This window comes from Ranitomeya variabilis, chromosome 5, assembly GCF_051348905.1.
Source record: "Ranitomeya variabilis isolate aRanVar5 chromosome 5, aRanVar5.hap1, whole genome shotgun sequence".
Taxonomy (NCBI): domain Eukaryota; kingdom Metazoa; phylum Chordata; class Amphibia; order Anura; family Dendrobatidae; genus Ranitomeya; species Ranitomeya variabilis.
The window spans coordinates 491,593,728-491,665,816 of record NC_135236.1 but is presented as its reverse complement, the minus strand read 5'-3'; the positions used below and the strand labels follow the sequence as shown (position 1 = coordinate 491,665,816).

The 72,089-nt window shown below is 42.3% G+C and overlaps 1 protein-coding gene across 2 annotated transcripts; it reads right to left on the bottom strand.

The window, feature by feature from the left end:
- Positions 1-45,355: 45,355 nt before the first annotated feature.
- Positions 45,356-64,749, bottom strand: SPIC (Spi-C transcription factor). Of its 2 annotated transcripts, XM_077261105.1 has the most exons (6): positions 64,686-64,749; positions 60,401-60,451; positions 56,952-57,051; positions 50,223-50,329; positions 46,756-46,861; positions 45,356-45,915 (listed from the first exon to the last, which is right to left on the bottom strand). In XM_077261105.1, the coding sequence occupies exons 2-6, from the start codon at positions 60,404-60,406 to the stop codon at positions 45,494-45,496; spliced, it is 741 nt and encodes a 246-aa protein (XP_077117220.1). In that variant the 5' UTR covers positions 60,407-60,451; positions 64,686-64,749; the 3' UTR covers positions 45,356-45,493. The 2 variants fall into 2 exon arrangements, with proteins under 2 accessions (XP_077117220.1, XP_077117221.1); XM_077261106.1 differs by lacking the exon at positions 64,686-64,749 and having other exon boundaries at positions 45,356-45,912; positions 60,401-60,821.
- Between the last annotated feature and the right edge of the window lie 7,340 nt (positions 64,750-72,089).

Genomic DNA, 72,089 nt, shown 5'->3' with positions numbered 1-72,089 from the left:
CTGGGTGATTCAGGATTTGGATGCGGGCATGGATGTTCAGGGGTTGTTTTCTCGTGTGGATCAGCTTGCTGCAAGAGTACAGAGTGTTGTGAATCCGCTTTTTGGGCTCCCCTGGTGGTTGCTGGTGGTACTGGTGACTTGTGTGTGCTTTGCTGTATCAGTTCACCTGCTCCCATCAGTGTTTGGGAGTTTCCTATTTAGCCTTGCTCTCCAGTCATTTCCTTGCCGGTCATCATTGTAACCAGAGCCTTCGGTTGCATGTTCCTGCTACTAGTCTGCTGATCAGCTAAGTGGACTTTGTCCTTTTGTTTTGTATCTTTTGTCCAGTTTGCAGTTTTTGTTATTCTCTGTGGCTGGAAGCTCTTGCAGGCTGAAATTGCCACTCCTGTGTCATGAGTTGACACAGGAGTCTTAAAGTAATTTCAGGATGGTTTTTTGAAGGGGTTTTCAGTTGACCGTGAAGTCCTCTTTTGTATCCTTCTGCTATCTAGTAAGTGGACCTCTCTTTGCTAAATCTACTTTCATACTGTGTATGTCTTTTCCTCTTAACTCACCGTTATTACATGTGGGGGGCTGCTATCATCTTTTGGGGTATTTCCCTAGAGGTAAGCCAGGTCTGTTCCTTCCTCTACCAGGCGTAGTTAGTCCTCCGGCTGGTGCGTGGCATCTAGGAAGTCGTAGGTATGCTCCCTGGCTACTATTAGTTGTGTGGTAGATTTAGCTCACGGTCAGCTCGAGATTCCATCACCCAGAGCTCGTCCGTTATTTTTGTGTTCTGATGTTTCCCTGCCATTGGGAATCATGACAGTATGACCGGCCAATGTTAAAGTTATTGGCAGAAGAAAGGAGAGAAAAAAGAAGCCTGTAGATTTTTTTTTTTTCCCCTATGCTTGCTCCATAGTTGGATCAGTTGTATTTCAGCTCTAATTACAGCCTTTGCCTTTCTCTCCTTCTAATCCTTGAATGGCTCTGATCTCACCTGTTTAAAGATGGACCCTCAGAGTTTGGCTGTAGGTTTAAATAATCTTGCTACCAAGGTTCAAAATTTACAAGATTTTGTTATACATACTCCGATGTCTGAACCTAAAATTCCTACACCAGAGGTGTTTTCTGGAGATAGATCTCGGTTCCTGAATTTCAAATATAATTGTAAATTGTTCCTTTCTCTCAGACCTCACTCCTCTGGAGATCCTGTCCAGCAGGTTAAGATTGTAATCTCTTTGCTGCGAGGTGACCCTCAAAATTGGGCATTTTCATTGACACCAGGGGATCCTGCGTTGCTCAATGTGGATGCGTTTTTTCTGGCTTTAGGGTTGCTTTATGAGGAACCTAATTTGGAGATTCAAGCTGAAAAAGCTTTGATAGCCCTATCTCAAGGGCAAGATGAAGCTGAGATATACTGCCAAAAATTTCGTAGATGGTCTGTGCTTACTCAGTGGAATGAGTGCGCCCTAGCGACAAATTTCAGAGAGGGCCTTTCTGATGCCGTTAAAGATGTTATGGTCGGGTTCCCTGCGCCCACAGGTCTGAATGAGTCCATGACAATGGCTATTCAGATTGATCGGCGTTTGCGGGAGCGCAAACCCGTGCACCATTTGGCGGTATCTTCTGAAGAGACGTCAGAGAAAATGCAATGTGACAGAATTCTGTCCAGAAGCGAGCGGCAGAATTATAGGCGTAAAAATGGGTTATGCTTCTATTGTGGTGATTCTGCTCATGTTATATCAGCATGCTCTAAACGTACAAGGAAGGTTGACAAGTCTATTTCAATTGGCACTTTACAGTCTAAATTTATTCTGTCTGTAACCTTGATTTGTTCATTATCAGTTATTACCGTGGATGCCTATGTGGACTCTGGCGCCGCTCTGAGTCTTATGGATTGGTCCTTTGCCAGGCGCTGTGGGTTTGATTTAGAGCCTCTGGAAGTCCCTATACCTCTGAAGGGTATTGATTCTACGCCTTTGGCTTGTAATAAACCACAATTCTGGACGCAAGTGACTATGCGTATGACTCCAGACCATCAGGAGGTGATTCGCTTCCTTGTGTTGTACAATTTGCATGATGTTTTGGTGCTTGGATTACCATGGTTACAATCTCATAACCCAGTCCTTGACTGGAAAACAATGTCTGTGTTAAGCTGGGGATGTCGGGGGGCTCATGGGGACATACCTTTGGTTTCCATTTCGTCATCTATTCCCTCTGAGATTCCGGCATTTTTGTCTGATTATCGTGATATTTTTGAGGAGCCAAAAATTGGTTCACTCCCTCCCCACAGAGATTGTGATTGCGCCATAGATCTGATTCCTGGCAGTACATTTCCAAAGGGTCGTTTGTTTAACTTATCTGTACCTGAACATGCTGCTATGCGAGAGTATATTAAGGAGTCCCTGGAAAAGGGACACATTCGTCCTTCTTCATCTCCTTTAGGAGCTGGTTTTTTCTTTGTATCTAAAAAGGATGGCTCTCTGAGGCCTTGTATTGATTATCGACTCCTGAATAAAATTACAGTCAAATATCAGTATCCGTTGCCTTTGCTGACTGATTTGTTTGCTCGCATAAGGGGGGCTAAGTGGTTCTCTAAGATTGATCTTCGTGGGGCGTATAATTTGGTGCGAATTAAGCAGGGGGATGAGTGGAAAACCGCATTTAATACGCCAGAGGGCCATTTTGAGTATTTAGTAATGCCTTTCGGCCTTTCTAATGCACCTTCAGTCTTTCAGTCCTTAATGCATGATATTTTCCGTGAATATTTGGATAAATTTATGATTGTGTATTTGGATGATATTTTGATTTTTTCTGATGACTGGGAGTCTCATGTTCAACAGGTCAGGAGGGTTTTTCAGGTTTTGCGGGAGAATTCTTTGTGTGTAAAGGGTTCAAAGTGTGTTTTTGGGGTTCAAAAGATTTCCTTTTTGGGGTACATTTTTTCCCCTTCTTCTATTGAGATGGACCCTGTCAAGGTTCGGGCTATTTGTGACTGGACGCAGCCTACTTCTCTTAAGAGTCTTCAGAAATTCTTGGGCTTTGCGAATTTTTATCGTCGATTTATAACTGGTTTTTCTGGCGTTGCTAAACCTCTGACGGATTTGACCAAAAAGGGTGCTGATGTTGCCAATTGGTCCCCTGCTGCTGTGGAGGCCTTTCGGGAGCTTAAGCGCCGCTTTTTGTCTGCCCCTGTGTTGCGCCAGCCTGATGTTTCTCTTCCCTTTCAGGTTGAGGTCGATGCTTCCGAGATCGGAGTGGGGGCGGTTTTGTCGCAGAAAAGTTCCGACTGCTCAGTGATGAGACCTTGTGCGTTCTTTTCTCGAATATTTTCGGCCGCCGAGCGAAACTATGATGTTGGTAATCGGGAGCTTTTGGCCATGAAGTGGGCATTTGAGGAGTGGCGTCATTGGCTTGAGGGTGCCAGACATCAGGTGGTAGTTTTGACGGATCACAAGAATCTGATTTATCTAGAGTCTGCCAGGCGCCTGATTCCTAGACAGGCACGATGGTCGTTGTTTTTTTCTCGGTTTAATTTTGTGGTTTCATACTTACCGGGTTCTAAAAATGTTAAGGCAGATGCTCTTTCTAGGAGTTTTGAGCCTGACTCTCCTGGGGATTCTGAACCTGCTGGTGTCCTTAAGGATGGGGTGGTTTTGTCTGCTGTCTCCCCAGATCTGCGATGTGCTTTGCAAGAATTTCAGGCGGATAGACCTGATCGTTGTCCGCCTGGTAGACTGTTTGTTCCTGATGATTAGACCAGTAGAGTCATCTCGGAAGTTCATTCTTCTTCGCTGGCAGGTCATCCTGGAATTTTTGGTACCAGAGATTTGGTGGCTAGATCCTTCTGGTGGCCTTCCCTGTCTCGGGATGTGCGTGTTTTTGTGCAGTCTTGTGATGTGTGTGCTCGGGCCAAGCCTTGTTGTTCTAGGGCTAGTGGGTTATTGTTGCCCTTGCCTGTTCCGAAGAGGCCTTGGACGCACATCTCTATGGACTTTATTTCTGATCTCCCTGTTTCTCAGAAGATGTCTGTCATCTGGGTGGTGTGTGACCGTTTTTCAAAAATGGTTCATTTGGTACCATTGCCTAAGTTGCCTTCCTCATCTGAGTTGGTCCCTCTATTTTTTCAAAATGTGGTTCACTTGCATGGTATTCCGGAAAACATCGTTTCTGACAGGGGAACCCAGTTCGTGTCTAGATTTTGGCGGGCATTCTGTGCCAGGTTGGGCATTGATTTGTCTTTTTCGTCTGCATTCCATCCTCAGACTAATGGCCAGACGGAGCGAACTAATCAAACCTTGGAGACTTATTTGAGGTGTTTTGTGTCTGCGGATCAGGATGACTGGGTTGCCTTTTTGCCGTTGGCAGAATTTGCTCTTAATAATCGGGCTAGTTCTGCCACTTTGGTTTCTCCTTTCTTTTGCAATTCAGGGTTTCATCCGCGTTTTTCATCTGGTCAGGTGGAATCTTCGGATTGTCCTGGAGTGGATGCGGTGGTGGATCGGTTGCATCAGATTTGGGGACAAGTGGTGGACAATTTGAAGTTGTCCCAGGAGAGGACTCAGCAGTTTGCTAACCGCCGTCGTCGTGTTGGTCCTCGCCTTCGTGTTGGGGACTTGGTGTGGTTGTCTTCCCGTTTTGTCCCTATGAGGGTTTCTTCTCCTAAGTTTAAGCCTCGGTTCATCGGTCCTTATAGGATTTTGGAGATACTTAACCCTGTGTCCTTTCGTTTGGACCTCCCGGCGTCTTTCGCTATCAATAATGTGTTCCATCGGTCGTTGTTGCGGAGATATGAGGTACCTGTGGTTCCTTCTACTGAACCTCCTGCTCCTGTGCTGGTGGAGGGTGAATTGGAGTACGTTGTAGAGAAGATCTTGGATTCCCGTATTTCCAGACGGAGACTTCAATATCTGGTTAAATGGAAGGGCTATGGTCAGGAAGATAATTCTTGGGTAACTGCCTCTGATGTTCATGCCTCGGATTTGGTTCGTGCCTTTCATAGGGCTCATCCAGATCGCCCTGGCGGTTCTCGTGAGGGTTCGGTGCCCCCTCCTTAAGGGGGGGGTACTGTTGTGAATCCGCTTTTTGGGCTCCCCTGGTGGTTGCTGGTGGTACTGGTGACTTGTGTGTGCTTTGCTGTATCAGTTCACCTGCTCCCATCAGTGTTTGGGAGTTTCCTATTTAGCCTTGCTCTCCAGTCATTTCCTTGCCGGTCATCATTGTAACCAGAGCCTTCGGTTGCATGTTCCTGCTACTAGTCTGCTGATCAGCTAAGTGGACTTTGTCCTTTTGTTTTGTATCTTTTGTCCAGTTTGCAGTTTTTGTTATTCTCTGTGGCTGGAAGCTCTTGCGGGCTGAAATTGCCACTCCTGTGTCATGAGTTGACACAGGAGTCTTAAAGTAATTTCAGGATGGTTTTTTGAAGGGGTTTTCAGTTGACCGTGAAGTCCTCTTTTGTATCCTTCTGCTATCTAGTAAGTGGACCTCTCTTTGCTAAATCTACTTTCATACTGTGTATGTCTTTTCCTCTTAACTCACCGTTATTACATGTGGGGGGCTGCTATCATCTTTTGGGGTATTTCCCTAGAGGTAAGCCAGGTCTGTTCCTTCCTCTACCAGGCGTAGTTAGTCCTCCGGCTGGTGCGTGGCATCTAGGAAGTCGTAGGTATGCTCCCTGGCTACTATTAGTTGTGTGGTAGATTTAGCTCACGGTCAGCTCGAGATTCCATCACCCAGAGCTCGTCCGTTATTTTTGTGTTCTGATGTTTCCCTGCCATTGGGAATCATGACAACAGAGTATTCAAGATTATGTTGTTCAGACTCCGGCCTTAGAGCCTAGAATTCCTACTCCAGATTTGTTTTACGGGGATAAATCTAAGTTTTTGAACTTTAAAAATAACGGCAAATTGTTTTTTGCTCTGAAACCCCATTCCTCTGGTGACCCCATTCAGCAAGTAAAAATAGTTATTTCTCTGCTGCGTGGTGACCCTCAGGACTGGGCATTCTCCCTTGAGTCAGGGGATCCGGCATTGCTTAATGTAGATGCATTTTTTCAATCGCTTGGATTATTGTATGACGAACCTAACCCTGTAGAGCATGCTGAGAAAACACTGTTGGCCCTGTGTCAGGGTCAGGAAGCGGCAGAATTATACTGCCAGAAATTTAGAAAATGGTCTGTGCTCACTAAATGGAATGAGGACGCTCTGGCAGCAATTTTCAGAAAGGGTCTTTCTGAAGCCCTTAAAGATGTTATGGTGGGGTTCCCCACGCCTGTTGGTTTGAGCGAATCTATGTCTCTGGCCATACAGATTGATCGGCGCCTGCGCGAACGCAAAGTGGTGCACCATATGGCAGCGTCCTCGGAGCAGAGTCCTGAGCCCATGCAATGTGATAGGATTTTGACTAGAGCGGAACAGAGGGGATACAGACGTCAGAATGGGCTGTGTTTTTACTGTGGGGATTCTGCTCATGCTATTTCTGATTGCCCTAAGCGTATTAAGAGGGTCGCTAGATCTGTTACCATTAGTACTGTGCAGCCTAAGTTTCTCCTGTCTGTGACCCTGATTTGCTCATTGTCATCTTTTTCTGTCATGGCATTTGTGGATTCGGGCACTGCTCTGAACTTAATGGACTTAGAATTCGCTAGGCGCTGTGGTTTTTCTTTGCAGCCTTTGCAGAGTCCCATACCCTTAAGGGGTATTGATGCTACACCGTTGGCCAAGAATAAACCTCAGTATTGGACTCAGCTGACTATGTGTATGGCTCCAGCACATCAGGAAGATTGCCGTTTTCTGGTGTTGCATATTTTACATGATGTTGTTGTACTGGGTTTTCCATGGTTACAAGTACACAATCCAGTGCTGGATTGGAAATCAATGTCTGTGACTAGTTGGGGTTGTCAAGGGGTACATAGTGACGTTCCTTTAATGTCAATTTCCTCTTCCCCCTCTTCTGATGTTCTTGAATTTTTGTCAGATTTCCAGGATGTATTTGATGAGCCCAAGTCCAGTTCCCTTCCTCCACATAGGGACTGTGATTGTGCTATTGACTTGATTCCTGGCTGTAAGTTCCCTAAGGGCCGACTTTTCAACATGTCTGTGCCTGAACATACCGCCATGCGGAGCTATGTAAAGGAGTCTTTAGAGAAGGGGCATATTCGGCTGTCTTCGGCACCATTGGGAGCGGGATTCTTTTTTGTTGCCAAGAAGGATGGCTCCTTGAGACCCTGTATTGATTATCGCCTTCTTAATAAGATCACGGTCAAATTCCAATACCCTTTACCTTTTTGCTCTCTGATTTGTTTGCTCGGATTAAGGGGGCTAGTTGGTTTACCAAGATTGACCTTCGAGGGGCATATAATCTTGTTCGTATTAAACAGGGTGACGAATAGAAAACTGCATTTAATACGCCCGAAGGCCATTTTGAATACCTGGTGATGCCTTTCGGGCTTTCTAATGCTCCTTCTGTATTTCACTCCTTTATGCATGATATTTTCCGCAATTATCTTGACAAATTCTTGATTGTGTATTTGGATGATATTTTGATTTTTTCCAATAATTGGGAGTCTCATGTGAAGCAGGTCAGGATGGTATTCCAGATCCTTTGTGATAATGCTCTATTTGTGAAGGGGTCTAAGTGCCTATTTGGAGTTCAGAAGGTCTCTTTTTGGGGGATTATTTTTTCTCCTTCGTCTATAGAAATGGATCCTGTTAAGGTCCAAGCCATTCATGACTGGATTCAACCCACATCTGTGAAGAGCCTTCAGAAATTTTTGGGCTTTGCTAATTTTTATCGCCGTTTCATTGCCAACTTCTCTAGTGTGGTTAAACCCCTGACCGATTTGACGAAGAAAGGCGCTGATGTGACTAATTGGTCCTCTGAGGCTGTTGAGGCCTTCAGGAGGCTTAAACGCCGATTTACTTCTGCCCCTGTCTTGCGTCAGCCGGATGTTTCTCTTCCTTTTCAGGTTGAGGTTGACGCTTCTGAGATTGGGGCAGAGGCCGTTTTGTCACAGAGGAATTCTGATGGTTCCTTGATGAAGCCATGTGCCTTCTTTTCCCGAAAGTTTTCACCTGCGGAATGCAATTATGATGTCGGCAATCGGGAGTTGTTGGCTATGAAGTGGGCATTTGAGGAGTGGCGACATTGGCTTGAGGGAGCCAAGCACCGCATTGTGGTCTTGACCGATCATAAGAATCTGATTTACCTCGAGTCGGCCAAGCGGCTGAACCCTAGACAGGCTCGGTGGTCCCTGTTTTTCTCCCGTTTTGATTTTGTGGTCTCATATCTTCCAGGATCTAAGAATGTTAAAGCGGATGCCCTCTCTAGGAGTTTTTTGCCTGATTCTCCTGGAGTCCTTGAGCCGGTTGGCATTCTTAGGGAAGGGGTGATTCTGTCTGCCATCTCCTCTGATTTGCGGCGGGCGCTTCAGGAATTTCAGGCTGATAAACCTGACCGCTGTCCTGTGGGGAAGCTGTTTGTTCCTGATAGATGGACAAGTAAGGTAATTTCTGAGGTCCATTGTTCTGTGTTGGCCGGTCATCCTGGGATTTTTGGTACCAGAGATTTGCTTGCTAGGTCCTTTTGGTGGCCTTCCTTGTCGCGGGATGTGCGTTCTTTTGTGCAGTCCTGTGGGACTTGTGCCCGGGCTAAGCCTTGCTGTTCCCACGCTAGTGGGTTGCTTTTGCCTTTGCCTGTCCCGGAGAGGCCTTGGACGCATATTTCCATGGATTTTATTTCGGATCTACCTGTGTCCCAGAGGATGTCTGTTATCTGGGTGGTTTGTGACCGGTTCTCTAAAATGGTCCATTTGGTACCTTTGCCTAAATTGCCTTCCTCCTCTGATTTGGTTCCATTATTTTTTCAGCATGTGGTTCGTTTGCATGGCATTCCAGAGAATATTGTGTCTGACAGAGGTTCCCAGTTTGTTTCCAGGTTTTGGCAGGCCTTTTGTGCTAAGATGGGCATTAATTTGTCTTTTTCTTCGGCGTTCCATCTTCAGACAAATGGCCAAACTGAGCGAACTAACCAAACCTTGGAAACCTATTTGAGATGCTTTGTGTCTGCTGATCAGGATGATTGGGTGGCTTTCTTGCCGTTGGCCGAGTTTGCCCTTAATAATCGGGCCAGTTCGGCTACTTTGGTTTTGCCTTTTTTTTGTAATTTTGGTTTCCATCCTCGTTTTTCTTCAGGGCAGGTTGAGCCTTCTGATTGTCCTGGTGTGGATTCTGTAAAGGACAGGTTGCAGCAGATTTGGACTCATGTGGTAGACAATTTGACGTTGTCTCAGGAAAAGGCTCAGCGTTTTGCTAACCGCCGTCGGTGTGTTGGTCCTCGGCTTCGTGTGGGGGATTTGGTCTGGTTATCCTCTCGTCATGTTCCTATGAAGGTTTCTTCCCCTAAGTTCAAGCCTCGGTTTATTGGTCCTTATAAGATTTCTGAGATGATCAATCCAGTGTCTTTTCGTTTGGCCCTTCCAGCCTCTTTTGCCATCCACAATGTTTTCCATAGATCTTTGTTGCGGAGATATGTGGTACCCGTTGTTCCATCTGTTGATCCTCCTGCCCCGGTGTTGGTTGAGGGGGAGTTGGAATATGTGGTTGAGAAAATTTTGGATTCTCGTTTTTCGAGGCGGAGGCTTCAGTATCTTGTCAAGTGGAAGGGTTATGGCCAGGAGGATAATTCTTGGGTGGTTGCCTCCGAAGTCCATGCCGCCGATTTGGTTCGTGCTTTTCATTTGGCTCGTCCTGATCAGCCTGGGGGCTCTGGTGAGGATTCGGTGACCCCTCCTCAAGGGGGGGGTACTGTTGTGAATTCCGCTCTTGGGCTCCCTCCGGTGGTTATAAGTAGCATTTTTGTGAGTTCTGCTCTTGGGCTCCCTCCTGTGGTTTTGAGTGGTATGGCTGCTTCTTGGATTTAGCATCAGCAGCTGTTTTCACTGATTGTCTTTCTGGCTCTGCTATATTAGTCTGGCCTTTTCCCTAATTCAATGCCAGTTGTCAATTGTTGAGCTTGGAGTCATGGCTCTCTGAGGATTTCCCTGTCACTCTGACCATTTCAGCTAAGCTAAGTCCTTGCTTGTCTTTTTGCAGTTCACTTGTTGTGGACTTTGTTGTTTAGCACTTTCTATTTTTTGCTCATTTGTCCAGCTTATCAGTATGTATCTAGTCAGCTAAGCTGGAAGCTCTGGGCAGCAGAGTTTGCCCTCCACACCTTTAGTCAGGTGTGGAGATTTTTGCATTTCTCTGCGGTGGACTTTTTTTTAGTTTTTATTACTGACCGCACAGTGTTCTGTCCTGTACTAATTCTTTCTAGCTAGTAGTGGCCTCCTTTGCTAAATCTTGTTTCATACTACGTATGTCATTTCCTTCTCCTCTCACAGTCATTATTTGTGGGGGGCTGCCCTATCCTTTGGGGATTTTCTCTGAGGCAAGATAGCTTTCCTGTTTCTACCTTTAGGGGTAGCTAGATCTCCGGCTGTGACGAGGTGTCCAGGGAGTGACAGGAACATCCCACGGCTACTGCTAGTGTCTGTGTTAAGATCAGGAACTGCGGTCGGTATAGTTACCACCTGCCCAGAGCTAGTCGCATGTCGCTCCTTATTCACCAGACCATAACACTCTCCTACCCATTTTACAGCAGTCTCTGCCAGTTCACCATTAACTAGCTTGAACGGGCATGGTTTCTTTTTCTTTTGTCATGCCCATTGGGGGCAGACACTGCTCACCATGGGCCGGCCTCTCTTGACAACAATCTACCTAGACTGGACAGACTTTTGTTTCTCTTCCGGTGCACCCACAATAGGCGGATACATCTAGTCACCTGCATCATCTTTGTTTTAGCTGGATCTTTCCCAGCACCTTTCAAGTTTTCTTAATGCATGGGTGGATCCTGCCGACTATGCCAAATGCAAAGTGCTGCAGAACGGTAGTTGAGAGAAAGCTGCTGTCCAGTTGCGCTCTGGTGCTTTACAGACAAGGAGTGTCCCAGTCCCAGTGAGCTGTAGGGTGTGGGGTGCATCACACTCACTTGTAGGCCGCAAGTTTCCGCTGCCACGAGGCTTCCGTCCACAGGAGTCACCGCACACAATGCAAGGGACACCAAGTTCTTTGCAACAGTCAAACTTTTACTATACAGTCCAAGTTCATCAGGTAGGTACTGGTGGGATGGGGCACAGCAATTCACACTTCAATCCTCCTTAGCACAAGTCCTCTTCTGTTCTGTCACACATTTATTTTGGACTACCCCCAAGCCAGCTGACTCAATGCAGTGATAGGAGTGCAGAATGATGTGCCCCCCTGGCGGCGCGTGTTAAATGCCACGGTCAAATATTGACAGCTGGATTTAACAGGTTAACAGCCGCGGGCATAACTCCACTGTTAGAGGCACATGATGGCCGATTAAATCATCCAACATTTTCTGAAAAGATGTGGGCTTGGCATATCAAAGGCAGGGACACGACATATGATGTAAGTTTACGTCATATGTAATGTAATATGTATGAATACTCATATGCCAGTTCTGATTCAGACATACTGTACATGTGCCCTTTTTAATTTTTAATCTTGGATCAAGATATACCAAGACAGCATCGGACTGTAGTGGTAATGTCCCACCAGTAACATTGTTTCTGATGGTCCACTGTTCAGCTAAATGCAAGTATTTTCTTATCATCCTTTAGAAATGCACCTATGCTTCTATACAATGGTAAACTTGGTAGTTTGTTAAATAAATTATGAGATTTTGCCTTTGATTGTACATAGTGAATTAAATGTATAGTGCCACCTATTGCTCATACAGTGGGCCCACACCTGCGCAGAGGCCCTTCGGGGAATTTACCTGTTTCCCTGTGGGCTAGTCCAAGCTCGTACCAATTTGAGTGTGATATGAAATGCCCTAAAAAAATATTGTGATGTTTATATGTATCTGCATAGCAACGTATTTTTTTTTATAAAGAGAAATTAGAATAATTTATTAAATTTGTAAAAAACTAAGGTAAACATGTCTGAATGACAATAATTAAAAAAGATAAAAGTCTGTGGAGTCCATTTATTTTATATTCAATAAAATGACACAAATTAATGGAGCTATATTACATTGTTTGACACTGGAAACTAACACCAGACACCACTAATTGGCTGGCATTATCTATTTCAATCCTTGACTTATGACCTTCATCTTTCAGATTGTTCAGGTGCCAAGCCGTTTCACATGAACAAAGCAATAAAATTTCCCCCACTTGCATGCAAGGATAGGCAACAAAAGAGGGGGTGGAAGAGCTGTTTGCAGTATGCATTTGTTTGAAGCACTCACCAAGCTATCATTTGCAGAAGCAATGACTTGTCCAAGTATGGAGCCAACACCTGTCAAAAATCTCCCCTGGGAAACCCAATGAAAGCATTCAGAAACAGGCTTCAGGATGTAGCAGTGATGCCTCCCTAGGGAGCTTCATAGTTATGGAGGTGGTGTCCTTGTTGCTCAGAAAACATAATCAAAGAGGTGCAGACTGTGGTCACGTAATGTCTATCACATCATACCTTACATGAAGGCAATGGTACAGATATTCCTTTATATGTTCCAGAGATTAGCTCTTACATAACATCAGTATTAATAAACTTCACCTAGTTCATGCAAATTGTGGTAAAAGTGAGGATCCTGGATAATAAGTATCCATTGGAGCATTGATAAAGTCCCAATCCTCAGGCAGACAGGCCAGAGATCGTTAATCTTTCATAATTCTCTTCTCCATTTAATATCCAGCTATTCTCAAATCTGGAAAATCAATTCAACGTTCAGTATCATGAGCCCTTGTTGGGAAACTCCGGATAAATGTAAGACATGGACAATGTGGAAGATTAATTTGGTAACAAAAAACAATAACGACACAGAGTAATTATTCCCGTGAGATCCCTCAGACTTTAAAGGACTATGCTGTGTCTATTCTGGGACCTCTATAAAACAAATGCTGGTTCTGTTTGTTTCATACCTAATCCATGACAAGTGCTTTGTCCAATCTGCCAGCATGCAACATGTGTTCCGGTAAACAAGAGACTGTGTCACATTCTCCCCTTGCTGTATGATACCTTTAAGTGTTGGGGGTCTTAACTGTCCATTGATTTTTATGAAAACAAACATAGATGTCAAGCATTGGATATTACATAAGGGGATTGTGTAAGTAAGCAGAGCTTCAAAGGAAGTTTCAGTAAACTGCTTTCTATGCATTCTGTACTTGGCAAACTAATGCATTGTGTGGGCATATAGATGTCACAAGTGATTGCTTCCTTGCTATCTGATGTTGTTAAGCTATTTACAGCTTTTTTAAAATACCTATGTGAATTCATGATGTACACTGCTGGCTTCACCTTGACCAATTGTAATCGATACTTTGGACCAGTGCAGAAAATAACTTAATTTATTTTAAAGGGAATTTATCAGTAAAATCAACCCCCTCCCTAAAACCACATATGTGGGGATGCAGATCTTTGAAATTTAAATCTAACAACACCTTTATAACTTATATCTGTTGCTGCATTCCCAAGTAATTAATGTTTTTATTTTTATGCAAATAAGGCATTAATTGCTCTATGCCTGACAGAGCACTTCCTTAGCTGTTGCCTTGCCAGGTTGTTTCCCCACCCAGCACCAGCCTCTTTATCAGCTTACTATTTGTGTGACATCAGGCAAGAAAATCAGACAGCGATCAATCAAGCTAAAGAGGCTAGTACTGGGAGGGGAAAACAACCTGGGGAGTCAGAGGCTCAGGGAGCGCTGTGTCTCATTCAGAGAACTCAATGCTATGAAGAGGTAATTTACATATTTCATTTCTCAGAGGACTGTTGCATGGCCTAAAAGTCTCCTTACACTGGCATGTCAGGGATGTCACTCTTCACAAGGAGAGAAGTTACCCCTTAGACGCCTGTCAGAGGCCTCAAATACAGTCAAATCAGATCTCATGCTTTGCCCTGAGGATTGAGATTCTGCTTGGAGTTGTCATGTGGCAAGGCTCATTAAAGATTAATATCGAATTTTAGGATAGCTACTTTCAGTAATTTGCACTAGAGTTCAAGTCCTCTTCCTCTCTGAGGGGGGAATTTGCATATTTCACTATGAAAAGGAAAATAATGTATAATTAGGTAATCACATACAGTTATCTCATATCTGTGTTAACAGTTTTCTTTTAACATATTTGAGCATTATATCTTGCTAGTATTTGTGCTCAAAATTTTTGTTTTATTTTAGCCTTGTATAGTGATTTTGTTCTACACGATTTAAGCACTGTATATTGGAGTGTTTTTGGTATTTTGTAAGCACTGTATATTGGTATTAATTGATGGGATTTTTTGGTATGTATTCAGGCACTGTATGTTGTTGGAAATTCTTTCACTTTATATTGATATAATTTGTTCTTCCTTATTTGAGCACTGTATTTTGACATTATTTGGGCTGTGTATATTGTAATTATTTTGCACTATATAGTGATGTGTTACTGTGCATTTATTGTGTGTTTTCTGTATTTGTTGTCTCTGTTGTGTGTTTAATACATAGTAACATAGTTAGCAAGGCCGAAAAAGACATTTGTCCATCCAGTTCAGCCTATATTCCATCAAAATATATCTCCAGATCTACGTCCTTCTAAAGAACCTAATAACTGTAAGATACAATATTGTTACGCTCCAGGAAGACGTCCAGGCCTCTCTTGAACCCCTCGACTGAGTTCGCCATCACCACCTCCTCAGGCAAGGAATTCCAGATTCTTACTGACATAACAGTAAAGAATCCTCTTCTATGTCTGTGGAAAAAACAGATCCTCTGATAGATATTTGTATTGTCCACTTATATACTTATACATGGTTATTAGATCGCCCCTCAGTCGTCTTTTTTCTAGACTAAATAATCCTAATTTTGCTAATCTCTCTGGGTATTGTAGTTCCCCCATCATGTGCGGTCTAACCAGGGATCTGTACAGAGGCAGTATAATGCTCTCATCATATGTATCCAGACCTCTTTTAATGCACCCCATGATCCTGTTTGCCTTGGCAGCCGCTGCCTGTCACTGGCTGCTCCAGGTAACTTTATCATTAACTAGGATCCCTAAGTCCTTCTCCATGTCAGATTTACCCAGTGGTTTCCCATTCAGTGTGTAATGGTGATATTGATTCCTTCTTCCCCTGTGCATAACCTTACATTTATCATTGTTAAACCACATCTACCATCTCTCAGCCCAAGTTTCCAACTTATCCAGATCCATCTGTAGCAGAATACTATCTTCTCTTGTATTGACTGCTTTACATAGTTTTGAATCATCTGCAAATATCAATATTTTACTGTGTAAACCTTCTACCAGATCGTTAATAAATATGATGAAGAGAACATCGACCCCTGCGGTACCCCACTGGTCACAGCAACCCAGTTAGAGAATATACCATTTATAACCACCCTCTGCTTTCTATCACTAAGCCAGTTACTTACCCAATTACACACATTTTCCCCCAGACCCAGCATTCTTATTTTGTGTACCAACCTCTTGTGCGGCATGGTATCAAACACTTTTTTAAAAATCAAGATATATCATGTCCAGTGAATCACCTTGGTCCAGTCTATAGCTTTCCTCTCCATAAAAAGTGATTAGATTGGTTTGATAGGAGCAATTCCTCATAAACCCATGCTGATATGGAGTTAAACAGTTATAAACAGTTATAATAATAAATAATAATAATTCTCATGGAGATCATCCAGAATAACATCCCTCAGAAACCCTTCAAATATTTTAACAATAGAGGTTAGACTTACTGGCCTATAACTTCCAGGTTCACTTTTAGAGCCTTTTTTGAATATTGGTACCACATTTGCTATGCGCCAGTCCTGTGGAACAGACCCCGTCACTATAGAGTCCCTAAATATAAGAAATAATGGTTTGTCTATTAGATTACTTAGTTCTCTTAGTACTCGTGGGTGTATGCCATTCGGACCCGGAGATTTACAGTGGGGCAAAAAAGTATTTAGTCAGTCAGCAATAGTGCAAGTTCCACCACTTAAAAAGATGAGAGGCGTCTGTAATTTACATCATAGGTAGACCTCAACTATGGGAGACAAACTGAGCAAAAAAAATCCAGAAAATCACATTGTCTGTTTTTTTATCATTTTATTTGCATATTATGGTGGAAAATAAGTATTTGGTCAGAAACAAAATTTCATCTCAATACTTTGTAATATATCCTTTGTTGGCAATGACAGAGGTCAAATGTTTTCTGTAAGTCTTCACAAGGTTGCCACACACTGTTGTTGGTATGTTGGCCCATTCCTCCATGCAGATCTCCTCTAGAGCAGTGATGTTTTTGGCTTTTCACTTGGCAACACGGACTTTCAACTCCCTCCAAAGGTTTTCTATAGGGTTGAGATCTGGAGACTGCCTAGGCCACTCCAGGACCTTGAAATGCTTCTTACGAAGCCACTCCTTCGTTGCCCTGGCGGTGTGCTTTGGATCATTGTCATGTTGAAAGACCCAGCCACGTTTCATCTTCAATGCCCTTGCTGATGGAAGGAGGTTTGCACTCAAAATCTCACGATACATGGCCCCATTCATTCTTTCATGTACCCGGATCAGTCGTCCTGGCCCCTTTGCAGAGAAACAGCCCCAAAGCATGATGTTTCCACCACCATGCTTTACAGTAGGTATGGTGTTTGATGGATGCACCTCAGTATTCTTTTTCCTCCAAACACGACAAGTTGTGTTTCTACCAAACAGTTCCAGTTTGGTTTCATCAGACCATAGGACATTCTCCCAAAACTCCTCTGGATCATCCAAATGCTCTCTAGCAAACTTCAGACGGGCCCGGACATGTACTGGCTTAAGCAGTGGGACACGTCTGGCACTGCAGGATCTGAGTCCATGGTGGCGTAGTGTGTTACTTATGGTAGGCCTTGTTACATTGGTCCCAACTCTCTGCAGTTCATTCACTAGGTCCCCCCGCGTGGTTCTGGGATTTTTGCTCACCGTTCTTGTGATCATTCTGACCCCACGGGGTGGGATTTTGCGTGGAGCCCCAGATCGAGGGAGATTATCAGTGGTCTTGTATGTCTTCCATTTTCTAATTATTGCTCCCACTGTTGATTTCTTCACTCCAAGCTGGTTGGCTATTGCAGATTCAGTCTTCCCAGCCTGGTGCAGGGCTACAATTTTGTTTCTGGTGTCCTTTGACAGCTCTTTGGTCTTCACCATAGTGGAGTTTGGAGTCAGACTGTTTGAGGGTGTGCACAGGTGTCTTTTTATACTGATAACAAGTTTAAACAGGTGCCATTACTACAGGTAATGAGTGGAGGAAAGAGGAGACTCTTAAAGAAGAAGTTACAGGTCTGTGAGAGCCAGAAATCTTGATTGTTTGTTTCTGACCAAATACTTATTTTCCACCATAATATGCAAATAAAATGATAAAAAAACAGACAATGTGATTTTCTGGATTTTTTTTGCTCAGTTTGTCTCCCATAGTTGAGGTCTACCTATGATGTAAATTACAGACGCCTCTCCTCTTTTTAAGTGGTGGAACTTGCACTATTGCTGACTGACTAAATACTTTTTTGCCCCACTGTATCTATTTTAATCTTATTTTGCCGGTTTCGCACCTCTTCTTGGGTTAAATTGGTGAGCCTTAATATAGGGCTTTCTTTGTCTCTTGGCATTTCACCTATGATTTTATTTTCCACATTTTTTCCTCACAATTTTTTAAGGGGCCCACACTTTCACTTTTGATTCTTTTACTATTGATATAGTTGAAGAACAGTTTGGGATTAGTTTTACTCTCCTTAGCAATGTGCTTCTCTGTTTCCTTTTTCTCAGCTTTAACCCCTTCCCGACCTGTGATGCCATGTAGGAGTCATGAAAGTCGGTGCCAATCCGACCTGTGACGCCTATGTGGCGTCATGGAGGGATTGCGTCCCTGCAGATCGGGTGAAAGGGTTAACTCCAATTTCACCTGATCTGCAGAGACAGGGGGAGTGGTACTTTGGCCCAGGGGGGTGGCTTTACCCCCATGTGGCTACGATTGCTCTGATTGGCTGTTGAAAGTGCAACAGCCAATCAGAGCAATTTGTAATATTTCACCTATGAAAAGTGGTGAAATATTACAATCCAGCCATGGCCGATGCTGCAATATCATCAGCCATGGCTAGAAATCCTGATCTGCCCCCCCCCCCACCGCCACCAATCTCCTCCCCAGTCCTCCGTCCTGTGCTCCGCTCCCCCCGTCCTCCTGTCCGCTCCCCCGTGCTCCAATCCCACCCCCCATGCTCCGATCCCCCCCTGTGCTCCGATCCCCCCCTATGCTCCGATCCCCCCTCTCATACTTACCGAGCCTCCCGGTGTCCGTCCGTCTGTTCCATGGGCGCCGCCATCTTCCAAAATGGCGGGTGCATACGCAGTGCGCCCGCCGAATCTGCTGGCTGGCAGATTCGTTCCAGGTACATTTTGATCACTGTGATAAAACCTATCACAGTGATCAAAATAAAAAAATAGTAAACTAACCCCCCCCCTTTATCACCCCCATAGGTAGGGACAATAATAAAATGAAGAAAATATATTTACTTTTATTTTTCCACTAGGGTTAGGGTTAGAACTAGGGTTAGGGTTAGGGTTAGGGCTAGGGTTAGGGTTAGGGTAAGGATATGTGCACATGTATTCTGGTCCTCTGTGGAGTTTTCCGCAGCGGATTTGATAAATCCGCAGTGCAAGACCACTGTGGATTTATCGCAGATTTACCGCGGTTTTCCTGTGGTTTTTCTGCAGATTTCACTGCAGTTTTACAACTGCGGTTTTCTATAGGAGCAGCTGTAAAACCGCTGCGGAATCTGCAGAAAGAAGGGACATGCTGCAGAATGTAAACCGCTGCGTTTCCGCGCAGTTTTTTCCGCAGCATGTGCACAGCGTTTTTTGTTTCCCATAGGTTTACATTGAACTGTAAACTCATGGGAAACTTCTGCGGACCTGCAGCTGCGGAAACGCTGTGGATCCGCAGCGTTTTCCACAGCATGTGCACATACCCTTAGAATTAGGCTATGTGCACACGGTGCGGATTTGGCTGCGGATCCGCAGCGGATTGGCCGCTGCGGATTCGTAGCAGTTTTCCATCAGGCTTACAGTACCATGTAAACCTATGGAAAACCAAATTCGCTGTGCCCATGGTGCAGAAAATACTGCGCGGAAACGCTGCGTTGTATTTTCCGCAGCATGTCAATTCTTTGTACGGATTCCGCAGCATTTTACACCTGTTCCTCAATAGGAATCCGCATGTGAAATCCGCACAAAAAACAATGGAAATCCGTGGTAAATCCGCAGGTAAAACGCAGTGCTTTTACCTGCGGATTTTTCAAAAATGCTGTGGAAAAATCTCACACGAATCCGACACATGGGCACATAGCCTTAGGGTTAGGTTTGGAATTAGAGTTAGGGTTGGATTTAGGGCTAGGGTTGGAAATAGGGTTAAGATTAGGCTTGTGGCTAAGGTTATATTTAGGGTTAGGGGTGTGTTGGGGTTAGGGTTGTGGTTAGGGGTGTGTTAGGGTTAGGGTTGTGGTTAGGGTTGGGTTAGGGTTGGGATTAGGGTTAGGGGTATGTTGGGGTTGGGGTTGTGATTAGGGTTAAGGCTAGAGTTTGGATTAGGGTTAGGGGTGTGTTGGGGTTAGTGTTGGAGTTAGAATTGAGGGGTTTCCACTGTTTAGGCACATCAGGGGTCTCCAAACGCAACATGGCGCCACCATTGATTCCAGCCAATCTTGCGTTCAAAAAGTCAAATGGTGCTCCCTCCCTTCCGAGCCCCGACGTGCGCCCAAACAGTGGTTTACCCCCACATATGAGGTACTAGCATACTCAGGACAAACTGGGCAACAACTATTGGGGTCCAAGTTCTCCTGTTACCCCTGCAAAAATAAAAAATTGCTTGCTAAACATCATTTTTGAGGAAAGAAAAATAATTTTTTATTTTCACGGCTCTGCGTTGTAAACTTTTGTGAAGCACTTAGGGGTTCAAAGTGCTCACTACATATCTAGATAAGTTCCTTGGGGGGGGTGTTTTCCAAAATGGGGTCACTTATGGGGGGTTTCTATGGTTTAGGCACATCAGGGGCTCTGCAAATGCAACGTGACGCCCGCAGACCATTCCATCAAAGTCTGCATTTCAAAACGTCACTACTTCCCTTCCGAGCCCCGACGTGTGCCCAAACAGTTGTTCCCCCCACATATGGGGTATTAGCGTACTCAGGACAAACTGGACAACAAGTTTTGGGGTCCAATTTCTCCTGTTACCCTTGTGAAAATAAAAAATTGCTTGCTAAAACATCATTTTTGAGGAAAGAAAAATGATTTTTTATTTTCACGGCTCTGCGTTGTAAACTTCTGTGAAGCACTTGGGGGTTCAAAGTGCTCACCACATATCTAGATAAGTTCCTTGGGGGGTCTACTTTCCAAAATGGGGTCACTTGTGGGGGGTTTCTACTGTTTAGGCACATCAGGGGCTCTGCAAACGTAACATGATGCCCGCAGACCATTCCATCAAAGTCTGCATTCCAAAATGTCACTACTTCCCTTCCGAGCCCCGACGTGTACCCAAACAGTGGTTCCCCCCACATATGGGGTATCAGCGTACTCAGGACAAACTGGACAACAACTTTTGGGGTCCAATTTCTCCTGTTACCCTTGTGAAAATAAAACATAGCGGACTAAAAAATCATTTTTGAGGAAAGAAAAATGATTTTATATTTTCACGGCTCTGCGTTATAAACTTCTGTGAAGCACTTGGGGGTTTAAAGTGGTCACCACACATCTAGATTAGTTCCACGGGAGGTCTGTTATGGTTACCCCAATGACCATGGGAAAAAATACAAAACGGACTAGCTCTCGGGTGATGGAAACTAAGGCCGACCGTGACCTGAACCTGACCCAACACTTACAGTAGCCGGGGGATGTACCTACGATGCCCTAGACACCACGCGCCAGCCGGAGATCTAACTACCCCTATAAGAGGAATATACAGGCCTGCCTTACCTCCAGTGAGGAACCCCAAAAGATGATAGTAGGCCCCCACAGATATTGACGGTGAGTTCAGAGGAAATGACATACGTAGGATGAACAGCAGATTTAGCACAGTGAGGTCCGCTTACTAGATAGCAGAAGGACAGGAAAGAGTTACTTCACGGTCGACCTAAAAATCACTATTCAAAAACACCATCCAGAAATTACTTTAAACTCCAGTGACAACTCATGCCACTGGAGTAGTAATTTTCTGTCCACAAGAGCTTCCAGCACTGAAGAGTCACATTGCAGATTGCTGGACAAAAATAGCAAAACAAGAAACTAAATTCAACTTAGCTGAACTGGAACTTGAGGCAGGTGAATGCAACAGAATGCTACTAGCACATTGTTGGCCGGCATGTGACTAGCAGCCAAGCAGCCTTAAATAGGAAACTCCCCTAGAGGGTGGCGACAGGTAATCAGAGATGGAGGAAGGCACATAAGAGACACTACCATAACAGACCACCGGGGGAGCCCACAAACCGAATTCACAACAGTACCCCCCCCTTAAGGAGGGGGCACCGAACCCTCACCAGAACCACCAGGGCGACCTGGATGAGCACTATGAAATGCACGAACCAAATCGGGAGCATGAACATCGGATGCTGTCACCCAAGAATTATCCTCCTGGCCATAACCTTTCCACTTAACCAGATACTGAAGTTTCCGTCTGGAAACACGGGAGTCCAAGATCTTTTCCACCACATACTCCAATTCACCCTCAACCAACACAGGAGCAGGTGGATCAGCAGAAGGAACAACCGGTACCTCATACCTCCGCAATAATGACCGATGGAAAACATTATGGATATTAAAAGATGCTGGGAGGTCCAAACGAAAGGACACAGGATTAAGAACCTCCAGAATCCTATAAGGGCCGATAAACCGAGGCTTAAACTTAGGAGACGAGACCTTCATAGGAACAAATCGAGAAGACAGCCACACCAGGTCCCCAACACAAAGACGAGGACCAATACGCCGATGACGATTAGTGAACTGTTGAGTCTTCTCCTGGGACAACTTCAGATTGTCCACAACCTGTCCCCAAATCTGATGCATCCTATCAACCACAGCATCCACTCCAGGACAATCCGAAGACTCCAATTGACCGGACGAAAACCGAGGGTGAAACCCTGAATTACAAAAAAATGGAGAAACCAAAGTGGCAGAACTAGCCCGATTGTTAAGGGCAAACTCTGCCAATGGCAAAAAGTCAAGCCAATCATCCTGATCAGCGGACACAAAACACCTCAAGTAAGTCTCCAAGGTCTGATTAGTACGCTCAGTCTGGCCATTAGTCTGAGGATGGAATGCAGACGAAAAAGACAAATCGATACCCATCCTGGCACAGAACGTCCGCCAAAATCTAGACACAAACTGAGTACCCCTGTCAGACACTATATTCTCAGGAATACCATGCAAACGCACCACATTCTGAAAAAATAGAGGAACCAACTCAGAGGAGGAGGGCAATTTGGGTAAAGGTACCAAATGAACCATCTTGGAAAAACGGTCACAAATCACCCAGATGACAGACATCCTACGAGAAACCGGAAGGTCAGAAATAAAGTCCATAGAGATGTGCGTCCAAGGCCTCTTAGGAATAGGCAAGGGCAACAACAACCCACTGGCCCTAGAACAGCAGGGCTTGGCCCGAGCACAAACATCACAAGACTGCACAAACATGCGTACATCTCGAGACAAAGAAGGCCACCAGAAGGACCTAGACACCAAATCCCTGGTGCCAAAAATTCCAGGATGACCTGTCAACGCGGAAGAATGAACCTCCGAGATAACTCTACTGGTCCAATCATCAGGGACAAACAGTCTACCAGGCGGACAGCGATCAGGCCTATCCAACTGAAACTCCTGCAAAGAACGCCGCAGGTCTGGGGAGACAGCTGACAATATCACCCCATCCTTCAGGATGCCGGTAGGTTCGGAATCACCAGGCGAGTCAGGCTCAAAACTCCTAGAGAGGGCATCCGCCTTCACATTCTTGGACCCAGGCAGATATGACACCACAAAGTTAAATCGGGAGAAAAACAACGACCAGCGCGCCTGTCTAGGATTCAGACGCCTGGCCGACTCAAGATAAATTAGATTCTTGTGGTCAGTGAGGACCACCACCTGGTGTCTAGCACCCTCAAGCCAATGACGCCACTCCTCAAACGCCCACTTCATGGCCAGAAGTTCCCGATTTCCCACATCATAATTTCGCTCAGCGGGCGAAAACTTTCGGGAGAAAAACGCACATGGTCTCATTACTGAGCAGTCAGGATCTTTCTGCGACAAAACTGCACCTGCTCCGATCTCCGAAGCATCCACCTCAACCTGGAACGGAAGTAACACATCAGGTTGGCGCAACACAGGAGCGGAAGAAAAGCGGCGCTTAAGCTCTTGAAAGGCCTCCACAGCCGCAGAGGACCAATTAGCAACATCAGCACCCTTTTTGGTCAAATCAGTCAAAGGTTTAGCAACGGCAGAAAAACCCGCTATAAATCGGCGATAGAAATTAGCAAAACCCAAGAACTTTTGCAGACTCTTCAAAGAAGTAGGTTGCATCCAATCACAAATAGCCTGGACCTTGACAGGGTCCATCTCCATAGATGAAGGGGAAAAAATATATCCCAAAAAGGAAATTCTCTGAACTCCAAAACTACACTTTGAGCCCTTTACAAAAAGAGAATTAGCTCGCAAAACCTGAAAAACTCTCCTGACTTGTTGAACGTGAGATTCCCAGTCCTCCGAAAAAACAAGAATATCATCCAAATACACAATCATAAACTTATCCAGATATTCACGGAAAATATCGTGCATAAAGGACTGAAAAACGGAAGGGGCATTTGCGAGACCGAAAGGCATTACCAAATACTCAAAATGGCCTTCAGGCGTATTAAATGCGGTCTTCCACTCATCCCCCTGCTTAATCCGCACCAAATTATACGCACCACGTAGATCGATCTTAGTGAACCACTTAGCCCCCTTTATACGAGCAAACAGATCAGTCAGTAAAGGTAACGGGTACTGGTATTTAACTGTAATCTTATTCAAAAGTCGATAGTCGATACAAGGTCTCAATGAACCATCCTTTTTACCTACAAAGAAAAATCCTGCCCCTAGTGGAGACAACGAGGGGCGAATATGACCCTTTTCCAAGGATTCTCTGATATACTCCCGCATAGCAGTATGTTCAGGTACAGACAAATTAAACAAGCGACCCTTAGGAAACTTACTACCGGGGATCAATTCAATAGCGCAGTCACACTCTCTGTGGGGAGGGAGAGAATCAACTTTAGGCTCTTGAAAGACATCATAAAAATCTGACAGAAATGCTGGGATCTCAGAGGGAGTAGATGAAGAAATAGGAACCAAAGGTGCATCCCCATGAATACCCCGACATCCCCAGCTCAACACAGACATAGATTTCCAGTCCAAGACGGGATTATGAATCTGTAACCATGGTAATCCAAGCACTAAGACATCATGTAGGTTATATAATACAAGGAAACGAATAATCTCCTGATGGTCTGGGGTAAGACGCATAGTCACTTGTGTCCAATATTGTGGTTTATTGCTAGCCAAAGGTGTAGAATCAATACCCTTCAGGGGAATAGAAACTTCCAACGGCTCCAAATCAAACCCACAACGCTTGGCAAAGGACCAGTCCATGAGACTCAGAGCGGCACCAGAATCCACATAAGCATTCACAGTCACAGATGATAAGGTACAAATCAATGTCACGGACAAAAGAAATTTTGACTGCAAGGTACCTGTAGAAAAAGATTTATCAACCTTTTTATCAACCTTATTTATACGTTTAGAGCATGCTGATATAACATGAGCTGGATCTCCACAGTAGAAGCACAATCCATTTTTGCGCCTGTAATTTTGACGTTCGCCTCTAGACAAAACACGATCGCATTGCATATGCTCTAATGCCTTTTCAGAGGTCACCGCCAAATGGTGCACAGGTCTTTGCTCAGAAGACACCGCCATATGGTGCACAGGTCTTTGCTCAGAAGATACCGCCCTATGGTGCACAGATTTTTCCTCAGGAGACCCCGCCATATGGTGCACAGATTTGCGCTCCCGCAAACGCCGATCAATCTGGATAGCCAATTTCATGGCATCATTCAGACCTGTAGGCACAGGGAACCCCACCATGACATCCTTCACGGCATCAGAGAGACCTTCTCTGAAATTAGCCGCTAAAGCGCACTCATTCCACTTAGTAAGCACCGACCATTTACGGAATTTCTGGCAGTATATCTCAGCTTCATCTTGCCCTTGGGAAAGAGCTATCAAGGCTTTCTCAGCCAAAATCTCCAAATTAGGTTCTTCATAAAGCAACCCCAAAGCCTGAAAAAACGCATCTACATTTAACAACGCAGGATCCCCTGGCGATAATGCAAATGCCCAACTTTGTGGGTCGCCGCGCAGTAGAGAGATAACAATTTTAACTTGTTGAGTCTGATCACCAGCAGAGTGAGATCTCAGAGACAAAAACAATTTGCAATTTTCTCTGAAACTCAAAAACCGGGATCTGTCTCCGGTAAAGTATTCAGGCAGAGGAATCTTAGGTTCAGACATTGGAGCACGTATAACAAAATCTTGTAGGTTCTGTACTTTTGTCGCAAGGTTATTCAAACCTGCAACTAAACTCTGTGGATCCATGTTTCAAATGGGTGTAACCCAAGCATTCAGAGGTTAAGAGGAGAGGAGAAAAAAAAAAGGCTGAAGACTGCAGTTTAAGCAAGGAATACAAATGATCCAACTAAGGTGCACTTTCAAACACAGAAAAAAAAACCTTTTCTTCTCCTTCCTACTTTAGTGCATATTTTAACACATAGATTTTTTACAGGCCGGCCAAACTGTTATGGTTACCCCAATGACCATGGGAAAAAATACAAAACGGACTAGCTCTCGGGTGATGGAAACTAAGGCCGACCGTGACCTGAACCTGACCCAACACTTACAGTAGCCGGGGGATGTACCTACGATGCCCTAGACACCACGCGCCAGCCGGAGATCTAACTACCCCTATAAGAGGAATATACAGGCCTGCCTTACCTCCAGTGAGGAACCCCAAAAGATGATAGTAGGCCCCCACAGATATTGACGGTGAGTTCAGAGGAAATGACATACGTAGGATGAACAGCAGATTTAGCACAGTGAGGTCCGCTTACTAGATAGCAGAAGGACAGGAAAGAGTTACTTCACGGTCGACCTAAAAATCACTATTCAAAAACACCATCCAGAAATTACTTTAAACTCCAGTGACAACTCATGCCACTGGAGTAGTAATTTTCTGTCCACAAGAGCTTCCAGCACTGAAGAGTCACATTGCAGATTGCTGGACAAAAATAGCAAAACAAGAAACTAAATTCAACTTAGCTGAACTGGAACTTGAGGCCGGTGAATGCAACAGAATGCTACTAGCACATTGTTGGCCGGCATGTGACTAGCAGCCAAGCAGCCTTAAATAGGAAACTCCCCTAGAGGGTGGCGACAGGTAATCAGAGATGGAGGAAGGCACATAAGAGACACTACCATAACAGACCACCGGGGGAGCCCACAAACCGAATTCACAACAGAGGTCTAGTTTCCAAAATGGGGTCACATGTTGGGGAGCTCCAATGTTTAGGCACTCAGGGGCTCCCCAAACGCGATATGGTGTCCGCTAACGTTTGGAGCTAATTTTTCATTCAAAAGTCAAATGGCGCTCCTTCCCTTCCGAGCCCTGCCGTGTGCACAAACAGTGGTTTACCCCCACATGTAAGGTATCGTTATACTCAGGAGAAATTGCCCAACACATTTTATGATCCATTTTATCCTGTTGCCCATGTGAAAATGAAAAAATTGAGGCTAAAAGAAATTTTTTGTGAAAAAAAAGTACTTTTTCATTTTTACGGATCAATTAGTGAAGCACCTGGGGGTTCAAAGTGCTCACTATGCATCTAGATAAGCTCCTTGGGGGGTCTAGTTTCCAAAATGGGGTCACTTGTGGGGGAGCTCCAATGTTTAGGCACACAGGGGCTCTCCAAACGCAACATGGTGTCCGCTAAAGATTGGAGCCAATTTTTCATTGAAAAAGTCAAATGGCGCTCCTTCCCTTCCGAGCCCTTTTGTGCGCCCAAACAGTGGTTCCCTCCCCCATATGGGGTATCGGCATACTCAGGACATATTGTACAATAACTTTTGGGTTCCAGTTTCTCTTTTTACCCTTGGGAAAATAAAAAAATTGTTGCTAAAAGATTATTTTTGTGACTAAAAAGTTAAATGTTCATTTTTTTCCTTCCATGTTGCTTCTGCTGCTGTGAAGCACCTGAAGGGTTAATAAACTTTTTGAATGTGGTTTTGAGCACCTTGAGGGGTGCAGTTTTTAGAATGGTGTCACTTTTGGGTATTTTCAGTCAAATAGACCCTTCAAACTGACTTCAAATATGAGGTGGTCCCTAAAAAAAATGGTTTTGTAAATTTCGTTGTAAAAATGAGAAATCGCTGGTCAAATTTTAACCCTTATAACTTCCTAGCAAAAAAAAAATTGTGTTTCTAAAATTGTGCTGATGTAAAGTAGACATGTGGGTAATGTTATTTATTAACTATTTTGTGTCACATAACTCTCTCGTTTAACAGAATAAAAATGCAAAATTTGATAATTGCGAAATTTTCAAATTTTTTGCTAAATTTCCATTTTTTTCACAAATAAATGCAAAAATTATCGACCTAATTTACCACTAACACGAAGCTCAATATGTCACGAAAAAACAATCTCAGAACCGCTAGGATCCGTTGAAGCGTTCCTGAGTTATTACCTCATTAAGGGACACTGGTCAGAATTTCAAAAAACGGCCAGGTCATTAAGGTCAAAATAGGCTGGGTCATGAAGGGGTTAAAGTGGACTTTAGACAAGACTTTACATAAAGACAAACCCCTCCTCCTCTCCGATTTTTACGATCCTTTCTAAACAGACTGTAAGGGTATGTGCACACGTCCGGATTTCTTGCAGAAATTTCCTGAAGAAAACCGGAAATTTTCTGCAAGAAATCCGCATTTTTTTTTTTGCGTTTTTTTTCCGTTTTTTTCACGGGTTTTTTAGCATTCTGCAAGCGTAATTAGCTTGCAGAATGCTAACGTTTTCCAAGCGATCTGTAGCATCGCTTGGAAAACTGACTGACAAGTTGGTCACACTTGTCAAACATACTGTTTGACAAGTGTGACCAACTTTTTACTATAGATGCTGCTTATGCAGCATCTATAGTAAAAGATAGAATGTTTAAAAATAATAAAAAAATGGTTATACTCACCCTCTGCAGACAGCCGATCTCAGCGGCGTTCGTTCCTATAGATACCGGTGTGGTTCAGGACCTTCGATGACGTCGCGGCTTGTGATTGGTCGCGTGAGTCACATGAGCGGTCACGCGACCAATCACAAGACAGCGATGTCACCACAGGTCCCGAACCACACCATCTATAGGAACGGAAGAGAGAGCATGCACCGGAGAGGCGGGAACACTTCGGGGGCCATCAGAGGGTGAGTATATCACTATTTTTTATTTTAATTCTTTTTTTTTACCAATTATATGGTGCCCAGTCCGTGGAGGAGAGTCTCCTCTCCTCCACCCTGGGTACCAACCGCACATAATCTGCTTACTTCCCGCATGGTGTGCACAGCCCCGTGCGGGAAGTAAGCAGATCAATGCACTCCTAGGTGTGCGGAATCCCCGCAATTCCGCATTTTTAATGAACATGTTGCTTTTTTTTCCGCGATGCGATTTTTTCGCGGAAAAAAATGCAACATTTGCACAAAAAATGCGGAATACCCTGTAAATAATAGGAGGCATATGTTAGTGTTTTTTCGTGTTTTTATCACGTTTTTATAGCGAAAAAACGCGAAAAAAACGCGAAAAATCCTGAACGTGTGCACATGGCCTAACCCTGTAAGTTAACTGCCCAGCCATAGCTTTCATCTAACCATGTCTCGGTTATTCCCACTATATCATAGTTACCTGTAGATATTTCTGCTTCTAGTTCTTGCATCTTGTTTGTCAGGCTTCTTGCGTTTGCGTTTTGTTTTGTTTTGTTCCAATCTCCTCCCTGTGGATTGTTTTAGAAATTTTCATACCTCCCTTCCGAGTATGTTGTCTTGGCTCCTCTTTGCCGCACCTCATATCCTTCATCAGTATATTTTCTGGCTTCATGTTCGTGTCTTTTTCTTCCCTTCCCCTCTTCTTCTAGTTTAACACCCTCCTGATGAGTTTAACGAGTCTTCTGATGAATGTGTTTCCTAGGTTTGTTGAGGTGTAGTCCTTCTCTGGCGAGGAGTTCGTTATACAGGTAATTCACACCATTGTCCAGGAATCCGAATCCTTGTTGTCTGCACCATCGTATTAGCCAGTTGTTTGCATCAAGGATCCTGTTCCATCTCCTGGTGCCATGCCCGTGGAGCGCCCTACCAGGGCAGTGGGGTACTCGGTACCGGGTCCGGTCTTAAAGGGGATGTCATGGTGGCTGCGACCCGGTCCGTGGCCCTGGGCACCCAATTAAAGGGGAATGGTCTTTAAAGGGGTTTTTAATAAAGTTTGTCGTGACGCCACCTGTGGTGTTCGGTCAGTGGGGACCGACGCCGCTTAAAGGGGTCCTCTGGGGTGATGGTATGGCGGCTAGATGGTGACACTTCCCACAGGTGAAGCGAGGTCCCCAGGGCTCCCAGGGTGTGTGGCAACGATGTTGTATGCCGACGAATAAGTGGAGGACACAAGTTGTAAAGTCTTTACCTGGTTTACTGTCGCTAGAAGGCCACAGTCCAGAGTACCAGGCACAGGTGGTGATGTGGTCCGGCCTGCTTGGAGGCAAAGGTGATCCCTCTCCCAGGTGAGGTCCGTAAGCCTTTCCTACTTGCGCTAAGATGGTGAGGTCCCTGCTGCTTGTAGCGTGCTGGCAAGGTATCCTCTCTCCCCTGTCATGGGACAGTTGCCTGCATGGTAGGCAGTTTGAGCCTTTTTATAGGGTCTCTACCTTGACCCGGGCTCTTAGAGTACTGCTGTCCCTCAGGCTTGGTGCGGGCGGTTAACGTGTAGTCTAGTTCCCTCCGGTTCTGCTTCGTGTCTTAGAGTCCCACAAAAGCCTCGGGCACCCAGTACCCGATTTCTATGTTCTGGCTCTGAGGGTGCCCGGTCTCAGTTCCCCTCTGAGCCCTGTTCCACTCCTGCACTCCTTTCCTCAATGCTCCACTGTATGCAACAACCTTTCAGGTTCTCCTCTTCCCAGGAGCCGTAGCACAGTCTTGGCTGCTCGGCTCCGCTGTCTGCTCCAGACGTCCTTCCTCTATCTCTCCCTCCTGGAGACTAACTCAGACTGACTGACTCCTCCTCTAGACCAGGATACATATATCCATATTTGAGGGAAGCTCCCCTGAATCTGGGTCCTGAGCTCCCCCTCCTGGCCTGGATTCAGAATGTGCTGCATGTGTGTGCTTACCTGGGTAAGAGAATCCTCTTTGCCTCCACACATGATATCGCCCTCCCCGAAAGGAAGGCAAAATCACTGTAACAACCGGTTACCTGGGGTGTTACACCCATCTACTGGAAGGGATGAAGAAAAAACTACCTGTGCATCCAGTTCCTTTACTTCCTTCTCCAACTCTTCAAAGTCCTTGCAGATTGTTGGTAGGTCCTTCCTTACCATGTCATTGGTGCCAACATGTATCAGATGAAATGGGTGGACGTCCTTGGAACTGATTTTGGCATCCTATCGGTCACAACCTTGATCTTCGCACCTGGGAGGCAGCATACTTCTCTTGCGGTTATGTCCGGTCTGCAGATGGCTGCTTCTGTGCCTCTCAGTAGTGAATCTCCCACTACTACCACTCTTCTTCGCTTCTTAGCTGTACTTTTTGTTGTCACTTCTGGGTGTTGCTTTGTGCCCTTTTCTTCTTTGCTTGCTGGTAGTGTCTCATCCTTAGGTGTGCCATCTTCGTCCTCCACAAGGCCTTGGTATCGGTTTCTCAGTTGTGTGGTTGGTGATGTCTCCATGGTCTTCTTGCTTGTTTTGGTCACATGCTTAAACTCGTCTGCTTTTGGAGGTTCTCTGACACTTTCTACACCTTCTGTGACCAGTAGAGATGCTTCTCTTCTGTCTAGAAAGTCTTCATTTTCTTTGATGAGTTTCAAAGTTGCAATTCTGAGTTTTCAAAGTTGCAATTCTTTCTTCCAGACCCCGTACCTTTTCTTCTAAAAGGGACAGTAGTCTACACTTCTGGCAGGTGAAATTGGATTCTTCTTCTGGTTGATCTGTGAACATGTTGCACATGTTGCAGCTCACCATGTAAGTTGTCACATCTGCCATGTTGCTCCTAGATCCTGCTGACTTGCTGTGTGTCTTCCTTCTTGTGTAATCTGCTCTGTTTTTTCCTTCTTGTGTTATCTACTCAATCACCCAAGCTTTCTTGCAATAATGTCCTAGAGGCAAAAATTAAGGCGCACGGTTTGGCGATGCTTTCCAAGCAGCAGGTCCCGGCTGTACCCAACGATCTTCTTGCTGAGGGAGACTCTTCGCTTTTCCCAAAAGGCACCTGGGATATGCAAATTGTCCTCTTCAAGCTTCAATCCCTGATTTAAATTCACTGTCGAGAGAGGTGAGTGTCACGCTTCTCATAATTTCAGCAGACATGCACAACAATAAGTTGACTGTATTCTCTAATTGCTCCTGTTAACCAAAAGCACAATATTTGTATCTGTCTTATAATGTGCAGCTTTTACATAGTGCACATTTAGATGACAGATCTGCGTTAAAATAGAATTTTGTAGTTTAAAATATTCTTATTTACAAATAACACAACCAAGTTTGCATTTATATTTTAATTCATTAGTTGTTGGAAAATAATACTTATGTTTTCTGTTTTTGATTATGGTTCATAAAACAATGTGATCCGCAATGCTGAATGGGTGTTGTGGTGGTGTGTGTGGGGGCGTGGACATAAGTATGGTTATGGGCGTGATCTAAAAATTTGCTGGCACACGCATAGTGAGAAGCAAAATTTATCCCTCTTTCCATTGCAGAAATGTTGGGAGGTATGCCAGAGATGCGAACAACAGAAACAAGAGGACCATATGCAGAGCAAAATGCAAAAGCCAAAAGGGCCGGTGCCAGTATTGGGCCAATGCACACTGTGCCATTGTCAGCGGTGCTAGCGCCGACTCGCCCCCCCAACAGTTCAATGCAATGATGGAGGAGAGAGCGTCTAACGACGCTCCCTCTCCCATCATTCCCCGCTCTGCCTCTGACACTGCGGGTGCTCAATGATGTCATCGCGCACTCACTGTGTGCCAGGCAGTGCAGTGGCAGCCGCCGAGACTGGAGCAGGGAGCAGCGCGGGCACAAGGAGAGGATGGGCTGTGTGTGCTGAATACTACTGTGTGGGCTGTGTGTGCTGTATACTACTGTGTGGGCAGTGCTGTATACTACTCTGTGAGCTGTGCTGTATACTACCCTGTGGGCTGTGCTGTATACTACTCTGTGGGCTGTGCTGTAAACTACTCTGTGGGCTGTGCTGTATACTACCACGTGGGCTGTGCTGTATACTACTCTGTGGGCTGTGCTGTATACTACTCTGTGGGCTGTGCTGTATACTACTACGTGGGCTGTGCTGTATACTACTCTGTGGGCTGTGCTGTATACTACTACGTGGGCTGTGCTGTATACTACTCTGTGGGCTGTGCTGTATACTACTCTGTGGGCTGTGCTGTATACTACTACGTGGGCTGTGCTGTATACTACTCTGTGGGCTGTGCTGTATACTACTCTGTGGGCTGTGCTGTATACTACTACGTGGGGTGTGCTGTATACTACTATGTGGGCTGTGTTGTATACTACGTGTGCTGTTTTATCTACTACGTGGGCTGTGTTATATTATAAATAAATGACAAAACCTCAGAGACATTTTATATGTCATAAAAATGGGGATACGAAAAAAACCTCCCCACATAAAAGAGCAAATACCCACTCCAAAAATCATAACAGAAGGAGACACCGGAGCGACTAGGTATAAAAAATGATTATTTTTATTAATGATAGTGCCAAATATATAAACCAAAAGTGACACCAAAGTATTAAATAAGATACAATTACATAATAGAAGCAGAGATTCCCAGAAAGTCCATCATTGCACATGCCCACATAAATAAATACAGAAGTCAATAAGTAAAGTGTCAGTGCATAGAATTTCATTACTGTGGTAAGATCGCTAATGCAAGCAAGTTTTTATGTTAATAGTAGCAAAACGGAGACATCAAAGCGGCAGAGCTTACCAAGAGGCAGAGCTAGAGGACCCTGGGACGGGTGTAGGCAGACCCCGACGTGCATTTCGCGTGGCAGAAGCACCGCTTTATCAAGGGGAATAGGACCACTAGGAAGGGCGGGACCTTTTATGGCCATGTGACCGGACATATGACGTCCGTATGGCCAATGATAGTGGTTGTACCGACGCATGCGCGCCACACTGCTCAGGTCCCACACAATGCATCAGAGCGTCATACATTCCTGCGCACACACGGGGGAAAGGAGATTTAACCCCATGCATGCAAGGAAGGCAAATAGACGCGCCGATGCATGTCGGAGACACAGAGCGTCGGGGCGCATGCGCACTCCCACAAGAACACCAATGATGTGAGAAGAAGGAAAAAGAATACTAAAGGGTGTAGTCCATCAATAAATATCAAAAGAAGGGGGCACGTCCGCTGTCATGTTAAAGCCACCATTGATATACATTAGGCTGTTTGAAGGGGATATACATATCTAAAGTCATAATAACAGATAGATATAATTTACTAATAAGCCAACATAATAATAATGACATAAAATACAAAAAGACAATACATATGTATATATACAACAGGAGGCCGGCATGGTGAGTGGGCATATCCAGTAGTAGATTGAGAATTTAAGCCATCAATCAAAACATACATTGGGGATGGGGGGAGCCAGAAGGTCCTGCTGAAAGACCAATGTGTACAGAGAAAAATTAATTAGACATCAATAAATACAAAAAATGTTAAAATCACAAATACCCCTACACCAAATAAACAAGGGTAGATAGAGGACAAAAGCAAAATAATTATAAATATGTACAGAATAATACCCAGAAACGGCTACATGTAGGGATCAGAGATATGAGCACACAAAAAGAAGGGTAATTCAAAGAAAAGATACGAATGACAATGATTCGTTCAGACTCCTAGGGGTCATGGTATCCAATGTCATGATCCATTTCGCTTCTGTTTGTGCCAAAATCTTCTTATAATTGCCACCTCTAATTCCTAAATGTCCTAAATGAATGACATCGATCCCTCTCACCATAAATGTGGATGGTTCACACCCATGGTATTGCCTAAAGTGGCGTGGAATAGTTTTGAGGAGGGAAAAATTGGTCACTGTCTTGGCCGCAAAAATGTCCCGCACATGCTCACGAATACGCACTCTCAATTCCCTTGATGTGAGACCAATATAAATCTTGGAGCAGCCACAGGTTGCATAATAAATAACCTTTGTGCTACTACACGAGATCCGATGTCTGTTATCGAAATGTTTTTTGCCATCAGAGGAGGAGAACGTGGTGCAGCGCAGGACATTTGCGCAGGCAAGACAGTGACCACATGAGATGGAACCCAAAGTAGGGCCCCTATAGCCAAAAGGATAGCTCGGGGGGGGGGGGGACACAGTGGCTGTTAACCAAGAGGTCTTTAAGATTTTTGGACCTCCTGGCTGTCATAGCCGGACAAGCACCCAGAGTTGCTCCCAAGGCCAATGCTTCCCAAGGATCTGCCTCATGTCCTCGCAATTGTGATTAAATGTGGAAATAAACCTGATAGGTCCCGAATTTTTATTAATTACTCAAGCCCTAGATGGCTTCAGAAGATTAGCGCGTGGAGTTGTCCTGGCTCTCTGATAGCCATTTTTTTATGCAATGGTTAGAATAACCACGTGCACTGAATCTTGCCTTTAGGTCCGAGGCTTGTGCCTCGAACCTGTCATCGGATGAGCAGACCCGCCTCATCTGGAGGAACTGTCCGACTGGGATGGCCCGAATTGTGGAAGGATTGTGGGAGGAAGATGCATGAATCAGAGAATTCGTAAACTGTAGATGTGCTGCTGATAACATGATACTGTATGGTGATCTGTTAGTGATCTATTAGTGATGGTTCTGTCCCATCATTATTCCTCAGTTGGTGGAAAGAGGCCGGGAAACAAGTGTTGAACAACTTCAGTATTGTCGATCAAACTCATTTAGCGGCCTGAATCAGCGCATCTAAATACAACCAAAATGCTTTTGTGTGATGTGCAATATGTTAGCATTTGGGGCCCCATTTTAAACTTTGCCTAGGGCCCCACTTTGCCTAAAACCGGCCCTGCCTATAAGTGTACAAAGATATTAAACAGTCACCATGTGACAAGTGGGCCTGTGTGACTTCAAATGCCAGGGCTGAATTTTAGTCCCAGTCCGGCCCTGACCGTATGACAGGAGTTGAGCAGCGAGGTGGTTGGAGCAGCCAGCATTGAGGTGGGTAATATATATTTTTTTCCCAGCCTTGTTCCAACTCACATATATATCAAAGCAAGATAACCAGCAAAGCTACAAAACGGATCTAGTTCATAACCCTGGGACTGCCTGTACTAATACCGTACATTTCCTGGTTGCAGTAATGTTATAAAACAGTGACATCTAATGGTAGATCAAAGTCTAAACTTGTATTTTACAAAACACCATACCGAACAAATGAGCATATAGGTGTGTAAATTTTGTGTAAACAACCACAAATACTAACAAAATATTTTTAGGTGTGTGCGCACATAATGCAAATCTCGCTTTGTATACAGTACTCCTGTTTACAATGTATATTCTTTTCTAAAGCTGATAATTCCTTTGCTTGTTTGATGTCAACATACTCCAACGTGCTGTAGTTTGCAGTCAGTCCATGTTCCCAATACAGCTAATAATCTCCTAATTCTATTTTTTTGTCAATTGAGACAGATGACTGCATACATATTCAACATACAATACATCTGCTGATCAGATGTACTGATCATTACTAGGGATGAGTGGAGTCGTGGATGATTTGTTCAGCTGAACTAGAGTTAAAAGTTCAGTATACGAACTTGACACCGAATTCGAAAATAATAGAAGTCAATGGGAACTCGAACTTGGGTGTGATAAAATGGCTGTAAAATGGTTCTAGTAAGGCCTAGAGGGCTGCAAAAGGAAGCTAAATGTGGTAAGAGCAGGACAATTGCCCTGCAAACAAATTTGGATAGGGAAATTACTTAAGATAGAATTAAAAAAAAGAAAAAAAATTATAATCTTAAACCAGGAGGCAGAGGACCAAGTGCTGGAGGAGGTTGAGGAGGAGGTGGAGATGGCGGTGTAGGTGGAAGAGGCATAGGAGAAGCAGGTAGCCAACATTATTTTTCTGTTTTAATTTTTTTCGGGGGTACTCTGAAAACGGGCAGGGTAATAATCTGCTGGTCACTCTCTTCCTGTATACAAGTCATGTAATGCTCTGCACTTTTTTGAGTTGAATACAATGAGGAGAGCATCAAATAGGGGACGTGGCCATGTTGGTGGTGGTATAGGTGCTGCAGGGAGAGAGAGGCTGTGGTCAATCTGTCCCTGCTACGCGCCCAAATGAAACAACTTCCTCTGGTGCAAGCAGGTGACTGGGCATTCTGTGTAATTTCGTAGGCACGAGTTCCGCTATTTGAATGGTGAGGCCACAACAAGTAGAGGTGGTTTTACATTGGTTGGCTCAGAGTGCCTTCAGTTTCTTTGCTTCGTCTTCCACCCTGTCCCCTGCTGAAAGCACAGATTTTGCACCGTGGCGCATGGGCGTCCGTCTTCCATCTTACCCCCTTGCAAATCAGGCAAGCAGTCTGAGAAGGAATATGAACCAGCTCACCCGTGATGCATAAGCTGAGTTTCGGGAGCACGGACCAACTGTGTCCAGGCGTGTAGAATCCAAGAGAAGAAAATGTCCAGCTTCACCGAATCCGTGAAAAAAAGTTTTCTTTATTCACAAACTTAAACATGGAGGATACAAACTTCAGCACAAACCATATGGGTACGAATCTCAACGCGTTTCTGGAGACTAAGCTCCCTTAATCATGACATTCCAAATGACCCATGTATCCCACTTAAATAACACTAGACCGGAGAACACACCGGTAAGATAAGTGATTGATGTAACTAGTTTGAGAAGAGGGCGTGAAATAAACAAGTGTAAAAGGTTACATAACATGGTAATCTATTTGAACAACATACATTTGTAAGACATTACACAACAACAAAACTAATATATTACAGATAATTATACAATTTAAAATGATTTACACAATGAAATCTGTAAAGAATAAAATATTCATGGATAAAAAATTCTAACTGAGCAAAAATTCCACAGAAATGAGTTCATTATCGAATCCTACAATTGTCCGAGGCTTTTTCTTCTTCTTTGCTAACAAATAACTTTTGTATTGATCTTGTTTAAAAACAAGCCAGGTACATGCCAAAATACATGAGCATTTGTCATTGTAGTGCTATAAGCACACATGCTGCGTCTCCTGCCTGCGATTATAATTATCCATGGACATTTTGCCTTTGCCTTTTGTTATAGGTTTTTTTAAACAATTTTCCTTGTTAATATTTGCTGCTAAAATGTCTAATATAATTAGTCATCAACAACTGTAGGCATAATTGCTCATTTCTGTGGAATTTTTGTTCAGTTAGAATTTTTTATCCATGAGTATTTTATTCTTTACGGATTTCATATAAAAATTATTTCAGATTTCAGATAAAAAAATAACCTAGTCATGTTAGGTGTCTATGAACTTGTAATGACCTGGAGAATGATAATGGCAGGTCAGTTTTAGCATTTAGTGAACCTAGCAAAAAAGCCAAACAAAAAAACAAGTGTGGGATTGCACTTTTTTTTACAATTTCACCGCACTTGGAATTTTTTTCCCGTTTTCTAGTACATGACATGCTAAAACCAATGATGTCGTTCAAAAGTACAACTTGTTTCGCAAAAAATAAGCCCTCACATGGCCATATTGACAGAAAAATAAAAAAGTTATGGCTCTGGGAAGGAGGGGAGCGAAAAACGAACACGGAAAAACGGAAAATCCCAAGGTCATGAAGGGGTTAATACAGCTTAATTTGACCTCCTCCCACCCTCTATTCATCATAAGTTAAATTCCTTACTCCCCATACTCAATTTATCATTTGCTGTCCTCCACCGCCAATTCATCCTTATTTGCACTCAATACATCATCATTCACTGTCCTCTGTCCCACACCCTCAATTCATCATTAATTGCTCTCCCCCACCCTCAGTTCATCATTTGCTGTCCCCACCTTAATACATCATCATTTGCTGTCCCCATCCTCAATTCATCATTTATTCACCCCTCCCCACATTCATTTAATTATAAAGAAAAAGAAAAAAAAGTTTTTTCATACTTACCTCTCACGATCCCCTGATGGCGCAGCTCGCTCAACTCCTGGCTAGTTGCATGCATACATGCCAGTGCATACACGATGACACCATCACCCACGTAGTCCAAGAGAGGATGAACAGGGCTCCAGCCGGGTGTTGTAGTATCAAAAAGGTTTTATTGTGCCATGAAACAGCGACGTTTCGACAAGAGCCCTGGTCTTTTTCAAGCAAGACCAGGGCTCTGGTCGAAACGTCTCTGTTTCATGGCACAATAAAACCTTTTTGATACTACAACACCTGGCTGGAGCGCTGTTCAACCTTTCTTGGACTATTTGGAATATCCAGGTTGGTTCCCTGGACAAGGAACGAGCGCCCCCCTGAGCGAGTGCTGTCAGCCCCATCTTTTTATTACACCATCACCCACGTGTCACAGAAGTGTCAGAGGAACTCCTTTGGAGCTGCACAACCATGCAGAACCAGGATGGCTCCCTGAGCAAAAATGTGCACAACCGATGGTGGCACGCCTTTGCACGTTATTTCATCATACCCTGGGTCCCCGGTGAGCAGAACCAAAAGAGGGGGGCACGGAGTGGGTCCGGGAACCCCCTCTTTACTTCAGCTCACCAGGCCCCATACAGCAGTAAGTGCAATTTTCCATTTCATGAAAGCCAAAATGCAAAAAATGCAAAAGGGTCCAAATTCCCCCTGATGGTATTAATGTTGAGTGTTGTGAATTCCGCTCTTGGGCTCCCTCCGGTGGTTGTAAGTGGCACTTTTGTGAGTTCTGCTCTTAGGCTCCCTCCGGTGGTTTTGAGTGGTATGGCTGCTTCTTGGATTTAGCATCAGTAGCTGCTTCCACTGATCGTCTTTCTGGCTCGGCTATTTTAGTCTGGTCTTATCCCTCAATCAATGCCAGTTGTCAATTCTTCCTGCTTGGAGTCACGGCTCTTTTGGATTTCTCTGACACTCTGACCAGTTCAGCAAAGATAAGTCCTTGCTTGTCCTTTTGCAGTCCACTTGTAGTGGACTTTATTGTTCAGCACATTCTATGTTTTTCTCATTTGTCCAGCTTATCAGTATGAATCTATTCAGCTAAGCTGGAAGCTCTGGGCAGCAGATTTTGCCTTCCACACCTTTAGTCAGGTGTGGAGATTTTTGCATTCTCTGCGGTGGACTTTTTCTAGTTTTTATTACTGACCGCACAGTGTTCTGTCCTGTACTATCTATCTAGCTAGAAGTGGCCTCCTTTGCTACATCTTGTTTCATTCTACGTATGTCATTTCCCTCTCCACTCACAGTCATTATTTGTGGGGGGCTGTCCTATCCTTTGGGGATTTTCTCTGAGGCAAGATAGCTTTCCTGTTTCTACCTTTAGGGGTAGTTAGTTCTCAGGCTGTGACGAGGTGTCTAGGGAGTGACAGGAACATCCCACGGCTACTTCTAGTGTTGTGTTAAGATCAGGAACTGCGGTCAGTATAGTTACCACCTGCTCAGAGCTAGTCGCATGTCGCTCCTAAATCACCAGACCATAACAGTTGAGCTCGATATACTCCTGCACCATCCTCTCCAGTTGTTCACAATGTGTCAGACTTGTACTCTGTTCTGCTGGTGCATAGGCTGGTCTAAAAAATGTGTGAAATGACTCACAGAAATTGCTTTTGCCACTTACACTGCTGCTAATGTTTTTGCATTGACGACTCGACGTTCCCGAGGTTGGAGGTCTAAAACTGCAATGCACACTGTGTGTCTCACTGCTGTCTTGGGAAAAGCCACTCTTAAGATTGTCTACAAGCGTGTTCTGATAGTCCAGCATGTTCGCATCCCTTTCCATGGGGGGAAACATCTGGCAAAATTTACTCTTGTACCATGGATCTAACAGAGCAGCACTATTTCTAATCCTAACAATACGGGCATCATGTTGCCAATAGTGCAGCAAGAAGGTGCTCATGTGACCTTCCATGAGGTCCAAGTCCATGGTGTGTTGGTGGCGGGGTAATACTCAAGCTTGCTTCCTCCATCCCTTCCTTCCAACCACAGACAATAGAAAAGGGATCCTTATCCTCTTCATCTCTTGACTGTTGTGTGTCCATCACTTCTTCCTCCTCATCCTCCTCCATTTGTTCCCCAGCTCCTACACCTTCATAACAGTTTGTATGTTACCATGAGCCCCCCTCGAACACTGTAATCCACGCTCCCATGACTGCTTTTATTGGACCAACCAACCTACTCCACTGTGTAAACTGGGGGTGAGCTAAATATGGTAAAAAAATTAACTGCCCTGGGAAATCAGATGTTAAGCAGTATTGCGAGCAAGACACCAATACAAAAACAATATCCACATAGAAATAAACAGCTAAGCTAATAACTCTGTGAGAAGGAAACCTAAAATAAGTTTCAAATAATAATAAGATGCCCAAACAAATAACGGAGTAGCTAATATAAGGCAAAGAATTCCCAGAAGAGCAAGGCTGTATAAAACCTGTTGGTGAACATATCAAAGCCACCCAGTCACAGCGTGATGTCTAGAGGAAAGAACCCTACGCATATTGCCACAGAGCGTGGTTTCCTCAGGGGAAAGGTAATGAAAAAGTTTATTATCCATCTTATGTAATATGACTAATTACCAGAGAGGCAGATGTGCAGAAGCCGGGTTGCGTCTAGATATATCAAGCGCGCATGTGCGAGGTAGATTTTAAGAGAAGTAACTTCCTGACCGAAAGAAGTGACGTAATAGCGCATGAGCACCAGGAGTGCCCTGGCCATGCGATATTCACCAGAACGTAATGAAGACAGCATCCAAGGACACACATCCAGTTGAGGTTTCCACTGGCATCAGTGGGACACCTACCTGCATGTGCCTTGTCACAGCGATCGTTACACCCCTGCTGACCACCGTGAAGAGTGGAGGTGGAGAGGTGATGGTGTTTTATTGCTTTGCTGATGACACTGTTGGTGATTTATTCTAAATTCGAGGCACACTTACCTCAGCATATCTATACAACATTCATGAATGACAAGTCATTCCATCTGGTTTGCACTTAATAGAACCATCATATTGTTGCAACAGGACAATGATCCTGTTAAGGATATGTATTTGAAATATATATTATTTAATTATGAAGTCATACAAAAAAGATGCCTATAGGCAAAATGGACGCTTTGCTGAATATGTACAAGAATCACATATATTAATGGCTGTGTGCACGTGCTCTAATTCATTCCTGTCAACAGGTTATGCAATCCTCAAGTGGACTCTGATATGAAGGTATGATCCACTGAGCTAATCAAGAATGAATAATACTGAATAATGTTAAAGTGACCTAACATGCCCCTACCACCCTGTACCAAGGTGTACCAGTCGCCACTCCACTCATGGTGATCAAAGATCAATATGCTATGTGCAGGACAAGATGTCAGCATAATCTAATTAATTAACCATTAGAGTAATTTAGATAATGACATGTGGGCAACAGAAACCAGCAATGACTAGCAATAATTCAGAGAGAAGGCAATGAGGCAAAGTGTGGGAAAACCCCTTATTTCTCTCTATAAAATACTGTACATTTCAACCAATAAACCAGAATTCATTTGAGACACGACTCATTGTCCATGTCCTTTGATTTCTCCGGCCGCAATCCTCCAAGATACAATTTGACAGCAGACAACTGTTGTGAATTCCGTTCTCAAACTCCCTCCTGTGGTCATGAATGGTACTTCGGTGAGTTCTGTCCGTGGACTCCCTCTGGTGGCTATGAGTGGAGCTGCTGGTTCTGAGATTCCTTCCTCAGCTGCTCTCGTTTAGGGCTAGGCTGGCTTCTCTATTTAACTCCACTCAGATCGTTACTCCATGCCAGCTGTCAATGTCTTAGTACTGGTTCAGATCTCTCCTGGATCTTTCTGATGACCTGTCTACTCCAGCAGAAGCTAAGTCCCTGCTAGTTATATTGTTGTTCATTGTTTTCCTGTCCAGCTTGCTACCATGATATTGCCTTGCTAGCTGGAAGCTCTGGGATGCAGAGTGGCACCTCCGCACCGTGAGTCGGCACGGGGGTCTTTTCGCACACTCTGCGTGGTATTTTGTAGTTTTTTGTGCTGACCGCAAAGATATCTTTTCTATCCTCCGTCTGTTTAGTGAAGTCTGGCCTCCTTTGCTAAAACCTGTTTCATTCCTGTGTTTGTGACTTCCATCTTAACTCACAGTCAATATTTGTGGGGGGCTGCCTTTTCCTTTGGGGAAATTTCTCTGAGGCAAGGTAAGGCTTTATTTCCTATCTTTAGGGGTAGTTAGCTCTTAGGCTGTGAAGAGGCATCTAGGGAGAGTTAGGTACGCTCCACGGATATTTCTAGTGTGTGTGATAGGATTAGGTGTTGCGGTCAGCAGAGCTCCCACTTCCCAGAGCTTGTCCTGTTCTACGGTTTAATCATCAGGTCATTTCGGGTGCTCCTAACCACCAGGTCCATAACAGACAACTAACCGAAGAACAGAAGAAAGAAGTGACGTAATCGCACATGCGTACCAGGAGTGCCCTAGCCACGTGATATTCACCAGAACATAATGAAGACCAGTTGAAGTTTCCGCTGGCATCAGTGGGCCCCTACCGGCACGTGCCTTGTCACAGTGGCGCCTTGTGCAACTGCGATCGTTACACCTCTGTTGACCACCGTGAAGAGTGGAGGTGGAGAGGTGATGGTGTGGTATTGCTTTGCTGATGACACTGTTGGCGATTTATTCTAAATTCGAGGCACACTTACATCAGCATATCTGCACAGCATTCATGAATGGCAAGTCATTCCATCTGGTTTGCACTTAATAGAACCATCATATTGTTGCAACAGGACAATGATCCAAGAAAATATTGCCAGGCTATTTAACGGCTATGTGACCAAGATGGAGAGGGATTGAGTGCCTCATCAGATGACATGCCTCCACCAGCTCCCAACCTCAACCCAACTGAGATGGTTTGGAATGAGATGGACCTCACGGTGCAGTCAAAGCAGTCAACAAGTCCTCCAACATCTGGGAACTCCTTCAAAACTGTTGTAAAGTTACTCTGGGTGAAAATTTGATGATGCTGCTTGAGAGAATGCCAAGGGTGTGTAAAGTTGTCCTCATAGTAAAAGAGGTGTACTTTGAGGAATGTAAGGTTTAACACTTATTCTGGTTTATTTCACACAAGTTAATTTACTTATTTCCATATTTGTTCCTTCTGGATTTGCTGTGCAGTCTGGATCTACAATGTGCACATTACCAAAATAATAAGGAAAGCTATCACATGAACAGGTGTGTCCAAACTTTTTACTGGTAGTATATATGCCCTGACAAACCCTTTAAAGAGGACCTGTCACCAGGTGAAAAGTGCTCCTATTTTATTCCTGTTGCAATCCTCAGGATTTTGATTAATTCATTTATTTTTTCATTATTTATTTATTGTTTTTATTGTTTTTTTAATCTGCAATATTGGTTGAAGAGATATCTGCCTGCTGCTATATTCCCTGATAATGTTATACTAAGTATAGTATACTACTATACCCAGCACTTATATACAGAAAAATACAGACTGCAATGTTAATAAATTAGTTTTCATCCTAGGGAATTGCTACTGTCATGTTTTGTCATTGTGAGCCCCAATGGGGACAGCGATGTTAGTGTCTATAAAATGCTGCAGGATTAATGGATCTATTTAAGTAAGGTAAATAAATGGTTACAATATGTATAATTATTGATTTTTAGTGATGAGCGAATAGCATTGTTGCTCGGGTTTCCCAGAGCACACTCGGGTGATCTACGAGTATTTTGTAGTGCTCGGACATTTAGTTTTCCTAGCCTCAGCTGCATGATTTGCGGCTGCTAGACAGGCTGAATACATGTGAGGAATGCCTGATTGCTAGGGAATTCCCACATGTATTCAGGCTGTCCAGCAGCCGCAAATCATGCAGCTGAGGCTAGGAAAACTAAATGTCCGAGCACTACAAAATACTCAGAGATCACCCGAGCAACAACGCTATTCGCTCATCCCTACTGATTTTCCAATATGAAAAAGGAACAGCATCCCATCCAGGTGATGAAAGAATCAAAAAGACTTTATTCTGCCATGATGCAACGTTTCAACTATTGCAGGTCTTCATCAAGCAATGGTCGAAACGTTGCATCACGGCAGAATACAGTCTTTTTGACTCTTTCATCACCTGGATGGGATGCTGTTCTTTTTTTGTACTGGACTGTTTATTCTCTAATTGGGCCATTGGCCTGGAATGTGCACCCCTACATTGAAGTGCTGTCGGCTGTTATTTATTTCTATTGGTTTTCCAATATGGTCTTGATAAAAAATCTTGCTACAGTTGGAGTCACAATTAGAAATGGTAAGAGATCTACAGTAATAATGTTGTTCGTATGATGCATTTGTCTTCTGATTTATAAGTTTGCCATATGAGGTCTATGCAGTCGTATGTGTACAAATAATTTTAGAGCAATTAAAGCCATTATTGAGTTGATATATTTTTAACAATATTGTGACTGCCTTGCTTCCCCTCATTGTCATCTTTGATTTTAAACTTTATGTAAGTAATAAAAATATTTCTTGGACTTTTTGGTTGTTTTTTCTTCTTTTTTATCCTGTTTGGCAATTTCCGATTGTCCGTGACTTGTTTCTTATTGTCCTATGTTTATGGTAGCTACATCTTATTGGTTATTTTATTGAAATCTTTATATTTATTATTTTATTTATTATTTTTATTTTTGCTTTCATTTGCATGCCTTTGACTTCATTGGTATTAAAATAAACAAACATGTACATAAAAAATCAAACATCCACAAGATTTATGTACAAATTTATATACAATGTATATATTATTGACATGGCACCAAAAGATAATATAGGATTTGACACATACATTTCAGAAGCTGAGCTATTTTTACAGTTCATGATGAATTAGGCGATGCTCTTGAGGACTGCAATAGACAATTTTCTTTATGTGTACTGATAGCTGTAATTGCCGTAAGCATACTTATTAAATTCCCAGCACTGATGGCTGCTCCAATACTCCATGACCGGTTGGGCATATTGGTAGTAAACAGCATTTTTTCCTGACCCTGTGCCATGGGACAGTCTCTGTAAAACCAGCTCACTGAACTGGTATGTCAGCTTTCTTCTGACTTTACTAATTTCCCCAGTTCTTCCATAGTTCCGCAAAGCTCTGGCCATTTTCTGATAAGTCATAATTTTACGGTTTCCCTTTTTCTTACCCCAGACCTCTGCTAGTTTCTCTTTGTTTTTGGAGACAAATTGGAAGACACCATTTTCTTCATCCACCCACTGGATGCAGTTGACCATTTCAGGGTCAGACAAAGCCTTGTGGAGATATTCAAAGAGACGTGGCTTTTTCTTACCTGCTTATAAAGGATGAAATGTTATTCCAGGCAAACAAGTAAGGGGAAACAGTCATGATCCTCTAACTAATTATATTCTACTGGGAAATAAATATGAGCCATGGTGTCACGGTTCCACCTCTCAGTGTGTCTGAGATACAGTTATTGACAGCTCAGTCATCCAGTCTGGTACAGGGGCGTGCTGCACTGTCAGTGTGTTGATTGACATGTTGCCTGACCTTGGACCATGTTCTGACCATCCGTCTGTTTAACCCCCTTCTGCTCTGATCTGTTATCCTTCTGGAATTCTGACTTCAGAATGTTACCTGACCACGCTTTTGTCGCTTCCTTCTGTTTATGACGTGCCCTCCTGGCTTCTGACTTTGGACTCCTTGACTATTCTGACTCGCGGCTTGGCTGTGAGAAGTGACTAGCGTCACACATGGGAGATTGTGGCTGTTAAATACCATCCGATATCATTAGAGTCACCATTGAGGCCAATCACTGAGTTCAGCTACTTGGCCATTTACCTTAGCAGTCTAGCTGAGCATGAATGAAGAAGACAGAGAGGGCGTTTCATTAGACACCTCATTGCTAGACCCATTTTCATCTATATGTTGATAGATTTCCCATATCTATGTTTTTAATAATCTCCTCCCCATTACATTGCACCTGCAGGACATCTTCTACGCCGATTTTTCCATGCCCCTGCATATAAGTATAAGAAAGTTTTTCAGACTCTTTATTTGGTTGTTTTTTCTTTCTAATTTCAGCTATCAAAATACTGTACCTTTATAATTTTCCATATTATTGTGGAATCATTGGCAAAATAGTTAGTAAACAACATTTTACATTTATATTTACCAATTTTTTGTGGGGCTTTGGAAGAATGAACTGTGTCATTTAGATGATCGTCATCACAATTTTGCATGTTGCAATGCATATAATCCACAAATGAGTTTTGATTTACCTGAAATACAAATTAACATGAAAAAATGACTACAGCACTGCAATTACATAATAGGGAGGTCAATTTTTTCAGGACTTTTTTTTCATATTTGGCAGGCCCATGAATTACATGCAGATTGGGGTGGGTCCAAGTGCACTCTTGTCTCCTGAGCTGCACACTGTTCATGGTTCGCGAGTCGATTGAACAATTGGCGGTGCCCTCAGGACCTGGACCCTCACCAATCTCCAGACAATTAAGGCACATGTACACGTTGCGAATGCCATTGCGGATTTTTTGGGGTGGATTCTGCAGAATCCACAGGTAAAACGTCCTGCGTTTTACCTGCGGATTCCCTGCTTATTTTGTGCAGATTTTGTGCGGATTTCACCTCTGTTTTTACACCTGCGGATTCCTATAAAGCAGAGGTTCCCAACGTTTTTGACCTTGAGAGCCACATTCAGCTATGAGAGAGGGTCGCGAGTCACATCCAGCCCTGAGAGAGGGTCGCGAGCCACATACAGCTCCTGCCCCCGACAATAGTGGCAACCAAAGCCCCCTTTACAGGCATATTGGTAACCAAAGCTTTTCCACAAAAATCACCCAAAGCAGTATACTAAGATCCAGCGGTTCCCACAATACCCCTCATTCAATATTCTCCTATAAAACACTCCCAAGACACTGTCACATCCAGCTTCAACCACCTGCTCTGACAGGTGGTGTCATCTTGTCTCCAGTGTACCATACTTAAATTATCTCAAAACCCCTAAGACCAGGATATGTGCATCCAGATCTGCTCTTCAGTGCAGGGCTGCTCACAACATTCACAATTTTCAGATGTGCTCTTGAAACCTGTTTGCTAGACCTGGAGCTAATGCACCAAGCTGTCAGACAGCCACAAGCCACAATTCATGGGACCGAGAGCAACATGTGGCTCCTGAGCTACAGGTTGGGGACCCCTGCTATAAAAGAATAGGTGTAAAACACTGCAGAATCCACACAAAGAATTGACATGCTGCTAAAAATAAACCGCACCGTTTCTGCTCTGAATTTTCTTCAGCATGTGCACTGCGGATTTGGTTTTCCATAGATTTACATGGTACTGTATACAGCATGGAAAACTGCTGCGGATCCGCAGGTCTACATCCGCTGCGGATCCACAGCCAAATCCGCAACGTGTGCACATACCCTTAAAGTTCTTGTGAAATACGAAAAATTTCCCGGAAAGTTTAGTTAGTACTTTTTAATAGTAAAGTTCCTATTAGACTGTTAGACTTCTTTTAAACTGTTTTTTTTTGTGCCATCTAGTGGAAATTACAGTAAATGACTACTCACGAAAATAATACTGTTGCATGATTAAAGAGTACCTTTCACCAGCTTGAGCATGTTAAACTGGCCCCATCATGAAATAGTGGTTGCAAAGGTGAATAAAACGTAGTGTTTATTTTCTTAATTTCTCATCTCCTTTGCTGTGATATTAGCATCAATTAGAATCTAAACTTTACAAAGTAAAATAAAGGGGACGTTAGCAGAGATTCTTCCCTGGGACCATTGACTTTTTCCCCTGCATGATGTTGACCAATCATATGCAGGAAGTGTCATGCAGGAGGGAAAAAAAGCTTAGATCATGCTTTTTTTCTGTGTGAGACATGTAATGACAAACAGCTCCGCTCTCCTCACTGATCTCTGCATCACATTTGTAGAGTACAGCAGATATTTGTTTCTCATGAACTTATGTACTGAAGACTCTTCAGTCACCATGCCTCTTCCTGCTATTAGAGTGCCGAAACACAGGAGAAAAGCAGCGCTGGAGAGCTTATCTCAGTAGAATACACCGGGGCCAGGCTGCAGCTATGACCTACTCTCTGGGTGTTTGATTTTCCCTCTCTATGAAAAGGCAGTGTTTTGATTGGTCAATGTTATAAAGGAGACATTTTTTTTGTAGTATATGCCTACTTGGCCATGGCGTACATGCACCTTAATTCAAAAGTATAGGTGTGCTGGTCCATATATTTTTTTCATATACTTATATTGGTTCTGGTGCTGTGTTCATGAACAGATGTTGGTTCAGGTGTTGTATTCATGTACTGATGTTAGTTTTGGTTATGTATTAATGTTCTGCTCTTGGATCTGATGCTGTATTCATGTACTGATAGTGGTTTTGGTGATATATTCATGCACTGAAGTTGCATCTGGTGCTATATTCACATACCAATTTTGGCTCTTGTGCTGTGTCCTTATATTGAAGATGGTTCTGGTGCTGTATTAATGTAGTGATGGATTTTTATGGTGCTGCATTCATGTACAGCTGATGGTTCCAGTGCTGTATTCATTTACCAATGCTAAAACTTGTGCTGCATTCATGTAGTTATGTTGGTTCTGGTACCATGCTCATATACTGATTGTGGTTCTGGTGCTGAAGTCATGTACTCATGCTGGTTCTCGTCATGTATTCATGTACAAGTGTGGGTTCTAGTGCTGTATTCATGTACTGATGGTGGTTTATGTGATTATTTGTGTACAAATATAAATTTTGGTGCCTTATTAATGTAATCAATAATGGTTCTGGTGATAGATTCATGCAGTGATGGCTGTTTTGGTTATGTACTCATGTACTGATGCTGGTTGTTGTGCTATATTCATGTGGTAATGTTGGTTCTGGTATTGTGTTCATGTATTTATTTTGATTCTGATACTGTATTCATGGATTGATGTTAGTTCTGGTGTTGTATTCATGTACTGATGTTAGTTTTGTTCTGTATTCTTTTGTTGATGATGGCTTTGGTACTCTATTCATGTACTGAGTATATTTCTGGTGCTGTTTGCATGTACTGATGTTGATTCTGGTCCTGATTTTTAACATATGAAGTAATCCATAGCCTGTCAGATGCCATGTGACATGGCTATGTCAATAAAATAACATACCACCTGAAAAGTTATGGTTTGCTAAATCTGTATCTATATTATAAATTTTAAAAATATGTATATTGTTGGCTTGACAGAAATGTAGGAGTCCTACCTTGGTTTGTTGTGTATGAGACACAAGTCTCCTGTCTTTGCAGGAGTATATAATTTAGAATATCTATGATACTGAATATGCACATGTAGGTTGAGAAGTATACAATGAGTGTAATGGGGTGAGTGCACAAAGCTTCAGATGCATTTTAGGAAATTACTGTTCTATATATTAATATTTATTTAGAATCCATACCAGCATATTGTATATTTGAAATACTATACTGCCCAAAATTTCAGGAGTCTCAGTTGACACCACAATTGTAATAAGGGATTTCCCATTGTTTTTCTATCAATCTCATACATAGATGAAAGTATGGGAAAAGTCACTGAGTAAGGTGATTCACCAATGAATTCAATATATACTCACAACTGGATCCATCCACATGTGTGTAATTGCATCTTCAGGAGTTGACTTCATATAGATGTTGCATTGTGGGTGGTTATTAAGAATGCTTGCATAATTTTTGCATTCATCTGGATAACAGAGACATTTTTAGGAACATCATATGTCATCTTTACTTTTCTATTTTGACTGGAAGGTATCAAACACTGTGTCAGTGTCATGTCTCTAATTATTCAAGGAACAATACTGGCAAAACATAACGAGTACCTGTCACTTGCTCAAAACAATTGAGATAAATATCTTAAAAATCCATGAGTTTTGATTCTTCTGTTCTTTTCCATTTTGCACTTTCAGAGATATTCACTTTTTTTAGTGCAGTATGTGGAATCTCTGCTTGTTTGCAATTCGGTATTTCTTCACAGTCTTCTCTTGAGGCATGTAAATTTCACCCCTCCTATATGCTGCCAATTACAGCATGTAGAAGAGAGGTATGAAAGTGTACATGCCTGAAGAAATACCCAATTGCACTACAAGCAGAAATTCCACATAATGGACTACAAGAAAATATTTGACATACTGCACTCAAGAAGAAACAAATGTGATTAACTCTTTAATAGAGTGACACAGAGCAAAACTGAAAAGCAGAATATGGGTAGCTCAGGGAGTTTAACACATTATTTAACTCAATTGTTAGCAAGTGACAAGTCCCATTTAACTACTGTGTTTTACCATGTGCAGAGATTAAGGGTGCAATTCCGGGCATAGAGATTTAAAGAGCACCAAAGTAAGATTCCCTGTGTCATGTGCCACCTCTCAAACACTGAATTAGATATAACAGAGTCCAGGGCCGCCATCAGGGCATTAGTGCCCTTTGTGGTGTATGGATCCCAGTTAGCAGAAAAAAAGAGGCAAGGCCAGACCAAGTCAGGGCCCTCATTCTTTTGTCTGCTCACTTGGCCCCAGGTGCAGTGGTGGGTTGCAACGCACGTATTGGCGAAGGGTGTTTTCCTCAAGCTCCATGGCTGTCAAAAACAGAATTGCAGGGGCGCTCCCTCCACCTCTTCCATGATATGCTGTGATAGCGATGGCACCTGCATGTACGCACGCTGGATACTGGAAGTGATGCTGCAGGGGATTGCCTGAGAGGTAAGTACAAAAACCCTTTTTTTAATAAAGTGAAATAAATGTGTGAGGCTGGGGTCACACATGCGTGTTTTACGTACGTAAGAGCGCAAAAACTACGTACGTAAAACTCGTATTACATACGGCACAATGCTTCTCAATGGGGCTGCTCCTATTAGCCGTATATTACGGTTCAGTATTATACGGCTTTCTACGGCCGTACAAAATCGCAGCATGCTGCGTTTGTCAGCGTATTGCGCAAATAATACGCCAATGAAAGTCTATGGGGGCGAGAAAAATACGGATTCCACACGGACCAGCAGTGTGACTTGCGAGAAATACGCAGCGCTGTTAGTGAAAAGTCGGTAATTCAATTGCCGGCTTTTCATTTCTCCTTCACAAACCCGACAGGATATGAGACATGGTTTACATACAGTAAACCATCTCATATCCCCTTTTTTTTTGCATATTCCACACTACTAATGTTAGTAGTGTGTATGTGCAAAATTTCAGCGCTGTAGCTGCTAAAATAAAGGGTTAAATGGCGGAAAAAATTGGCGTGGGCTCCCGCGCAATTTTCTCCCCCAGAATGGTAAAGCCAGTGACTGAGGGCAGATATTAATAGCCAGGAGAGGGTCCATGGTTATTGCCCCCCCCCCCCCGTGGCTAAAAACATCTGCCCCCAGCCACCCCAGAAAAGGCACATCTGGAAGATGCGCCTATTCTGGCACTTGGCCACTCTCTTCCCACTCCCTGTAGCGGTGGGATATGGGGTAATGAAGGGTTAATGCCACCTTGCTATTGTAAGGTGACATTAAGCCAGATTAATAATGGAGAGGCGTCAATTATGACACCTATCCATTATTAATCCAATTGTATGAAAGGGTTAAAAAACACACACACACATGATTTAAAAGTAGTTTAATGAAATAAACACAGCGGTTGTTGTAATAATTTATTGTTCTCGCAATCCATCAGGAACACCCTCGCTTGGAAAAATAATAAACGCACAAGATACATACCTTCTGGTGAACCGTCTCGTCCCACGAAGTAATCCATCTGAAGGGGTTAACTAATATTACAGGCAGGAGCCCTGCTAAATGCAGCTGTGCTCCGTGCCTGTAATCCCCGGCGAATGAATGAAATGTAGGTCATTGACCTACATTTCCTTCATTCGCGGTGATGCGCCCCCTGGTGGATGTCCTCATATGACCTGGAGCGTGGGAAAAAGTCCCCAGGCTGCAGTTCATGAGAACATCCACCAGAGGGCGCCTCACCGCGACTCAATGTAAGTACAGATCACTGCTTTCCTTTCAGCACCCGGGGATTACAGGCACGAGCGAGTGGTTTATCGCAGCTCTGCCTGTAATATTAGTTAACCCCTTCAGATGGATTACTTCGTGGGACGTGATCTGACATCAGAAGGTATGTATCTTGTGTGTTTATTATTTTGCCAAGCGAGGGCCTGGAAATGGATTGCGAGAACAATAAATTATTACAACAACCGCTGTGTTTATTTCATTAAAATCCTTTTTAATCATGTGTGTGTGTGTTTTTTAACACTTTCCAACAATTGGATTAATAATGGATAGGTGTCATAATTGACGCCTCTCCATTATTAATCTGGCTTAATGTCACCTTACAATAGCAAGGTGGCATTAACCCTTCATTACCCCATATCCCACCGCTACAGGGAGTGGGAAGAGAGTGGCCAAGTGCCAGAATAGGGGCATCTTCCAGATGTGCCTTTTCTGGGGTGGCTGGGGGCAGATGTTTTTAGCCACGGGGGGGCCAATAACCATGGACCCTCTCCTGGCTATTAATATCTGCCCTCAGTCACTGGCTTTACCGCTCTGGCGGAGAAAATTGCGCGGGAGCCCACGCCAATTTTTTCCGCCATTTAACCCTTTATTTCAGCAGCTACAGCGCTGAAATTTTGCACATACACACTACTAACGTTAGTAGTGTGGAATATGCAAAAAAAAAGGGGATATGAGATGGTTTACTGTATGAAAACCATGTCTCATATCCTGTCGGGTTTGTGCAGGAGAAATGAAAAGCCGGCAATTGAATTACCGGCTGTTCACAGATATCGCGCTGAATGAAATCTAAATACAGAATATATATATATGTGTCTCAATGACATATATATATATATATATATATATATATATACTGTATATATGTTTTCCCTAACATTTGAGCACATAAATCCATTAGATGTCGGTTTTGCAAGCCTGCGCGAAAATCTCGCAGTACGGATGCCATACGGATTACATACGGAGGATGCCATGCGCAAAATACGCTGACACACCCTGACTACGGATCACTATTTTGGGAACATTTCTCTGTATTACGGCCGTAGTACGGACGTATAATACGTGGCGTATTGTCTTACGCCATGTGTGACTCCAGCCTGAGAGTGAGCAAATGATGATGATGAATTGAGGGTGGGGGACAGTAAATGATGATGTATTGAGGTGGGGGCGTCCAAATGATGAATTGGGTGTGTGAGAAGCAAATGACGATGAATTGAGGGAGGGGGACAGTTAATGATGATGTATTTAGGTGAGGGAGTGCAAATAATGTGATGAATTAGGTGTAAGGGAGAAAATGATGCTGTTTTGAGGGTGCTGGATGGGGACAGCAAATTATGTAATGAGGGTGGGGGAGAGCAAATAATGAGGAATTGGGGTAGGGGAGAGCAAACAATGCTATATTGAATGTGGGGGAGCAAATTATGAATTTAGGGTGGTCAACATGGGTCAGCAAATGATGAATTGAAGGTGGGGGTGGAGAGAGAAAATGATGAATTGAGCGTGGGGAACAGCAAATGATGAATTGGGGTGGGAGAGCAAATAGTGATGAATTGGGGTGGGGGGAGAGTAAATGATTATGAATTGAGACTGAACGGTGGAGGAAAGTAAATGATGATGGTGGCGCTATATCGCTTTTTTCTTTATCTGTCATAGTGTAGAAGTTGGGGAAAAGTGGAGAATGTGCTCTTGAAGCAGTGCTCTAGATAACTGTGTTATTTTCTGCTTAGATGAGTCCTGGCTGGAAAAAGTGATGGCGGTCTGTGCTGGGTGAAGAAAAGTAAAGATGAAAGTCTTCAGTTAGAGATGTCACTGGTGAATCAGTGTTACCTGCATACTGACACTATACAGCATATACTATGTACAGAGCTACTGTGTATAATGTCACTGTGGTGATCACTGTATTACACTGACACTATATACAGAGCTCCGCTGTATAATGTGACTGGTGATCCCAGTATTACCTATACACTGACAGTGCATACAGCACTCCTGTGTATGTCACTGGTGAGTCTCTGTATTACCTATATACTTACACTATACACTATATACTATGTACAGAGCTCCTATGTATAATGTCACTGATGATCACTGTATTACCTGTACACTGTCACTATATATAGAGCTCCTGTGTTTAATGTCACCTGTGATTACTGTATTACCTGTACACTGACACTATATACAGAGCTTCTGTGTACAATGTCAGTGGTGATCACTTTATTACCTTTACACTATATACAGAGCTCCTGTGTATAATGTCACTGGTGATCACTGTATTACCTGTACACTGACAATATATACAGAGCTCCTGTGTTTAATGTCACTGGTGATCATTGTATTTCCTATGCACTGACACTATATACAGAGCTCCAGTGTATAATGTGACTGGTAATCCCTGTATTACATGTACACTATACACTATATACATAGTTCCTATGTATAGTATCTTTGGTGAGCCTTTATTATCTGTACACTGTTACTAAATGCAGAGCTCCCGTGTATAATGTCACTGGTGATCACTGTATTACCTGTACACTATATACAGAGCTCCTGTGTATAATGTCACCAGTGATCATTCTATTGATTGTACACTGCACTTCATACAGAGCTCCTGTGAACAATGTCTCCTGTGATCACTGTATTACCTGTACACTGACAATGTATACAGAGCTCCTGTGAACAATGTCACCGGCGATCACTCTATTACCGGTGCACGGACACTGTTTACAGAGCTCCTGTATATAATGTCTCTGGGGATCATTGTATTACCTGTACACTATATACAGAACTCCTGTGCATAATGTCACTGGTGAGCCCTGTACTACCTATACACTATACACAGAGCTCCTGTGTATAATATCAGTGGTGTACCCTGACACTATATACAGAGATCTTGTGTAAAATGCAACTGATGATCTCTGTATTACCTATACACTACATACTATATACAGACCTCCAGTGTATAATGTCACTGGTGATCCCTATATCACCTGTACACTGACAGGATATACATAGTTACTGTGTATAATGTCACTGGTGATCACTATATTACCTGTATACTATATGCAGAGCTTCAGTGTATAATGTCACTGGTGATCACTGTGTTAATTGTACACTGACACTATACACTGTATACTATATACAGAGCTCCTGTGTATAATGGCACTTATGGTAATATTAGTATTGTGGATTTTTTTTTATTAATGATCAGTATAGTAATATTCATTCACTATGTGGTGGTAATATATGGTCTGGTGACGGTGTGGTGGTATTTGTTCCTTGTATGTGGTAATATTCGGTCACTATGTGGTGGTAATATGTGATCTGGTCATGGTGTGGCGGTATTTGTCCCTTGTATGTGGTATTATTTGGACCTTATGTGGTGGTAAAATGTGGTCTGGTCATGTATTTGTTCCTCGTATGTGGTATTATTGGTTATTTTCAAAAATGTAATCTAAAAAGAGTATTGGATAGCTTATCAAATTTTTAATAGGTTAGACTAGAGTAGGGCTCTGCCAAAACTGGCTACCTTGTTGTGGTGGTGGTTTAAAAAATCTTTTGGCCAAAACAAAAGCTGATAGCTATGTATATGATATGGTGTTCAATTGGAACTGTTAATGTGTGACTAGTGTGAAGAACATTGTGCAGAAGTGGAGTTTTTCCAAGAGTATGCGGAGGGACAGTGGAAGGTTGAGGGGTGGAGGCGGAGCTGGAGTAGAGCCTGGTCGGAGTCTCAAGGGGGCCTGAAAATTTTGCCAGTATGGAGCCCAGAAATTCCTGGTGGCAGCCCTGACAGATTCTGTTATGTCTGAAGTAATTACTAAAGATATAACCATAGTATATACAAGACTGATTGTAATCCAATACAGTTTTAAAATGTCAAAATGTGGTAGAAATTATAGTAGAACATGAATTGAGCTATTCCAACCCAATATATTGCAAAAGTAAGGACTCACTATTTATTCACTATTCAGCATCCAAGTTTTTAAGCCAAGAGTAACACAGAAATGTTTAACATAATCTTTAAATATTATTTTCTTTGCTTAGGTTTCATTGTTGGTATTGGGTTAGAAAAAAATGGATGTAAAACACTGATCATATTCACTGTGTAAAATAGGCAAGGCCATGTATTGTCTATTCAGCAGTATAGGGTGGCTGCAGAAATGTGTGAATATCTTATAGCATAAGTCATATAAGTCAAATTTTCTCATTGATTTTGAACTACAAATATATACTTTCAATTGTGTGTTTTCATCAGAAATGTTGAAATATCCATTCATTGTTGAAGTTTACACATATACAAATTTTTTTGCACCTGTTGACTCCAGAATTTCATTAATGCAGGTTGAATCTTTCTGTAGTACCTCGAGGGCATCTTCAAATTCTTCATATAATATGTCTGGTTCTGTAAAATTCTGTACAGAAGTCAATAATTATTGTGAGGAGATTATAGTATCTATTATATAGTAACGTATTTGTGTGTTTATATTTTTAATGAGATGTATACATTAGATTTTTTAATTTCTACGGTTTTAGTCATGAGGTACTCAATAAAAAGGATTATTTCCTTAAACCGAGGTTTTCATAACTTCCATTTATTTCAGTCCTGACCCTGAATACAGAGCCACTTTCCAATGATGGTAGGCACCAGTTAGTTCATGGTAACGATGGTGTCCAGAATCCAGTCCACTATTATTCAGACATTTATCTGAATTTATAAACACAGTCTTCAATAAATATCATACAGGAATATACCCTCAAAGATGTAGAATCAACACCTCCCCCAATAAAGGTAATCAGGGAAAAAGAGGATCCATTCAAATAATTTAAAATAATCAGTATTTATTTCCAAATATTAAAACAAATTTAAAAATTCAAGCAGGACTAACATAAAGTGACACATACAAATCAAAAACATCATATGAAATTAATCCAAGTGGACATAAGCTCATAGGTATAATGAAATATATCACTCATGGTTTCCATATAAAGTGCATGTGCCAAACAGTAACAGAGCTTTTTGTGCCTGACGCTATACCAAAGCAGAGAGATTGCATTGACTGAATAGGACAGAAGTGAAACATAAAGTACTTACGAATACTTACATAAAGTGCCTAGGAGCTAATGAGGTAGATTGATTAATTGATAATTAATCAATCTACCTCATTAGCTCCTAGGCACTTTATTCAGTGAGCGCAATCTCTCTGCTTTGGTATAGCGTCAGGCACAACAAGCCCTGTTACTGCTTGGCACATGCACTTTATATGGAGACCATGGGCGGTACCTAGACACACTAAAAAGGACCATGAGTGATATATTTCATTATACCTATGGGCTTATGTCCACTTGGATTAATTTCATATGATATTTTTGATTTGCATGTGTCACTTTATGTTAGTCCTGCTTGAATTTTTAAATTTGTTTTAATATTCGGAAATAAATACTGATTATTTTAAATTATTTGAATGGATCCTTTTTTTCCCTGATTACCTTTATTGGGGGAGGTGTTCATTTACCTGAATTTATCTGACACATAAAAAGAACAAAAATGTTTTGGGTGAAACGGTATAAATGATCAAAGGGATAATTTGAGATGAAAGCAACATTACAGCTATAAGCAAACAAACGTTTTGTTGTATTTTTACTATTTTGTGGTTTTGCTCCTGCATCTACCTATTTGATAATGGTGGTGCAGATTGGTTTTCATTTATAAGAACTAGATGAACAAAAATGTGAATAGAAATGTTACATGTTACCTGCGCATAAAATCATATTATAATGGCTGAAAATTCTTAATTGTAATTACAGGTATGAATGCAGTATCCAACACTAAAGTATTGCAGCATATGGCATAAATGATTAAACAATTGTAGGTTCAATTTACCTAAAAAGATCAGTAAAATGTAGCTTAAAAATATTAAAAGACTAAAGAAAAACTTCAAACTTTAATACACCCCCTTATTCCCAATCTAAAATTAAAAAAAAAGAAAAACCACAGCATAAAGCTTCTACAAAAGGTATTTCTACATACATAAAAGTCAAGATAATGGCAGAGAAGACCAGGGTGGACCTATCTAGGCTTGCACAAGATCAATCGTCCTACTGATAGTAAATCCATCAAATTGCCATGGCTTGAGATCAAGCAGAAGGCCATTAAAAAAAGTATCATCTACCAAAATATTTCCTATTTGATCCCATACAGTAAAAGCCAGAATTGCTGTTTTTCAATCACCACATCGACCTTAAAAAATGCAAACAAAACATAATATGTACCTTTAAATGAATACAGATTGGAACGCCAAAAAAAAAGCCTTTATACAGTTCCATAGATGAAACAGTAAAAAAATTATGTCTCAGAAAACGTTAACACAAACCAATTACTTTTAACAAAGCTCTGAACTTTTTTAAAATCAGTAAAGCATAAAAAACTGCATACAGTAAGTTTGGTATCACTGTAATCAATCAATCTATCCTGCATAATCATGTTTTTAGTTAATTTTTACTTTACATTGAAAAGGAAATTGTGGAATTTTTTTCATTATTGCATCCCACTTTTTTCCCTTTTTCCAAAAATTATACAGTAAAGTGAATTGTGTCATTCAAAACTAAAGCTCAAAAACTATAACTCATTTTGCAAAAAAAGCACTCGTATGGCAATATTGATGGAAAAATATAAAAGTTGGGAGAAGGGGAGCATAAACTGAAAGTGTAAAAATGACATAAAAAATTTCTGTCATGTTACCAAAAGACAGAAAGGCAGTACATTCCTAAAATAGTATCAATCAAAACACCAACTCATCTCTTAAAAAACAAGCAATCAAGCAAAGATGATTTATTTACCGTAAATCGATTTACAATGTTAAAAGTTCAAGAGGATTTTAAAAAAACTAGATAAAATGTATTATCGTAATTGTACTGAATCACAGAATAAAGGTATAAAATATCATATACTGTATACAACACTGTGAATAGTGTAAAAAAAATTCCCAAAATATTGCAAAATTGGTTTATTTTCAGTTCTTCCCCAAAAAAGATTATTAAAATTGTTCAATTATTCATATCTATCCCAAAATGATGCTACTAAAAATACAGCTTATCCCACAAAAAAGAATAGCTCATAACGTTGCATCAAAAGAAAAAGAAAGAGTTATGAGTTTCCGAACATGAAGATCAAGAAACAAAATCAAGAAACAAAAAAAAGCTCTGTTGGAAACTCACAATGTAGTATTGTCAACTTTCTACATATGAAGACATATTAATGATGTGAAATGTAACAATTAAAAACTTAGTAATTCCTTAACAAGAATCACAATTATCTAGAATTATTCCCTGCTAAGATTTGTGGAATGGCCATTTATCCTGTCCTTTCGATCCCAAATTTTGTATATTTTGCATTATTCCCTCCTTGCTGTCGAAGCGCCTCTATTTGTATGTTACTAGTACTACCACTCCATTCCCAGAAGTTTTAGGAGATTTATAATTACAGTGAAAAATAATTGAAATTTTCAGGGAATGTCATGCTTTAAGAAAAGGTAACTCTAATTGTTCTTGTCATTGTTATAATATAAAAGTTTGAATTTGATATAAATTGTCTTGGACAACCTACATACACCAAAAAAACTCCCTAAAATATAACCGAAACTCACTCTGAAACTTTTTATTTTGAAATTCAAAAGGTAATTAATGTTAAATTGTGCGAAAGATAGAAGATAGTTACGGTAAGTTAAAATCATTATATGGCAGAATATATTTTCTTTCTCTTACCATCATGAAATCATTCAGAATGTTCCCTCATTCAGGATTCACCACAATGATCTGGGAAGAAGAACATACAGAGATGGTATAGATAATTATTTGTAATGCGGCTTCTGTGTTAGTAGAGGGACAGAATAGCCAGAAGTCTATGGCTTACCTTTGTTGCAGGGTTCCATAAATTAAGAGGGTGAGATAGCAGATATTTATGTCCTTCTCCTTTTACACGTCACTAACACGTACTACTGTTTAAATTGCAGCAGTTATCCCTTGAAGTTTCTAAGCATGGACTGGCAGACAATAGCTTAAAGGCAAATACAGAAATCCAGCACATGTTCTCCATGTATTGTCTCAGCTTTACAAGTCAATAAAACTGTCTATCACCTGGATTATTTGTTTGCCCAAAAGGTTAAGTCATTATGCTACATTATATCATTATTTTATCTAATTGTGCTATAAAGTGACTTTCGGTTATTCAGTTACTCTAGTGCTGTAGTACCACTCAAGGGTACTGCATTGATCAGCAAAGTAAGGGAAATATGGCACCATAAGAAACCAACATTTTCCTAGCTCTTCTATTCAACATGAAACAGAGCTAGCTTAGTTCTATGATTTTTTTTTATTGGTAAAACCCATTAAACCTTATGGACCCATCCTGCTTTTTTGTGGGAAGTAATGGGTAATGCATGGCAGAAAACATAGGTGTAATAAGGTTGTTATACTGCAAGGGTAGGAGGCACTGCCGATAACAAATCTGTACATCTACAAAACATGGCAATATATTCTGTGAGTTGAGATGTCACATCCAAATTACTATCACACTGTCAGTCTTCTTTACATTGTGCTGCATTTCATATTCTTCAACTATAATAACACTGGCTGTCTTACAGTGGACAGAATAAGTTTTGGAGTAATTGCCTTGCTACTTAAGTCTATCAGAAAGAACTAGGACATTAAAGAAGTTATGTTGTTTTTGTTTTTTAAATTGGTAGCATATATTTAGGCTTGGGTATGAATATTATATAGGTGGGGGGCCAACTCACGGTATGCCGATCAGCTAGAGGGATGTTTAGTGGGCAAGGGAGAGAATTTAAAAGGAAGGGGTTTAAAACAATTTTGGGAGTTTGCTGATAACTGTGAAGTGTTGCCTGTTGAATGAGTCACAGTGCACATGGTAAGCTAGAAATTGACAGTCAGTGAAGGGGGGCAGATAGAGTTGTGCATGCTTTTGTGCTAGTTCCCTATATGGGTTGCCACCTAACCACCAAGCAATGAGGTATATTGTCATCCTGAATGGTTACCTCTGTAAAGCCTGCTCAGGATGTAGAAATAGCAAAAGTGAATCCAGTGGACAAGTAGAGATTGAGTATGGAGAGGTAAAACATTGGGGAAAACAATTTTAGGTCTTTTAGTGGGGTCAGAAGGATCCATTAGATTATGCAGTGAGGTCTGATTGCCTTGCAAGTCAGGAAAATAGAGTATTAGAAAACACTGAACAGTGAAAAAGTGTGAAGGATACCCTAGTAAGAACTTTTTGAAGTGATGAGGATTAGCTGAGAGGCCTCCTAAGGACCTGAATGATTGTCTAATGGTCGTGTGGTGAGATTGCCTATTAAATGTTAGAGAGCACATAGGAGACAGAGCCCTTGAATACTTAACCCTTAGGATGCAGAGAGCAATGATTGAGGGAAAGGGAGCAGTGCCTAAAAGAGTAATTTGTCTCCTGACAAGAGGCAGGAACTGAATGTGTAGTGGAAGTCTGTGTGCAGAAAAACAACCTTGGTGTAGCCACTTTAAAAACACAGGTCTTGAAACGAAAATTTATATAAATTGTTCAGTGTATTGCAGAATGTTTTGCGGCTAAGTACAAGAAATCTTTTTCTGGTCTTCTGATGAACGTCTGCAGTCACCTTATGTGATAGCAGATTTCTGAATCCTTACAGTGTGAACACCGCATACTGTCAGGATTCTCTGGTGTCATCAGCCAGAACATGCAGCCATAAGACTGCATGTGTCACGGGTTTACCGTGACAAAGAGGAGTCAGAAGACAGCATGGTCTGATTTCTCCTTCTCTTGCAGTGATTAGAAGCACTTCACTTCATATTAAATGGTGTAAATTTATTTTAGCAGTGAAGAGGTTAATCTGCTCAGTTGAGAGCTCCTGGAAGCTTTCCTGCATTAAGGCTCAGCTGTGCACTGTTAGCCACTCTCATCTCCTAAATAAACTGGGTCCTGGCTAGCAAGCAAGCTTATGCTGCATTGCTGGAGGTTGTCGGTGGTTATTATTGGAGAAGGCGTTTGGCAGATTTATCAGTGACTGTTGCTAGGTTTTGAGTGTGTGATAATTCCCTTTCCTGTCCTACTTTGGTTTTAACTCATCCTCCACTCTCCTGGTGCATTCCTCTGTTATATGTGTGAGTATATTTGTATGTTTGGTATTTTTCGTTATCCTTGTTTGAATTACCTTGTTAGTCTGTTTGGTGTACTACGATATACTACTACTCCCCTCTTCCCTGGGTAGGGGATGGGTACATATTGAGGGTGGATTCAGGAGCTAAGGCAAGGCACGTGGCCCTGTCATCTTCACCATCAGAAGTAATCTGGGGAGCAGGGTGAGCTAGGGTGCCCCTAGCATTAGGGACAGGGAAGGAGCCTTAGCAAATCATGCAGCTGCAGCGGCACAAACATAATCTATGAGCACGCCCCAGATACTCGAAGAACACCCGAGCATGCTCGAAAATCTCGAGTAACGAGCACACTCGCTCATCATTAATTATAATGTACAAACAACACAAATGGACAGTTCAGAGATTTATCTAATGATCTTTTAACACCCAGGCCTGCAACAATGACAATGGCTCTTCTTGTACATCTAGAGAAAAGAAGGTTCAATCATTATTGCAGACTGATTCTTTATAGTAAAAGCACTGAAATTATGTTGCACGATGTTGTAAAAGCCAATTCACTAAATAAGTACAAGGAGGGCCTGGATGCCCTTTTTGTGAAATATAATATTACAGGTTCTAGATTCTGTGATGGGACGTTGATCCAGGGAACTAGTCCAATAGTCATAAGTGGAGTCGGGAACAAGTTTTTCCCACAATATGGGGCATCTGTCTCATTGAGGTTTTATCTTTCTCTGTATCAACATGTTATGTTATAGGTTGATGTCAATGGACTTGTGTCTTCTTTCAACAGCAAAACTATGACACTGAGTGTTTAACCTATTATGCATTTTGCCTGTTAAAGTGACAGTGATCACAATAAATTGTGTGCCACTGCAATTATAATTGTGTCCAGTAAAAACCTGAACTGTTAAATTTTACTTTGGTTTGCAATTGTCTGTTTTTAGGTGAACCCTTTGAACATCCCATGTTGAAAAGCCATCTTACTATTGAAGCACTAGTTGTATTATCGAAATCCATCAAGGAATACGTTTTCCTACTGGGCTACCAGTGATATAGGATTATTTTTTAACAGTTGGGAAAAGTATTTATCTCCGGGTGGGGGAAAGCATTTTCACTAGTGGGCCATTACGATGACATTTTTTACAGGACGATGGAATAGAATAGACAGATGCAATTTGAAATTAGGTTCCTACAGATTTTTTATAATGAAATATGCCAGAATAAGAGTCTATGCTGTTATATTTGTCTCTAAAAGTTCTCCAAAAGACCACTTCTTTAAAAAAAAACTAACTCTAATCTAGAATAGATTTTCCGGTGACAAATTTTTTTTATTACTTCATATCTTATTTATGTTGGCCCGGACTTAGAGGACGACCAATCTAGATGACCATTTTTCCCTTAATTTTTGTTACATAGAAGAGCTAGGTACCAGTAGAATAAGATAGACTGATTGCTTTATTACACATAATAAAATAATGATGTTACAATTAATGAAAAATATTGTAGAGTAGAAGATCATGTCAAACAAGGAGAATTTAGAGAAAAAGTGAGAAAACATTCTACAGTATAACATTTCAATGAGCTGTTAAACAAAGCCTCAGTGCTATTAATCAGCAAAGCAGTGTGTACATATGTCCTATCAGCTGCCAGTGTTTGCATACATCATATTCAATTCTATGGGGGTCAAAGGATCAACTGTAAAAATATGTGGGCAGTATTTTTGAGATTTGCCAGCTTTAAGATGCTTTTAGTTTAACTCATTTGCTTAACGTGACACTAGTTGTTGCTGCAGCTGCCCGGTATATTTTTCCCATGGAAAATCTATTATTCAGTTCATCTGTTGCAAAATATTAAAGAAATAAAGCTCTATTTGATATGCTTGTCCTACCTTCTTAACACATGAATCCATTCTACTGGCTAGTTGTCGCTACTGGTAAAAGTGATCTCAGGTATTTTAGTTTAGTTTCTGAAAGCCTAAATAGGTTTTAACTGTTTTAGGGAACTTAATTAGGGATTTTCCAGTGTGGGTTTACCTTATGTTTGTTCTTAACACAACTTTGCACATTTCATGATCTACATTTTTGTGTAATTTTTAAGTTGTTTTGTAAATGCATACAGCTGCTTTTGTTCTAATCACATAATTTGTTTTAATATTATTGTGGGACTTGTATGGATTGGGATGAACCTGCCATGCGAGTCAATTTTCGAATTTTATCTTTTGAGATAATAAAATTACAATCAAACTGTTATTTCATTTTTTTTACTTATCAGATCCTGAATTTTGTGCTGATTATTATCTTTTTAAGGTCTGCAGCACAGCTTTTCTATCACATAACTCTAATTCTCCTACTTTGCGTCACACAGACTTTACATTGAATAATACATACCTATTTTCCTGTAGCCACCCCTAGAAAACCTTAGGAGCCTATTAAAGACAGATCTTTTTTCATTAAAAATGTAAACATAACATAAATTAATTGGGCTGTACAATATCCTCAATCTCTATAGCACATCCAAAACCTCCTGGATTTTTTTTCTACACAATACCTGCAGTAAAACAGAAAGACCAGGCCTGGGATATATCAGGCAATGAAGATCTTCATCTTCCCAATGTTCACGATGTAGTTCACCTCAGAAAACAATTAAACATTTGGGCAGCCCAGACATGTATACTTATCCAAGAAATGGTATTTATTGTTCTCACACAGATCGCTGAAAATGCAGCAATCAAATTAATAAAAGAGAAATATGCAGTGTGCCAGTCCGCCCAACCTAGTGTTTCACTTGACGGCTTCTTCCTGGGGTGAACGGAAAGCTTTATTGAGTTTATGACCTCATTCAAACGTCTGTGTTTTAAGTACATGTTTTACCCATGCTTTTTCTTGGATAAAAAACGAGCCTATTATAACAAGAGGTCTACAAAAATGTCACTAATTTATTAGAAAACGACTGAGTTGCTGCTTAGAGCATATGAATATACATAACCACTCTAGGGGTAAGTTCACACAGGGCGTTTTTGCTGCGATTTTTTGCTGTGTTTTTTAATGCAAATTTTTAGCTGCTTTTTACAGTACCAGCAAAGGCTATGAGATTTCAGAAATCTCATACACACATTGCACTTTTTGGAAGTGCATTGAACAGCAAGGTGGATTGCTGCTGAGGGAAAAGAGAAAAAAAATCTCTTTAAATCTTCAGCTTAGCAAGTGTGAACGAGCTGAGTGTGACCTGAGCGTAAGTGTGAACGGCGGTAAGTGTGACTTGTGATTCAGTGACTTTGGATTCAGGGAGTTTCCAAGGGAGGAATTGCTGTCTGTATTTTATTAATACTTTGTATTTATTTTTATTTAACGCTTCTGTCTGGTGCAATCCCCATTAGGAAATGTGCTCCACTATTGTTAATGCCATCCAGTGCACATCTTGCCACATGTATGCAGTCCTTGAGCAGCCGGTCGAGGGTGCATACTGCTGTGCGAGATGTGAGCAAGTTGTGCATTTGGAAACCCAGATTCTGAATCTAAATGTGCAGCTGTCAACACTGAGATCCATAGACAATATGGAGAGGAGTCTTCTGCTCACAGAGCAGACGCTCAATGGGATAGATGAGGAGGGGGATGGTAGGATGGAGCTGCAGGACAGTGAGGCAGTTAGCTGGGTGACAGATAAAAGGCCGGGTAGAGGGAAGAGTGTCAGGGAGGCTAGGCCGGATCTGGCACACCCCAATAGGTTTGCCAAGTTGCCAGATGAGGGGGGTGCCAGTACAGGGGTGGCACTGCTGCATCCAGGCATGTCCTCTGAAAGCCGGAGGAGTGACTGCTCCAGTAAGGGGGGAAATAGGAGAGAAGGGCAGGCCAGACAGGTGCTGGTAGTGGGGGACTCAATTATTAGGGGAACAGATAGGGCAATCTGTCACAAAGACAGGGATCGTCGAACGGTGTGCTGCCTACCTGGCGCTCGAGTCTGACACATCGCTGATCGGGTGGACAGATTACTGGGAGGGGCTGGTGAGGACCCAGCGGTCATGGTGCACATTGGCACAAATGACAAAATTATAGGTTGGTGGACGGTCCTTAAAGATGATTTCAGGGAATTAGGCTGCAAGCTGAAAGCAAGGACCACCAACGTGGTATTTTCTGAAATACTGCCTGTACCACGTGCCACGCCAGAGAGGCAATGGGAGATTAGGGAGGTTAATAAGTGGCTCAAGAATTGGTGTAGGAAGGAGGGGTTTGGGTTCCTGCAGAACTGGGCCGACTTCTCAGTTGGCTACAGGCTCTACGCTAGGGACGGGCTGCACCTCAATGGGGAAGGTGCAGCTGTGCTGGGGGAGAAAATGGCTAGAAGGTTGGAGGAGTGTTTAAATTAGGGATTAGGGGGAGGGTGTTCAAGTTATAGGAGGGGAAGATAGTGCAGATAGAGACTTGGGCACAAATAAGGAAGTTGGGAGTGGCGGTGGCATGGGGGGTGGGGTTAGAACAATTAATAATTTAAGAAAGAAGAGAGGTACAGAGAGGAACATCAAGTGCATGTATACTAATGCCAGAAGCCTCGTCAACAAAATGGATGAATTAGAATTGATTTTGTTGGAGCATAATTATGACATGGTGGGGATATCTGAGACATGGCTGGATGAGAGCCATGACTGGGCTGTTAACTTGCAGGGCTATAGTCTGCTCAGAAATGACCGTATAGATAAGCGAGGGGGAGGGGTGTGTCTGTATGTAAAATCATCCTTAAAACCCATCCGGCGTGATAATATAGGTGAATTTAATGAAAATGTAGAGTCCCTGTGGGTGGAGATAAGGGGAGGAGAAAAAAATAATAAATTACTGATAGGGGTTTGTTATACATCTCCAAAAATAATGGAAGAAACGGAGAATATCCTCGTAAAGCAAATAGATGAAGCTGCGACTCAAGGAGAAGTCATTATTATGGGGGACTTCAACTACCCTGAAATAGATTGGGGAACAGAAACCTGCAGTTCCAGCAAGGGTAATCGGTTTTTGACAACTATGAGAGACAATTACCTTTCACAACTGGTTCAGGACCCAATAAGAAGGGGGGCACTGCTAGACCTAATATTAACCAACAGGCCAGACCGCATATCAAATATAAGGGTTGGGGGTCACTTGGGGAATAGTGATCACAAAATAATAAGTTTTCATGTATCCTTTAATAAGATGGGTAGTAGAGGGGTTACAAGGACTAAACTTCAGGAAGGCAAATTTCCAACGGATGAAAGATGATCTTGGTGCAATTAACTGGGGCGATATCCTGAGACATAAAAATACACAAAGAAAATGGGAGACGTTTATTAGCATCCTGGATAGGACCTGTGCACAGTATATACCGTGTGGGAATAAACATACTAGAAATAGGAGGAAACCAATATGGCTAAATAGAGCTGTAAGGGGTGCAATAAGTGACAAAAAGAAAGCATTTAGAGAATTAAAGGAAGTAGGTAGTGATGAGGCATTAAATAAATACAAAAAATTAAATAAATTCTATAAAAAGCAAATCAAGGCAGCAAAGATTGAGACAGAGAGACTCATTGCCAGAGAGAGTAAAAATAATCCCAAAATATTCTTTAACTACGTAAATAGTAAGAAACTAAAAAATGATAGTGTTGGCCCCCTTAAAAATAGTCTGGGTGAAATGGTGGATGAGGATGAGGAAAAAGCCAATATCCTAAATGACTTTTTTCATAAGTATTTACACAGGAAAATTCCATGGCAGACAATATGATCAGTGATAACAAAAATTCCCCATTACATGTCACCTGCTTAACCCAGCAGGAAGTACGGCGGTGTCTAAAAATGAGGAGAACATAATTTTACCTCTATACAAGTCACTAGTTCGACCACACTTAGAATACTATGCACAGTTCTGGTCTCCAGTGTATAAGGAAGACATAGCTGAACTAGAGCGGGTGCAGAGAAGAGCGACCAAGGTTATTAGAGGACTGGAGGGTCTGGAATACCAAGATAGATTATTACACTTGGGACTAATTAGTTTGGAAAAACGAAGGCTAAGGGGTGATCTTATTTTAATGTATAAATATATGATGGGACCGTGCAAAGATCTTTCTGATGATCTTTTTAATCATAGACCTGAGACAGGGACAAGGGGGCATCCTCTAAGTCTGGAGGAAAGAAGGTTTAAGCATAATAACAGACGCGGATTCTTTACTGTAAGAGCAGTGAGACTATGGAATAGTGTTGAGCCATCCCCCTAGTGTTCGAGTTTGGTTCGGTTTCGTCGAATTGGGGCTTGTTCGACGAATGTTCGTCAAACGTTCAACGAACACCGTCGAACCCCATTGAAACCAATGGCAGGCAAACACAAACACATACAAACACATAGAAAACACATAGAAAACACCTTAAAAGGTGTCCAAAAGCTGACAAACTGCTCAGAAGACACAACAAACACAAGGAAAAGTCACAACTACATATAGTCATGCAAAAAGAAAAGAGGTGGAGGAGTAAAAAGAGAAGGAGACACAGATATAGGCATGTCAAGCCCTTCTAAAATCAAAAAAGGCTGGAGTAAAAATCTAAAATCACCCTACCAACACCCAGACGTCGTGACAAAAAAATTTAAAAAAGAAATATTTTTAGGTAGAATGGCAGCAGGTCATTCAGAACACTTTCCTTAGAAGACATAGTGGTATCAGCGTTGTGCCAAAAAAGGAGCCCAATACATTCAGACTATTCCACAATTTGTCATATCCAAGGGGCAGGTCAGTAAACGACAACATCGACACGGAACCAAGTACAGCACTATGTACTGTACCTCCTTTGATGAGGCAATCATGCGGGTCAAGAAGTTGGGAAGGGGCACCCTAATGGCCAAAACAGACATTGAGGGGGCGTTCCGGTTACTAACTGTGCCTCCAAATAGTGTCCGTCTGTTGGGGTGCTTCTGTGAAGGAGCATACTGCATATATCGCTGTTTGCCCATGCGGTGCTCCATATCCTGCTCACTATTTGAGGCGTTTAGATGCTTCCTCGAATGGGTCGTCAATCGTTTCTAAGGGGGCACATATTATCCATTACCTCGACGACTTCTTATGCCTGGGCCCAAAAGATTCGCCACAGTGTGAATATACGCGGTAGTCCACCTGTGAGAAGGAGAGAGCTGGAGGGAGAGTGGACACCACAGAGCCGAGGGGTTAGATTGAGAAAGGAAGAAGGCAGTGTAACTTGCTTCATGGGTGGGGTATTCTGGGCCTAGTAGCAATTTCTGCTACTCAGCAAAGTATTGCCTGGGCTAGATGCAGTTAAAAATTAGTAATTAGATAAACAGGCAGTGTAGCTTGCTTCATGGGTGGTGTACTCTGCTGAGTAGCACAAAATGCTACTAAGACCAAAAGGATTTCCTGGGCTAGATGCAGTTAAAAATTAGTCATTAGATAAACAGGGGGTGTAGCTTGCTCCATGGGTGGGGTACTCTGCTGAGTAGCACAAAATTCTACTAGGCCCAAAAGGATTTCCTGGGCTAGATGCCATTAATAAATAGTACTTAGATAAACAGGTGGTGTAGCTTGCTTCATGGGTGGTGTACTCTGCTGAGTAGCACAAAATGCTACTAGGACCAAAAGGATTTCCTGGGCTAGATGCAGTTAAAAATTAGTCATTAGATAAACAGGTGGTGTAGCTTGCTTCATGGGTGGGGTACTCTGCTGAGCAGCACAAAATTCTACTAGGCCCAAAAGGATTTCCTGGGCTAGATGCAGTTAAAAATTAGTCATTAGATAAACAGGCGGTGTAGCTTGCTTCATGGGTGGGGTACTCTGCTGAGCAGCACAAAATTCTACTAGGCCCAAAAGGATTTCCTGGGCTAGATGCAGTTAATAAATAGTACTTAGATAAACAGGCGGTGTAGCTTGCTTCATGGGTGGTGTACTCTGCTGAGTAGCACAAAATGCTACTAGGCCCAAAAGGATTTCCTGGGCTAGATGCAGTTAAAAATTAGTCATTAGTTAAACAGGTGTGTAGCTTGCTTCATGGGTGGGGTACTCTGCTGAGTAGCACAAAATTCTACTAGGCTCAAAAGCATTTCCTGGGCTAGATGCAGTTAAAAATTAAATTACTCATTATATAACCAGGCTGTGTAACTAACTTGCTTCTTGGGTGGAGTACTCTGCTGAGTAGCACAAAATGCTACTAAGACCAAAAGGATTTCCTGGGCTAGATGCAGTTAAAAATTAGTCATTAGATAAACAGGGGGTGTAGCTTGCTTCATGGGTGGGGTACTCTGCTGAGTAGCACAAAATGCTACTAGGACCAAAAGGATTTTCTGGGCTAGATGCAGTTAAAAATTAGTCATTAGATAAACAGGTGGTGTAGCTTGCTTCATGGGTGGGGTACTCTGCTGAGCAGCACAAAATTCTACTAGGCCCAAAAGGATTTCCTGGGCTAGATGCAGTTAAAAATTAGTCATTAGATAAACAGGCGGTGTAGCTTGCTTCATGGGTGGGGTACTCTGCTGAGCAGCACAAAATTCTACTAGGCCCAAAAGGATTTCCTGGGCTAGATGCAGTTAATAAATAGTACTTAGATAAACAGGCGGTGTAGCTTGCTTCATGGGTGTTGTACTCTGCTGAGTAGCACAAAATGCTACTAGGCCCAAAAGGATTTCCTGGGCTAGATGCAGTTAAAAATTAGTCATTAGTTAAACAGGTGTGTAGCTTGCTTCATGGGTGGGGTACTCTGCTGAGTAGCACAAAATGCTACTAGGCCCAAAAGGATTTCCTGGGCTAGATGCAGTTAAAAATTAAATTACTCATTATATAACCAGGCTGTGTAGCTTGCTTCTTGGGTGGTGTACTCTGCTGAGTAGCACAAAATGCTACTAGGCCCAAAAGGATTTCCTGGGCTAGATGCAGTTAAAAATTAGTCATTAGTTAAACAGGTGTGTAGCTTGCTTCATGGGTGGGGTACTCTGCTGAGTAGCACAAAATTCTACTAGGCTCAAAAGCATTTCCTGGGCTAGATGCAGTTAAAAATTAAATTACTCATTATATAAACAGGCTGTGTAGCTTGCTTCTTGGGTGGGGTACTCTGCTAAGTAGCACAAAATTCTACTAGGCCCAAAAGGATTTCCTGGGCTAGATGCCGTTAAAAAATAGTACTTAGGTAAACAGGCGGTGTAGGTTTCTTCATGGGTGGGGTACTCTGCTGAGTAGCACAAAATTCTACTAAGCCCAAAATGATTTCCTCAGATGCAGTAAAAATGTAGATACACAGGCAGTGTAGCTAGCTTCACAGGTGGGCTACTCCACTGATGTGCA

Excerpts from the sequence above, each read along its gene's own strand:
- SPIC (XM_077261105.1), bottom strand. Across the intron at positions 50,330-56,951 it reads TGAAATTCTGGAGTCAACAG|ATGAATGCAAAAATTATGCA; the intron begins GTGCAAAAAAAT and ends TCTGTTATCCAG. Across the intron at positions 45,916-46,755 it reads CAAAGCCCCACAAAAAATTG|CAGGTAAGAAAAAGCCACGT; the intron begins GTAAATATAAAT and ends ATCCTTTATAAG.